The sequence below is a fragment of the Cervus canadensis genome, chromosome 23 (genome assembly GCF_019320065.1).
Source record: "Cervus canadensis isolate Bull #8, Minnesota chromosome 23, ASM1932006v1, whole genome shotgun sequence".
In the NCBI taxonomy this organism is placed as follows: domain Eukaryota; kingdom Metazoa; phylum Chordata; class Mammalia; order Artiodactyla; family Cervidae; genus Cervus; species Cervus canadensis.
In genome coordinates, this window is record NC_057408.1 from 17,506,180 (window position 1) to 17,567,930 (window position 61,751).

The 61,751-nt window shown below is 49.8% G+C and overlaps 2 protein-coding genes across 10 annotated transcripts in view; one reads left to right on the forward strand and one right to left on the reverse strand.

The window, feature by feature from the left end:
• HSBP1L1 (heat shock factor binding protein 1 like 1) overlaps positions 1 to 11,438 on the reverse strand; it is a 13,374-nt gene extending 1,936 nt beyond the window's left edge. The window contains exons 1-5 of one of the 6 annotated variants that reach the window (XM_043444400.1): positions 11,138 to 11,438; positions 9,444 to 9,510; positions 8,361 to 8,454; positions 5,856 to 5,911; positions 266 to 959 (exon numbers count right to left, since the gene is read on the reverse strand). In XM_043444400.1, coding sequence (XP_043300335.1) covers positions 5,887 to 5,911; positions 8,361 to 8,454; positions 9,444 to 9,510; positions 11,138 to 11,188 — 237 coding nt within the window. In that variant the 5' untranslated portion in view covers positions 11,189 to 11,438 and the 3' untranslated portion in view covers positions 266 to 959; positions 5,856 to 5,886. Of the gene's footprint in view, positions 1 to 265; positions 960 to 2,185; positions 2,268 to 2,725; positions 5,758 to 5,855; positions 5,912 to 8,360; positions 8,455 to 9,443; positions 9,511 to 11,137 lie in introns of those variants that run through there. The other 5 variants (XM_043444397.1, XM_043444396.1, XM_043444398.1 and 2 more) reach the window with 5 other exon arrangements.
• A 6,350-nt stretch (positions 11,439 to 17,788) lies between these two features.
• Positions 17,789 to 60,621, forward strand: SLC66A2 (solute carrier family 66 member 2). Of its 4 annotated transcripts, none has more exons than XM_043444390.1 (6): positions 17,789 to 17,898; positions 18,285 to 18,618; positions 23,183 to 23,316; positions 30,607 to 30,660; positions 47,157 to 47,373; positions 59,111 to 60,621. In XM_043444390.1, the coding sequence occupies exons 2-6, from the start codon at positions 18,416 to 18,418 to the stop codon at positions 59,316 to 59,318; spliced, it is 816 nt and encodes a 271-aa protein (XP_043300325.1). In that variant the 5' UTR covers positions 17,789 to 17,898; positions 18,285 to 18,415; the 3' UTR covers positions 59,319 to 60,621. The 4 variants fall into 4 exon arrangements, with proteins under 4 accessions (XP_043300325.1, XP_043300327.1, XP_043300324.1 ...); XM_043444389.1 differs by having other exon boundaries at positions 17,812 to 17,912; XM_043444391.1 differs by lacking the exon at positions 30,607 to 30,660 and having other exon boundaries at positions 17,812 to 17,912.
• The last annotated feature ends 1,130 nt before the right edge of the window (positions 60,622 to 61,751 follow it).

Here is a 61,751-nt window from a genome sequence, read left to right on the forward strand (position 1 = left end):
TGAGATGGTTGGATGGCGTCACCAACTCAATGGACATGAGTTTGAGTAAACTCCAGGAGTTGGTGATGGACAGGGAGGCCTGGCGTGCTGTAGTCCATGAGGTTGCAAAGAGTCGGACACAACTGAGTGACTGAACTGAACTGAACTGAACTGAACTGATAGGGGCTTCCCTGGCGGTCTGGAGGTTAAGACTGCACTCCCAATGCAGGGGGCGCAGGTTTGATCCCTGGTCAGGGAACTAGATCCCACATGCTGCATCTAAGAATTTGCATGCCGTAACTAAAGATTCCAGTACAACCAAATAAATATTTTTTAAAAAATTAAAAATGGATATAAAACTCTATTGCAGATAGGCAGTTTAATGTCTCCAGTTTTAATTTTTCTGAAAATAGTATAATACTGTATCATATGAGGTGCTAAAGCAAATGTGATCCCAAGTACCTGGCATATGAAAGACATTTGATAGTATACTTCTGACATTTATTCAAGTAAGACCATTAGCCAGTAATTACCTGAAAAGATACTCACCGTCATCAGTTACCAAGGGAATGCATATCAAAACCAGGAGATGCCGCTTGACACCCATGAGAATGGGTGTGAACAGATTCAAGAGTCTGTTATTACAAGTGCTGAGAAGGATGTGAGAAACTGGATGACATGCATTGCTGGTGGGAAGGGACAGTGGTGCAGTCACTGTAGAAATCACTGTGGCAGTTCCTCAAAAATAGGGCGTGGAATTGCCCATCAGAGTCACTCCTAGATGTATATCTCAGAGATTCAAACATGTATGTCCACACAGAAAGTTGGACACGAATTTTTATGGCAGCATTTTTCACAAGAGCCAAAGACAGGCGTCTCAAATGTCCATCAGCTCCCCAGGGGATCGAACAGTGCTATATCCATGCAGTGGACTATCGCTTGGTCATACGAGGGAATGAAGTACTGATGTAGGCTCCAAACTTGAAAACATTAACATAAGTAGAAGAAACTAGTTACTATGTCATGTGTGATCCCATTTATAGGAGATGTCTAGAATGGGCAAATCCATAGAGACAGACAGTTAATTAGTGATTGCTTAAGACTGGAGGATGGGGAAATTGGGCAGTGACAGCTGATGGGTACAGGATTTCTTCTTAAGATGATGGAAATCTTGCAGAATTGTGGCGGTTATACATGTCTGTGAATATATGAAAAATCACTGAATTGTATGCTTTAGTTGGATGAATTGCATGGCATATGAAGTCTCTCATTGATAAAGCTTTATTAACAAAAAAAACAAAAAAATCATACTTCACATTTGTAAATTTACTCATAAATTTGTTTTATTTACAAGTTGTAATAGCTTCATTCACATTTGACTTTAAAAATTATCTTTTCACTGGTGCTTTATAAGTATAATATCACTGAATTATGATTTGACCTCTTTATTCTATGTTTATATCTTATTGTAAAAAGCTTATTAACTGTAATACTAAGCCTATATCTTATTACAATCTACCTCACCCTTAACCAAGTAACTTATAAGTCACTTCTCAAATCCTTCCAAGCACCTGCCAGGTAGATAGTTTACAGAGAAGGAAACTAAACCATAGTTGACCAAAGTTACAACTAATTGGGCTTTCCTGGTGGCTTAGTCAGTAAAGAATCTGCCTGCAGTGCAGGAGGCCCAGGTTCGATACCTGGGTTGGAAGATCCCTTGGAGAAGGAAATGGCTACCTACCCACCTCAGTTCAGTTGGTAAAGAATCTGCCTGCAATGCAGGAGACCTCAGTTCAATTCCTCGGTCAGGAAGATCCCCTGGAGAAGGGAAAGGCTACCCACTCCAGTATTCTTGGGCTTCCCTTGTGGCTCAGCTGGTAAAGAATTCACCTGCAATGCGGGAGACCTGGATTCAATCCCTGGGTTGGGAAGATCCCCTGGAGAAGGGAAAGGCTACCCACTCCAGTATTCTGGCCTGGAAAATTCTATGGACAGAGGAGCCTGGTGGGCAACAGTACATGGGGTCCCAAGAGTCAAACATGACTTAGTGACTAAACCACCACAACTAATTGCAGAGGACATGAATTTGAAACCTAGATCTGTAGGGCTATCAAACCTTGCCTCATTGCTGTGCATGTTGCTTTTTTTCAAGTTGAACTAGTAGAGAAAGGTGATGATACCCCCAGTTCTCTGAGCATAAAGAGACTTCTTTTTCCCATTCTTCCCAGGATGAGTTTTATTGCAAAGTCCAGGAATTAGACAAGGCAGCTGACACAGAGGCAACCAACCTAGGAGGTACAGAATATACTCAGTAATAGAGTAAGTAATCAGTAAACTGGAAAGACAAGCACACACAGGAGACATGAGAGTACTGCAGCACTCAGTTCAGTCACTCAGTCGTGTCCGACTCTGCGACCCCATGGACTGCAACATGCCAGGCTTCCCTATCCATCACCAACTCCCGGAGCTTGCTCAAACTCATGTCCATCAAATTGGTGATGCCATCCAACCATCTCATCTTCTTTCATCCTGTCTTCAGTCTTTCCCAGCATCGGTTTTCCCGTGAGTCAATTCTTCACATCAGGTGGCCAAAGTATTGGAGCTTCAGCTTCAACATCAGTCCTTCCAATGAATATTCAGGACTGATTTCCTTTAGGATTGACTGGTTTGATCTCTTTGCAGTCCAAGGGACTCTCAAGAGTCTTCTCCAACACCACAGTTCAAAAGCATCAATTCTTCGGCACTTAGCTTTCTTTATTGCCCAACTCTCACATCCATACATGACTACTGAAAAACCATAGCTTTGACTAGACAGACCTTTGTTGGCAAAGTGATGTCTCTGCAGAGTTATTTATTGCAGCATTATTTGGAAACAAATGATAAATAGTCAAAGGACTATTATATTGCAGTTAGTTACATTGATCTAGACCTACACGTATTAACACAGGCAAATCTCAAACCACTGAATGGAAAACTAGGTACAGAAGGATACTGGGGTATAATGCTATTTACATAGTTTTAAGACATTTACAACAAAGATCTGAAACAGTACAAGAAACAGCAGCCGTCTGTTTGCAACAGGCTGTTACGTAGGCATTCAAGTGTCCATAGGCTAGAATGCCCAGTTTTGTCTGTGCCGAGCCGGTAAGAGATGAGGAGCAGGCACCGACCGAATCAAAGCATCTACTGTATACAACTCTCCTAGAAAACCGCACTGATGATGTTTCTGAAACCACACTCAGAGTGTGGTTTCTTGGGTTGCTTAGTTAAAACGCAGGGTGTATATTCAAGACCTCCTCAGACTTCTTGTGACTATATGAGGTCTTGAAGATCAGACTGGGACCTTTTGGAAGACTTGCTTTAGGTGGGTATCATTTTGAAGAGTTTTCCTACATGGTTTTTAAATGCAACTGATGCTAGCATTCTTTTTGGCATTTTTACACTTTTCGTCAAAGGTTTACAAATAACACTCAGCGCCCTCAGGAGCTCAGAGGTGCCTCCCCACACCACCCCAGTCTACAGTCACTGCTGTTGTTCCCAGTCTTCCCTGTGGCCTCTGGTTTTCTTGTCAAAAAGTGATCAAGCTCTCACACATCTCTGTGGGCAAAAAGCATCATAGAAAAGATTGCAAAGTATTTAGAAACTTCAAAAATTCATTCATTAATTTAAAAAAATGTTTGAGTAGCTCGTGGGTCCCAGGGCTGGTGTCAGCCCTGAGAAGCTGAGGTGAGCAAAATCAAACCGGTTGCTGCCTTGTGGAGGAGACTCAAATGATTACAAAGAAGTGAAATGACAACTGTGACAGTCAGCCAGAGACCACATGAAGTACATCAGACCCAGACAGGCATTCAGGGAAAGAACCTCTCAGGAGATCATGTTCAAGCTGAGATCAGATACAAAAAGTGCTAACTGGTGTGTGTGTGTGTGTGTGTGTGTGTGTGTGTGTGTGTGTCCAGAAGTGTGTGTGTGTGTGTGTGTGTCCAGAAGTGTGTGTGTGTGTGTGTATGTGTGTGTGTGTCCAGAAGGAACCTTGGAACCAGGCCCTGTGGTGGGACAAGGGCCTGGGACTGGGGAATGTGGTGTGGTTGAGGGGAGCTAGCGGCTGCAGAGAGGCTCTGCTAGGGAAGGAGGTGTGAGGTGATGGAATTCACTTCCAAAAAGCTTGGGCGGGAGTGCTGAAAGGAGATTTGGGGAGAGTTAAAAATCTATGATGATAGATCAGGCAATTGGAAAAAAGAAAATGAAATGTGAGAATTTAAAACTTTCAGCACTTCTGCCTTATAGATTCAACTCTATTATTAAGCTTTATATTTTCATAAGTTTCACAACTTTGTGTTAAGTGAGTTTTAAATTACAGATTCAATCCTAGAGTATAGGATTTGATATTGAAGTAACTCCATTTTACTTAGGTATTCAATGAATAAACTGCTTTCTACTAAAGTTGTGTTAATCCCATTTAGATTAGAATAAGAGTATTTAAGTACATGTAAATCTGTCTACTATTTTCCCTCTTGTGAAAACATTCTGATTTCTTCTAAATATATGTATCAGGGTGCTGGAAAATAGCAATTATTTGTAAAAGTGTTAGGAAAGTACTGAAACAGATATGATATTAAAAAATACCAAGTAATCTCTTTAAAGGTAGATATCTGTGGTTTGAGTGAATAATTGAGATGTTAAACGGCCAAATGAGCCAATAAAAGAGGATAAGCTGAGAACTTTCTTTGCAAAGAAGTTAATAAATTTTTGACAATGTCTATGTTTTTATTTAATAACTAAACAGAAGCTTTCTTTCCTACTTACTTAATTTATTAAAAATCCTGGACTTTAAGTTGTGTTCTGTGTTATTCATGGAAATGCAAATCTGTTTGGTTTACTTTAATTCAAGTAATTTTCTCTAGTTTCTGCTAAAATTAAAATTACAGCTAAGATGCTTTGAGATCTTTCATATAACCAAATGGAAATATGATTTTAAGCCACCAAGAACACTGAATTTAAATGATGCAATTTGAAAACTTTGGGTTTGCATTACTGTTGGTAAAATGACCCTTCCTTTCTTACATGCATTCTGCTCAGTGTGCTTGGCCTGTGGTCATACTTCTGGCCCTAGAGAAATGTGCAGAGAATTCGAAGATAGCCAATGCTCATTAAAGCACATTTATACTAGCCAGAAAGTAAGAAATAACCTCAACCCCAAGGAATGGTTAAGGAGGTGGTTAAATTGTTTCAGCCACATGATAGAGTATAGTAACCATACAAAGTGTGTATGAAACTTTCACATGGGGAAAAGTGTTTATGATATGAGAACAGGATATTGGATTACAAGCAATATGATGAACTATATAAAATTGCTTGCATAGAAAAAAGTATCGATAGTGTGTAATTCTGAATTGTAGAAGTGCTTTTGACTTTAGTATAAAGAGTATGATTTCTTTTATATGCAGGGATAATTTTTTTTTTATAAGAGCCTACAATGGACCTTGTTTTAGGTGATCATAGCTTTTTTTTTACTTTGGCTCAGAGATAGGTGAATTGACAATTACTTGAAAACATCTATAAATGACAAGATAAAGGTGGGTGCAATCTTTGTGCACCTCCTTGGTCACGACCTCTACGTGGGGGCGGGGCAGGTGAGGGTGTCCCAGGAAGCAGTCCAGAGCTCCTGCATCAGCTGCTTCTCTGGTTTTCCTTTGGTTTGGAGAACATACCATCAGGGTCTGCTTGGACTGGACGGTGAACATGAATCTTCCCCCAAATCATGTGACTGGAATTATTGAACTGAAGTGCAGATGTTGAAGAAGCAACTTCTATAGAAAACTGCTTATGATATTCTTAAGAAACCTCTATATAGAGCTTAATTCTGGAGGAAAACTGACCTGTTATAGTAGTTTTCACTTTTTCATATTTTCAAATGACTGTTCTGTCTTCAAGTCTGTAAGAAAAAAATTGAAAGAAGTAATGGTTGATTTAAATATCAGTTAATGTGCAGTTAAATAAACTGGACTCCAAAACTATCAACAAAAAAAATGTACCTTACTTTCCTGTAATTACTAGAACAGTTTTGTACAGGAAAAATTCAGTATATAGAAAACCTGAATGTTAAACGATTCTCATTTGAGTCAGACGCTTGTGTGGATGCACAATTTAAGGCAAATAAACAGTGCCTGCTCTTCCAATGGCAGAAGGCTACTTCACATCAAAAGCGTGCAGACATTCTCCTGGAACAACTGCCTGCCTGCTTCCCTGCAGCAGGACAGGTGTTCAGATACACACCCGAGCGGGAGCCAGGAGAATGTGGAACAGTAGTCTGGGGGTTCATGGACTCCCTTACTCACAGCAGGAACACAAGCTTAGGGTGTTTACCAAACCCCCTGAAATCCACAGCAAGAGCCCTGTGTTAGGAACCCCTGGCCCAGCAAAAGCGATGAGCACAGATCTAGCCAAACAGATTTAGACCTATTCAGGTACCTCTTTTAATTTAAAAGGCATTAACTGACCTCTCAGGAGAAGGCAAAGGCAACCCACTCCCATACTCTTGCCTGGAAAATTCCATGGACGGAGGAGCCTGGTGGGCTGCCGTCTATGGGGTCGCACAGAGTCGGACATGACTGAAGTGACTTGGCAGCAGCAGCAGCAACTGACCTCTCATGCTGCTTTAAATAATAGCTGTATGTGCATCAAAAAGGTGAGGTTTTGATATCTACTTGTCCATTTAACTTGATGCCTAACCTATGATGGGTTCTGACCAAACTTAAAACAGCCCACTGGAGTCTGGGTGGTGACAGGAAGGGACCACGTTCCTGGCCACCAGCCCCCTCAGCGCACGGTGCTCGGCACCTGCAGGGAGGACAGCATTCCAGGGCAGGTGGGTCTGTCTGAGGCAGTGCCCCCACCAGGGTAGAGCCAAGTATTCTGCAGACAGCTGGAGTGCCCGCCCCCAGACCTGCAGCTCATGTGTCCAGGGCAGACTCCAGTGATCTTTTCCACCAGAACAGCAGATGTAGAAATTTATAAATAAGTCATTGACAGTGAACTCGCTCTGATTCAGCAAGGTAAGCACAGGTGATCTGCCAGCTGACTCAGGATAACAACTGACAGAGAAATGAAAGCGAGGAAAACAACAGCATCTACCTGTTCAGCTAAAATTAGAGCGTGCTCACAGAAGCAGAATATTATGTCAGTGAAACATGCTTGAGTATCTTAATAAAATAAGGCTTGTGTCTCCAGGTATGTTACACAGACAACACATTCAGTCTGAGAACTGAAGCCTAGCATTTATCTACATCTTCAAGATGAAGTGCAGAAAAAACAAAGACACTAATTCAAAAAGATACATGTACCCCAATGTTCACTGCAACATTATTTATAGTTGCCAAGATAGGGAAGCAACCCAAGTGTCCAACAGATGACTGGATAAAGAAGATGTGGTATATATATACCATGGAGTACTACTCAGTCATAAAAAAGAACGAAAATTTGCCATTGGCAGCAACGTGCGTAGACTTGGAGGGCATTATGCTAAGTGAAATAAGTCACACACAGGAAGACAAATATTATATGTTATAACTTGTATGTGTGAAATCTAAAAAACATAACAAACTAGTGAATATACAGACTCACAGATACAGAGAACAAACGACTGGGGAGAGGGGAGCAGGGGAGAGGCAGTTAGGATTAGATAATTCGGAGGTATAAATTATTATATAACATAAGCTACAAAAATACATTGTAGCTTGGGGAATGTAGCCAATATTTTATAATAACTATAAATGGAGTTTAACCTTTAAAAATTGTGAGTCACTGCATTGTACACATTACATGTACACCTGTACATATAATATTGTACATCAAATACAATAAAAACTTCAATAAAAATAAAATGAACGTGAAAGATAAAATAGTAAAAAAAAAAAAATGAAGTGCAAAATTCCACCAGAAAAGAAATGCTTGCATTCTGGGGGGGCGGGGTGGGACCCTCAGGAAGCGCTCGTGAACCAGGGGGAGAGCCTAATGCATCTGTGTCTTCTTTAAATGAATGTACTGTCTCAAACAGAAGCCACTAGTCATCATTCCCGATCTCTCACTCATCGTGACTTGTGTTTTGATTGAAGGCTAATTTGAGCGATGAGGGTGAAAAGTACTTTAATAAAATCCACTTTTTAAATGGTGGTTTTTCCTTTAAATGCGCACTTTTTAAGGAACAATGAGAGAGTGTTTCTGTTCTACTTAGAAAAGAGCATTTGTGAATTTTTAAAATCCTAAAGGTTTTTCATGCAGTGCAGAAGCAGTAGTTCCCTTAGTGAACAAATACGGGGTAAAGGTTCAAGAGGAAAGCAGAGGACATGTGACAGGTGAACATTAGTGCCCTAATAAGGCCTCACCTGTGTTTCTGAGCAGGACTGTCAATCCCGGCTTGGGCCATCAAGTCATTCACGTTCTTCTGCAAGTCTTCAATGCGACCCCCCATTTCTTCCAGTACAAGGTCAAGGAGAGCAGAACATGGGACACGGGCACCTAGCTCGGTCCCTCAAAGACTGATGAAAACTCCCTGTGGTGCACATGAAAGGAGGGAGTTGAAGGCACAAACACCTTCAGGTCAGTGCTCACTAACCGTGTCCCGCGGGCTTGGAGCTGCCGTTAATCCTCGCACTGTGTACCCAGTTCTGAAAACTTGGCTCCCTTTCTTTGCACATGAATTCTAGGCTGTGAGCTTGTCTGGTATATTTAATTGTGTTTTAACCAAAGTCTAATCAGCATGTACATATGATGAAAATTACCTTTGTTTAAAACAATTTCCTACTGTTTCTTTTTATCATGTTCAAGAATCTTCTTTTCCCTGTTGGGCCCCATCTGCAGGATCAAAAGTTGCAAGTAAAGGGTTCCCTCAGCAAATGATGCGCACACATTTTAAGGCAGGAGTTTAACTGTGTGATGTGAGTTCACCTGGGGATGTCTTAGGGCAAGTGTCCCTTTTTCTGGGTTTTCTTAAACCAGAAACAAACACTCTACCTAACTTTGATTGAATTCATGTCTTACCAGATAGTCAGCTGCTGAAGTTACAAAGCAAACCAAGGCCAGGAGAGTCATTATAAAGATCCCTAGGTTGAAGACCTTCCCAGCGCGTGTGCAGGGTTCAGACTGTTTGAGGGAGTACAAACGCTACTGAACAGGCCATCCAGATTTAGTTAAGCCTGCTGGAAAAGCCCATTGGATAGTATGTACTTTATGTATGTCCTGTGTTTTATCCCTGCCTTACATAAACACCCCGCATTGCTGGTCAAGCTGGAAGTATTACCTTCAGGTGGTAATTAATACATCAGGATGCTTTGTAAAAGCACAGATGAAAACACCAGGAAGCTCGGGGTGAGTAATTATCCACCAACAGCAGGAAACAACAAGATAGTCCACAACAGTTCAACAGTCCAAAAGCATTACAATATTTGTTATGAAATAGAAAAGGATATTTCTGAGGTTTAATGTTGCCGTCAGAGCTTGAAAATGTTCTTGAAGTTCCTGAAATAGATTTTCTGCCTGAAAAATTGAACAAGACAAGTGAATATATATTTACTTGTGATGCAGAGCATTCTAAGAACCATGGAAGGGGAACCATCCCTAAAAACAGTTAGTTGATTTCTTGTTTGATGCTAATTTTTTTACAGTGAAGTACAGTTGGTTTACAATGTCATGCCAATCTCTGCTATACAGCAGAGTGAGTCAGCTATACATGTACATATATTATTTTTTAATATTATTTTCCATTATGGTTTATCCTAGGATATTGAATATAGTTCCTTGTGCTGTATATTAGGACCTTGTTTATCCATTCTAAAGGTAATAGTTTGCATCTACCAACCCCAGACTCGCACCCCATCCCTCCTCCTCCCCTTGGCAACCACAAGCCTGTTCTCTATGTCTATGAGACTATTTGTTTTGTAGATAGGTTCATCTGTGTCATATTTTAGATTCTACATATAAGTGATATCATATGATGTCTTTCTTTCTCTGTCTGACTTACTTCACTTAGTATGATCATCTCTAGACCCATCCATGTTGCTGCAAATGGCATTAGTTCATTCTTTTTTATGGTTGAGTAGTATTCCATTACATACATATACATACCACATCTTATTTATCCATTCATCTGTCAATGGATATTTAGATTGTTTCTATGTGTTTTGGCTTTTGTGAATAATGCTGTGAAGATAGGGGCTCATGTATCTTTTTAAATTATAGTTTTGTCTGAATACATGCCCCAGGTGGGCTTGCTGGATCACACGGTAATTCTGTTTTTACTGATCTAGGAACCTCCAGTACTGCTTTTCACAGAGGGTGCACCTTACAGTTAATTGATTCCGGACAGGGTGAGGCGGCATTCCCACGCAAAGGGTAAAGAAAATCAACCAACAGGTTCAACCAACAGCTGGAACAGTGACAGCCCAACCATAACTAAGCAAACAAGCCTGACCCGTACCACACACCATCCACAACGATTAACTCAAAGCCATCAGACATTTAAATACAAGAAACAAACTGTCAGACGTCCAGAAGATAGCATAGGAGAAAATCCCTAACCTCGGCTTCTCAAAGAATTCTTAAGGAGTTTTGCTAGGGTCCCCAGAGCACACCGCGTGGGCGCACGCCGCCCCTACACTCGTGGGTGCTTGTTCGCCGGGACTGGGTTTGCAGAAACCTGTTAGGGGGCCAAACCGGAACACCATCCCTGTGACTGACGGCGGGCACACTCAAGCTGCCCTGAGTTTCCAGGTGGAAGTCTCACCCCGTCCAGGACACACTCCCTCCGCGCACAGTGTTATCTCCGCTTTAGAGCCGAGGCGGGTCTCCCGCTGGACGCTGCTTTCCTGTGTGGAGCAGGCCCTCTGTCTGGAGCGCTTCCCGGCGGTCAATCAGATTTTTTTTTTTTTTTTGGTCAGAAAAACGTGGATTCAATTGTGTACACCTAACCAAATCTTCTTAATGAGACTGCCAGCCCTGGGCCATCTCATCTCTGGCACTGCAGCTCCTTCTGCAAATGGGAAGCAGCTGGGGGTGAGTGGGGGTGGTGGCGCTTCGCGGGCTGGATGAGGGGCGAGGGGATCCAGCCTCGGGGGCAGGGCGTCCATCCCGGAGGGGCGCTCAGGGCGGAAGGGTCCCCACTCACCGCGTCCCGCAGTGCGCGCCCGCCGGGTGCTTCCGGGCCCGGTGCGTCCATGTCTGCGGCCGGCGGGCCCGGGCTGTAGACGGGCCGGCTGGCCCCGGGTCGGCCGCTCCGCGGCGTCCGCTCCGCCGCCCTGGGCTCCCGGCGGCGATGGCCCGGGATGCGCAGAGCAAGACCCGAGAGGCGCGCGGGTGGCGGCCTGGGCGGGGCGGGACCTCGGCGGACAGGCCTATCCCAGCTCCACTGTTTGTTTTACTTTCATCGTTTCAGAGCCCAGAGTGAGCACGACCTTTTAATGATCATCCTGGCAGAGAATGCACAGCATAGAAATTTCCGTTTTACCTGCTTCTAAGCGCACGGTGTGGTGGTATCAGGTACCACCGCGTTGCTGTTTGACCACGACCGCCATCCACTCCCTGAGCCTTCTCCTCGTCCCAAAGCCAGGCTCTGCGCTTGGGGACAACACCTCCGCAGCTCCCCAGCCCCTGGCACTCGCCCTTCCATCCTGGAGGCTGGGTGGGGGTGCGGGGGCGGGGATGGAGTCCGGCCGCAGCCCACGTTCGCACTAAGGTCCTGGGCCTCCTGATCTTCCACCCAGGAGACTCTCCTCTCCCTAAACCTCTGCCATTTCTGCCCCCAACTTTAAGATTAAGAATAGTTTTGTTCTGGGAATTCCCTGGTGGTTCAGTGATTAGGACTCCACGCTCTCACTGCCAAGGGCCCAGGTTCAATCCCTGATCAGGGAACTAAGATCCCACAAGCCTCCTAGGGTGGCCAAAAAAAAAAAAAGAAAAGAAAGACTAGTTCTGTCCTGTGACCAGCAAAGAATGGCCAACACTTCAGTCTCTGCTCTGATTTTTTGAGGATCTGGAAGGAAGGCGTCACTGCTGCCTTCTCTCCCTCTGTGCCCTGCAGGCCCGTCTGGATCGTGGCTTGGGGGCACTTCATGGGTGATGGTCTGGGACCCTGTGCTTGGCAAGCACCTGCTTTGTTTACACATCTGCACCTCTCTGCGGGCAGAGCTGTGTCTGTAAGGGCGCCCCAGCACCCCAGGGGTCTTGGCTGCTGGATGTGTGCAGAAGCACAGCCTTTCCTGCAAAGAAACCCAGCATCCTCTTTCATCAGGAGAATGCAAATCAAGACCACCAGTGGAGCCACTTCACACCCACTGTGATGGCCCAAGTCAAAGGAATAATGACAGGTGTGGGCAAGGAGTGGCAGAGTCTGAGTATCACGCCCAAGTGGGAAGGTGCCGTGGTGCAGCCAGTCTGGCAAGTCCATAAAAAGTTGAACACAAAGTTACCAGACAACCTCAGTCCTGTCTCTAGACATGTGCTCGAGAGAAAAGACAGCAGATATCCACACAAAAACCTGTACAGAAAAGTTTATAGCAGCATTATTGACTATTAATGATAGTCAATAGGTGGAAATAGCCAGATGTCCACCAACAGATGAATGGATAAACAAAATGTGGTCCTGCCTCAGGATGGAGTACAATTCAGGCATAAGAAGGAATAAAGCCCTGACCCATGACACAGCATGGATGAACCTGGGGAGCATGATGCTCAATGAGAAGCTAGTCATGGGAGGATGAGTGGTTAGACTCCATTCACAGGACAGGTCTAGACTGGCAGATCCATAAAGACAGGAAGTGGAGGGGGAAGGGGAGAGATTGCATCATAGTTAAGGGGTTTCTTTCTTTCTTCAACTGTAATCTCTGTGGTTCAGTGGAAACCTACTCAGAAACTCTCTGATAACCCCGAGAACCCAATCTCTACTGGAGAAATGGGATCTGTCATTCTCTATCTAGCACCTAGACTCCTTAAAGTGAAAGTGAAAGTGAAGTCGCTCAGTCGTATCCAACTCTTTGCCACCCCATGGATTGCAGCCTCCCATTCTCCTCAGTCCATGGGGTTTTCCAGGCAAGAGTACTGGAGTGGGTTGACATTTCCTTCTCCAGAGGATCTTCCTGACCCAGGGATAGAACCCGGGTCTCCCACATTGTAAGCAGACGCTTTACTGTCTGAGCCACCAGGGAAGTCCTAAGAAGGGGTCAAATTCTTAGTTCTGCCTTTGTGGAACACAAATTCATTAATATGGAAATGAGAATCACTCAACAAAAACTCATTTGGTTAAGGATATTAAATCCCAGGAACTTGGTTCAGGGGGGAAATTCTCTAATGAAGCTGATCTTGCAAATCAACAACAGGAGAGTATTCAAGTGTGCTGTGAAGCAGCAGAAACTAGACAATGCTTCACCGGTGCAAAGACAGGCTGGGGAAGAAAACAGAGTCTGGGTAAGAAGTACACAGGGCTTCCCTGGTTGCTCAGTGGTAAAGAATCTACCTGCGATGCAGGAGACCTAGGTTCGATCCCTGGGTTAGGGAGATCCCCTGGAGAAGGGAATGGCTCCCACTCCAGTATTCTTGCCTGGACAATCCCATTGACAGAGGAGCCTGGTGGGCTACAATCCATGGGGTCATAAAGAGTTGGATGACTGAGAGACTAACACTTTCACTCACAAGAAGTACATAATGGAATCAGAGACACAGACCACAAGAGCAGCAGCTAAATATAAAACAAAACTTTAAATCAGAAAGCTAGAATTTTAACTCTGAGAGATGAGAACATTGGTGTGACTGATGTGACCCAACCACTAAGGCTGAAGAAGCTAAAGTTGAATGGTTCTATGAAGACCTACAAAAGACCTTCTAGAATTAACACCAAAAAAAGATGTCCTTTTTATCACAGGGGACTGGAATGCAAAAATAGGAAATCAAGAGATACCTGGAGTAACAGGCAAGTTTGGCCTTGGAGTACAAAATGAAGAAGGGCAAAGGCTAGGAGGGTTTTGCCAAGACAACTCACTGGTCACAGCAAACACCCTCTTCCAACAACACAAGAGATGACTCTACACATGGACGTCACCAGTTGGTCAATACTGAAATCATATTGATTATATTCTTTGCAGCCAAAGATGGAGAAGCTCTATATAGTCAGCAAAAACAAGACCAGGAGCTGACTGTGGGTCAGATCATGACCTCCTTATTCCCAAATTCAGACTTAAATTGAAGAAAGTAGGGAAAACCACTAGGCTATTCAGATATGATCTAAATCAAATCCCTTACAGTTATACAGTGGAAGTGACAAATAGATTCAAGGGATTAGATCTGGTAGATAGAGTGCCTTAACAACTATGGATGGAGGTTCATAACACTGTACAGAAGGCGGTGATCAAAAACATCCCCAAGAAGAAGAAATGCAAAAAGGCAAAATGGTTGTTTGAGGAGGCCTTACAAATAGCTGAGAAAAGAAGACAAGCAAAAGGCAAAGGAGAAAGAGAAAGATATATCTATCTGAATGCAGAGTTCCAAAGAATAGCAAGGAGGGATAAGAAAGCCTTCCTAAGTGATCAATGCAAAGAAATGGAGGAAAACAATAGAATAGAAGGACTAGAGATATCTTCAAGAAAATTAGAGATTCCAAGGGAATATTTCATGCAAAGATGGGCACAATAAAGGACAGAAATGGTACAGACCTAACAGAAGCAAAAGATATTAAGAAGAGGTGGCAAGAATACACAAAAGAACTATACAAAAAAGATCTTAATGACCCAGATAACCATGATGGTGTGATCACTTACCTAGAGCCAGACATCCTAAAGTGTGAAGTCAAGTGGGCATTAGGAAGCATCACTATGAACAAAGCTAGTGGAGGTGACAGAATTCCAGCTGAGCTATTTCAAATCCTAAAAGATGATGCTGTGAAAGTGCTGCACTCAATATGTCAGCAAATTTGGAAAACTCAGCAGTGGCCACAGGACTGGAAAAGGTCAGTTTTCATTCCAATCCCAAAGAAAGGCAATGCCAAAGAATGTTCAAACTACCACACAATTGTAGTCATCTCACACATTAGTAAAGTAATGCTCAAAATTCTCCAAGTCAGGTTTCAACAGTATGTGAACCAAGAACTTCCAGATGTTCAAGCTGGATTTAGAAAAGGGAGGGAACCAGAGATCAAATTGCCAACATCCTCTGAATCATAGAAAAAGCAAGAAAATTTCAGAAAACATCTACTTCTGCTTCATTGATTACGCTAAAGCTTTTGACTGTGTGGATCACAACAAACTGGAAAAGTCTTCAAGAGATGGGAATACCAGACCACCTTACCCTGCCTCCTGAGAAATCTGTATGCAGGTCAAAAAGCAACAGTTAGAACCAGACATGGAACAATGGACTGGTTCCAAATTGGGAAAGGAATGGTTCTACATTAAGCCTACATCAAGGCTGTATATTGTCACCCTGCCTATTTAACTTATATGCAGAGTACATCATGCAAAATGCCGGACTGGATGAAGTACAAGCTGGAATCAAGATAGCCAGGAGAAATATCAATAACCTCAGATATGCAGATGACACCACCCTTATGGCAGAAAGCAAAGAGAAACTAAAGATCCTCTTGATGAAAGTGAAAGAGGAGAGTGAAAAAGCTGGCTTAAAACTCAACATTCAAAAAAAGATCGTGGCATCTGGTCCCATCACTTCATGGCAAATAGATGGGGAAACAAAGGAAACAGTGACAGACTTTATTTTTCTGGGCTCCCAAATGACTGCCCATGGTGACTGCAGCCATGAAATTAAAAGACACTTGCTCCTTGGAAGAAAGTTATGACCAACCTAGACAGCATATTAAAAAGCAGAGACATTACTTTGCCGACAAAGGTCCATAGAATCAAAACTATGGTTTTTCCATTAGTCATGTATGGATGTGAGCATTGGACCACAAAGAAAGCTGAGCGCCAAAGAATTGATGTTTTTGAACGTGGTGTTGGAGAAGACTCTTGCGAGTCCCTTGGACTGCAAGGAAATCAAGCCAGTCAATCCTAAAGAAATCAGTCCTGAATATTCATTGGAAGGACTGATGATGAAGCTGAAGCTCCAGTACTTTGGCCATGAACTGACTTTGGCAAAGAACTGACTCACTGGAAAAGATCCTGATGCTGGGAAAGACTGAAGGCAGAAGAGGGGGACGACAGAGGCTGAGATGGTTGGATGGCATCACCCACTCGATGGACACGAGTTTGAGGAAGCTCAGGGAGATGGTGATGGACAGGGAGGCCTGGCGTGCTGCAGTCCATGGGGTCACAAAGAGTCAGACACGACTGAGCGACTGAACGAACTGAACTGGATGTAAGAGGAAGTTCTATCCCTGAGGCATGAACACCGGCGGACGCGCCCAGATGCCCCTCTGAGTCCATGTGAATGGCTTAATTTCTAAGGCCTTCAATCTAAGATGCTGCTGACTTTCAGATGCATCATTATTGCCAAAAAGGGAGAAATGCTGCCAATTCGCCGTGCTGTTTTTTATTTTATATTCATTAAAAGAGCTCTTTTATAGTTACTGATGCTTGGTGATGGATACATGGAGTTCACTGGGCTACGATCTCTACTCTTGTGTATGTTTGAAATTCTTACTTAAAAATTCTGTAAGAAAAGAAGAGTTCTTTTAGGGTACTTATTTGGATATACAGATTTTTTGAAACTTCCTATTTTATACTGACATATAGCGATTAACAATGTGATAGTTTCAGGTTAACAGTGAAGAGACTCACTTATACATATACCTGTTCTCCCCCAAACTCCCCTCCCATCCAGGCTGCCACATAACATCAAGCAGAGTTCCATGTGCCATATAGAAGGTCCTTGTTGGTTATCCATTTTAAATATATCGGTGGATACACAGATTTTGAGCATAGAAAATTTTTTTGCTTCCTTTTATTGGTTGTTGCAATATCTCATAATTTTAACTTATTTTTTAAAAAATATTTCCTTTATTTATTTATTTGGCTGTGCCAGGTCTTAGTTGCGCCATGTGGGATCTAGTTCTCTGACCAAGGATTGAACCCAGGCCTTATGCGTTGGGAGTGCAGAGTTTTAGCCACTGGACCACCAGGGAAGTCCCTTAACTGCTATTTTTAATGCAACATAAGCACCTATTTTTTAATCCACTAATTATTTATTATGCAATTCTGGCCCCATTTATAGTAAGTGCCTTTCCCAGAAGCAATTAACCTGAATCATGAGGACTTCCTGTGTACGTTGTGAATTTTGAAACAGTGGTTCTCAGAGCTGGCTGTACGAACGAGCCACGCCAGGAGGCTGCCTAGACTCAGCCCTGTAACCTCTGTCAGCTCCCTGGAGGGGAAAAATGCCTTCCAGGGGTTTCTTTGTGTGAACAAGTGGTCAAACTTGCAGAATGAAGACTTAAGAAAACAGAAAAGGGGGAAGTGGCTTAAGCCTCCCACAGGTAGAAAGGGTCTTCATTTTCTCAAACTTGGACCAAGATCAATGTCCTACTGCCAGTTTGTTTAGAACTTGAAACAAGATAGATTTTTGAAAGATTCATTCTTTTGCCTGCTCAAAACGGACTTTGATTTCTCCCCCAGGCCTCGCGCTGACCCTTGGGGCGGCGACAGGACCCGGTCTACGCGGCCACCCGCTATAGAACAGGCGGAGCCGGGCCACGTGAGCCGGTGGCCCAGAAGTGGCTTTGCCAGGCAACTGTTTCCTAACCTGGCCGACCCCTGACTTCGCCCGGGTCCCGCCCCACCGTGCCGGCTCGATGGCGCGCACTAGGACCCCGCGGAAACGGTCCCGCCGCCTGGTGTGGGCGGAGCTACGTATTGTGACGTCACTCAGAGGCGGGGCCCGGTGCGCGGACCGACGGACTGACAGAGGACAGACTGCCGGAATCGGGCCGCAGGGGTGAGCCGGAAGGGGTACGCGGAGCACGTGGACGCGGGGGCCGCGCCAAGTCTGCCTGGCCTGCGGCTGGGGTGCGGGGCGGCCCCGGCGGCGCGTCCACCTGGGCCGGACCTCCCTCTCCTGGCCCTCTGATCCCCAGGCTGTGCGACCCCCACCCCGGGAACCGAGCCCCCACCCCGACGGCAAATCCCCCTGCCGGCCCCGGGCTGGCGGCCCGCGCCTCGGTTCTCCCGCGGAGCCCGGGGTGCGCGCCCCAGGAGGGGTCGTGCCCCGCGCGCGAGCCGGCGGTGCGCCCTGGGCGCGCCTGGGCCTCGGGCAATGCGCGGGGCGCGGCTCCCCCAGGCTAGGCGGCCCGGCTGAGTCCTTACTTCTTTTCCTCTCTCCAGGCCCCCTGCGGAGGATGGTCCCGGGCGGCGGCGGCACGTGGGGGTGACAGCGCGCGCCGGGAGCCCGGGAGCACGGAGGGCGAGCGGGCCGGGTGGACGTCAGTCAGCCGGCGGGCCGCCGGGCGAGCGGGATGGAAGCGGAAGGCTTGGGTTGGCTTCTGGTCCCGCTGCACCAGCTGGTTTCCTGGGGCGCAGCCGGGGCCATGGTCTTCGGAGGCGTGGTGCCATACATCCCGCAGTACCGGGACATCCGGCGGACTCAGAACGCCGAGGGCTTCTCCACCTACGTGTGTCTGGTGCTCCTGGTGGCCAATATCTTACGGATACTCTTCTGGTAGGTGGGGTGCCCCGCGCAGATGGCCTTCTCTTGTCTGCGTGAGGCCAGTGGGTGGAAGTGTCTGTACTTCCTGAGAAGGAGCTGTAAACGATGAGACTATTTCCCAGGGAAAATGGTAGGAATGGAGTGGAGAATCTCACATAGCCTCAGATCTGCGTCTTCATTTCGTATGGCTCCTACCTTCACAAGATACCCAGGGCCTTCTCTGTGGGGCTGCCTCTAGGACTGGGTCCCTGCCCTCAGGCATTTGCGTGCCATTTGGCGGGGAGTGGAGAGAAAAGGAAGGGAGTTCATGAATACCAGTGACCGAAGGCGGTCAGCAGGAAGGACAAAGCACTGGCCAGTGAAAGCTGTCAGGAGGGGCGGCTGAGCCGGAAAGGAAGCAGTGTTCTGGGCGTCTGCCTTGAAGGCCTGCCTTTCCTGCCTTCTCTGTTGTGTGTGGGATTTTATGTTGTTGTTTTTTAATAGTAAGTCAATTTTCTGGCTAGTACTTAATGGACTGTCTTTTCTTGCTCCTCCCAGTCAGCTTCCTCTTACTGGCATTTGCATTCTTGTAAGGAGCAGGATGTTATTTTAACAGCTGTTGAAGCTAGATGTAACTGGGAAGGTGCATTTTCAGTGGAAATGAGAAGAGGTCTCGAAGCCTCCTGATTTCAGTAAAACCTGGGACTGTCCTTCCTTCACGAGGGTCCCAGGCCCTCTGTCAGCGCAGACAGTAAGGGCAGCTAGTACCAAGCTGCTGGCATCTGAGTGCTGCTTCTGGCTCCTGTTGACTTTTGGGTCACTGTTGGAGAAATCGAGCTTTCTTTCTAATTAATTTTAAGTCAGCCTTACTGAGGTAGGATTTACATTAAAGAAAAGCGCAATCACACGTGTGCATTTTGATGAGTTTTGGCCGATGTCCCCTCCGCAGTCATCAGGGTGCGAGTCCCCGGAGTCCAGAAAGTCTCAGCTCCTTCACCTTCTGACCGCCTGGCCCCAGGCAGCCCTTGGGCACTCTCACTGTGTTTTTTTGCTCAGTGTGGTGTTTTAACATGTGAGCTGGTGAGTGACCCCTTATTCCAGGAGAATTTGTCAGACTGTGAGCCCTGCCTTTGGGCCAGTCTACTTCTAAAGGAGGGGTCAGAGGTCACTTATCTTTTAAAAACAGTTGAAAAACTGCATTTTGAAGACTCTTCCTTTCTGCTTGGCTGAGGGCAGCACTCTCTCACTGCAGCAAGACGCCCTCCTTCCGTCTCTCGGCTGCCTGCTGCTGGGTCTGAGGGCCCCAGATTGCTGTCAGGCCGGAGCTCCAGCCCAGGCTCAGCCCAGCCAAGGTCCCCAGCTTGGGAGCCGCACTTCCTTTAGGCGGCGGCAGGTCTTCTTCAAACAGAGGAGGACTGAGCTGCCTCAACTGGCCGGGGTCGCTTCAGGGGTTCAGTGGCTGCCCTGTGAACCCACAGCATTGCCTTCAGCCAGGATCCCAGAAGCCTGTGAGATCTTGGGGAAGAAGGAAGGGCTGGCAGGGGGTGCTGGTCTCTGCTCCAGCGTCACTCTCACCTGGTAGTGTGTTTTCCCTGTACTTCACTCCTGGCAGTACTTTGTAGTTCGTGTGGTTAAGCCCAGCAGGCAGGCCAGGCTCCACCTACAACTTGTAATGAGTGTGTGCGTCTCTGCCCACCTGGTCCCAAGGTCCCTCTGTTCTGAGGGCAATGCCTGTGACCCATTTCCCCCTTTCTCTGCAGCCTCCAAAGCACCTACTCCTGGGTCCTCTCCAGGCTTCATAGGTTAACAGAGTCCCCTCCAGTCTTCACAGGTTAGCAGCCCATTTCATTTAACAGGTTTCTGAGGGTTTCCCATGAACCAGACCCTGGGAGGACGCTGTAGGGTTAAAGCTTTAGCAGCAATGCTGTATGGAACGTACAGACGCACACATGGGTTCTGGGTGGTGGGGAGGGACAGAGCTCAGGCCAGGGGCTCCAGGTGGGATGGAGCCGGGTCTCTGTAAGGACAGTGGTGGACATAGAGGAAGGGACGAGCGTAGTTCCCGAGAGCTTGCCGGGAAGGCAGTCCTAGAAACTCTTGTCTGCCTGGGAAGCCTCTGGGAAATTTCTAGCATGAGGCATGTGAGTGGCTCTGCAGGCCTGTTGGAGGCTGACCAAGCTACATAAACCCCAGGTTTCTGAAAGTCACGAGACTAATGCTTTCATTCTTATGATTCTTCCCATCCTTTTGCAGAACCAGCATTCAGCAGATCATGCACAGTGCTGATGGACAGGACTTGGCATTTGTGTTGTTAGAAGCCAGAAGCACTGAGTGATTTTTGCAGAGAAGGGAGGGAGAGGGCCAGAGTGCAGAGATGGTGCTGCAGGGCCTCTGACCCAGGGCCTGATTCATCTGGGAGCTAGTTCTCCAGCCACACCCCTGTCTGATCAGAGAGATTGTTATACTGTATCAGAACTGTAGTGACATTGTATTGGAGATGTAGTAAAATTGTATCCAAGACTCCAGGACACTGTATCAGTGGGGTAGTGGCAATCTGCTATTTGGGCAGAAGGCAGTCTGGTGGCAGCAGGAAATAGATACTAGCTTCTCTTCCACTTGAGCTTTTCTCTGGGGCTTTGAAGGCGCATCAGAGGTGTTCCTGGTGGAAACTTTTCTCAAGCTCTGTGAAACTTTGCACATTTTCTGCAGTGTGTGTTTCCCTGGGAGTGACAGGTGTGTGCTGCACCCTGGGGGGATGTGCTTGGACCAGCTCCCCTGAGCCGGGCTCTCCCATCATCTGCATGAGAGGCTGTGCCAACCTCACTCTCAAGGCAGGAGAGGAGAAAGGGCTCTCTGACAACATGCCAGCACAGACTGCAAGGGTTAAAAGGAGAAGTTTAACCCACCTGATGAGTACAACATAGGGTCTATTTTAATGAGCTTTTAAAAATTACTAATGATGTTGAACATTGTTTTGTCGCTTGTATATCTTTTGTGGGAAGTTGAGCTTTTTGAAATTTTGTGTCTTGTTTAGCTTGTCTTCACCCTAAAAGCAGTTAAATATTCACCTCTGCCCCCACCCGTACTGTCTCTTTCTTTACTGTAAATATTGAATTCACCTAGATTTGATTTTTTGGTGTGTGGTAGGAGGTGAAGCACAAACCTTCATTTTTTCCCCAGTTTTTCTAGTCACTCATTGTTTCTGTTGAACAATTTAAAAAATGGAAGTGGCATTTATTACACAATGGCCCAAATCCCATGTCTTCAGTCTTGTAACTAACTAGAAGTGAAACACTAGACTGAAGTGTTTATTGTGATGCCCACCTGCTCCAGTGCCCCCAGTCTAATATAGACCTTTCTGTGTCTCCTCTTCTGGATTATCTATGGGTCAGTCAGACCCTGGGGTCAGCTAGGTAACCAGTGGGGGCTAGTTCCTGGAACTGGCTAGAAATATCCTCAAATAGCCATAGTGCTTGTGGGTCTACACTTTATAGAAGAGACGAAGCCTGGAGGCGGTGGGTCGCAGCGTGAGGGCTGGGGTGGCATGGTGGCCAGAGCCAGCCTGTGCGGAAGCACGCGTGTGGCCCCAGCAGCGGCAGCGCTTGGTGACCGCCTCCGTGAAGGGATGGGGGGGGCGGGCGGGGAGGTGGGCCACTGTCTGCCTGTCGCCTGGTTTCCAGGGTCAGTTGGAGGGCCATCCAGGGCCTCTCGACTCTTGACAGTTGGTACCAGCTCAGGTTTGGGAAACTGCTCCCAGTGGACTCTCTGCCCCAGAACAGCCAAGTAAGGACTGGGGCCTGGGCGTGCCCAGGCCTCACCTTGGGGTGATGGGTTTGCAGGCTTGCAGTGGGCTGGATCGAATGTCTCAGCCCCCGTGGTTCTCTTGGCCACATTTGAGACCCCCAGCTGGTATGTGGAGGGCAGTGCTGTGATCACCCCTTGGGGACTGGGATCTTCTAATGGGCCCACTGGTGCTGGTCACTGGACTGTGGCTCTGGCCTTCAGGAACTTTTGGCTGAGTTGGTAAAATGCTCAACACAAAAGTCAGCAGGAAGGCCTGGGGTCTTGTAGCTGGGCGGGCTGGGGCTGGGAGAAGAGGGGGACATGGGGCTTCAGTGGGGGTCTGCCAGGCCCACACCCATACCCTTGCTGCCTTCTCCTCTTCCCTCGTGAGGGGTGGGGGCCTGGTGCCCTGCTCTGCTCACACTTCAGACTGTGCTGGCCTGGAGACCTCCTCTCTGCAGGCAGGGGGCGGGGCTACTCTTGGTCCCCACTCTGGGATGCATCTTCCTGGGGAGGCAGGGCGTCTCACCTGGTGGCAGCAGCATCTCTGCAGGAGGGTGATGGATGTCTGGCTGGGCTTTTGGGGGGTGGGCGGTGTGCAGGAGGCTCAGTCACAGTCAGTTTGAGGCCTTGGGAGGGTCCCAGCGATTCCTGGGGAGGCATGTCTCACTCCTGCACATGATCCCAGGCATTTGTGGAGACCCGGGGTCTGGCTGTCCAGGACTGGTCTGGGCCCTCCCACCCCAGCGCTGACCGACCAGCACACGGGGCTCTGCCCGGTGCCTCTCTGATGCCACGGCGTGTTCCCCCGCAGGTTCGGGAGGCGCTTTGAGTCGCCACTGCTCTGGCAGAGTGTCGTCATGATCCTGACCATGTTGCTTATGCTGAAGCTCTGCACCGAGGTCCGCGTGGCCAACGAGCTGAACCTGAAACGCAGGGTCTTTTCAGGTGGGTGACCGGCAGCTCTGGGGAGAAAGCCCAGTAACTCCAGGAGGGGCACTCAGCCGGAGCTCCTGGGGAGAGACTGGGCTGCCCTCGCCCAGTGGCCTCCGGGCAGTCACTGTCTCGCCAAGTGGCGCTGGCGTCTGTCATGGCAGCCGCATTCTCCAGTGACTGACTCGACAACATATCCATGAAGCTGGGACTCGGGCAAGTGATCAACTCTTCTTAACGTGCCCTTGGCTGTGGCCGTGGTCCCACTGGGCCCTCATCAGGCAGGAGGTGGTACTGCTGGTCTGTTTCTGGCTTGATCGGGCTGGAGACAGACGTTCCCTGCAGAGGCGGCTTTCTCTCTGACCTTCTGTGTGGCTTGTGCTCTAAACACAGCCTCTCCATTTTTGTCTTCCTCCTGAGTCAACTGGGATCAGTTATGTACCTTGTTAAACATTCACCTGGCGTCATGCTTTGTGGGCTTTGAATGGGCACACAGGGTCCGTGAGCTCAGGTTGGCGAATCCCACGCTCAATCCACGTGCATTTTTTGGCAGCTTAGAAAATAGAAGATGCTGCTCCTGGTTTTGCCTTTTCCTTTGACAGTGTTCGTTCCAAGCTGATGTTCTGTGTTTGACCAAGTGGGCTGGTGGGCTTCTCTCTGCAGGGGGTTTGGTGTTGCACTTCTTTTGTCTAATGACTGAATCTAAGATGGTTCTCGCTTTATTTCATCTGAGGCTGTGTGTGTTCAGTCTCAGTTGCTGTTTAGAGAAGGGTATTCTCTGGAGTTTGTTTAGTTCAGGGACTCCTGTGGATTGCACTCCTGCCCTGCTCTTTTTCTTTTTTCCTGATAGTTATTTTCTTTCCCTTTGAGCAAATCATTTCCTCTTATGTAGCTTCTGTTTTTACTGTGAGTCTATGTAGAAGATGTGTCGGCCTCCAGCTCCAGTGAGTAGCCTGGACCGCTGAGTGTCGCGTAGGCTGTAAAGGTGATCAGCACTGCCTGTTTCTGCTGCTTCTCCCCATTACGCCGTCCTCCCTGCTGTGACTTGGGAGCACTCACCCGAGGTGGTGCTGACAGTGCTGCTGCGGGTGCCTGGGAAGCAGGGCTCCTGTATCGCGGATCCCTCACCAGGGAGTAGCTGCAGCTTAGTTTCCTCTGAGACAAGAGTGTCTGTGATCTGTGCCCCTTGAATCTCGCCAGTAAGGGGTGCAGGATCTCACGGCCAACTGCGGAGCGGGCCGTGTGGGTGGCCAGCGCATTCATCCTCACTGGGTGGGGGAAGGCTGGGGAGACATCGGGGCCTTAGTCCCCTGAGCCTTGGGCTCTGCAGCAGTGACCTTGTTGGAAACCGTGTATGGGCCATGACAATACAGGTACAGCAGGCTTGGGGGCCCCTGCATCACGCAGCGAACTCAGAATTTAACACTTAATGGCAGCTCGCGGGTGTTGGCCAGTGTGCTAGTGGGCGCCCTCGGCTCTGGGGGAGTGGAGGGCTGTGGCTCCTGATCCCTGGGCCCAGCGTGGCCTCAGGAAGGGTTGTTTCCTAACCTTTGCCCACATCTGCTAAGTGTTTGAGAATTCAGTACTCGAATCCAGGGTGATATTTTTGTGTCCGCTGTTTAAGAGATACCTAGGTCTCCGCGTCCTCCTAGGGAAGCCTTTAATGAGTGCGTGGGTTTATTTCCTCTCATCTGCCAGAAGCGGGCTGTGAAAAAGCCAAGTGGTTTGGGTCGGGAAGCTCTGGAGCCCATGGGCCTCTGTCCTGTGCTTTCCCCACCCCGTGGCCCCCTCCACCTGGCAGGTGGCCAGCTTCCGCTTCCGTAGTGTGTCAGCCAGGGCTGCGAGGGTGCCTTCAACCCCAGGAAGCAGACTTCCAGGGAAACTGACTGTGCACGTTAAAATAACTCAGGAGGAGAGTCTGAGGAGCCCAACTTCAGCTATAGGATGGTCAGGCAGCCTGCAAAAAAGCTCGAATGTTTTCCAGCCATCTTTTATAAAAGTTTTCAGTTCTGAAGATCACCCATTCAACTTGAAAGTTACGATTAAAGAAACATTACTGGTATTAAGGAAAAAAAGCAGGTTACTTAGAAAAATAAATATCTAATTTGTTATCTGATGAGCGACACCTGCTCACTAGACATTTTGGGGGAGACTGGACACAATACAAAACTCAAACGCTTTCCACCCCACTGCCCAGAGGTGACTGACTGCTTTGAACATTTTGGTGTTTTTCCCAGGTTTTTCTTTTTCAGTCTCCTACCACAAGATTGGGATCATTTTCAAAATTAGGATCAAATGTTTTAAAACCTCTCATTCCACAGAAGCTTTTCAGTGCCCGTGTGTGCAGTGGAGGCAGGGCCCAGGGGTGTGGGTTCCCCTTTCAGGATGTCCAGAATGGGGCGGCATTCACGGAGGCCACGTGTTGCAGGGAGAAATTGGCTGGAGATGCTAATATGCACCTGCTGTTTAACTGTGAACCAGGAGTGGAGTGTGGTGTCTGTCTTGACAGTGCTGTTTTCCTTTTTCACTTTTTATTGTGGAGAATTTCAAACATGAAGAAGTGGGAGCAGAAAAGGCAATGGCACCCCACTCCAGTACTCTTGCCTGGAAAATCCCATGGATGGAGGAGCCTGGTGGGCTGCAGTCCATGGGGTCGCTAAGAGTCAGACATGACTGAGCGACTTCACTTTCACTTTTCACTTTCATGCACTGGAGAAGGAAATGGCAACCCACTCCAGTGTTCTTGCCTGGAGAATCCCAGGGATGGGGAGCCTGGTGGGCTGCCATCTATGGGGTCGCATAGAGTCGGACACGACTGAAGCGACTTAGCAGCAGCAGCAGCAGCAGAAGTGGGAGAGCAGCATATGGCGCTCTCTGTGGGGCCATGACAGCCTCTGACCGTTTTCCAGAGCCTGTGCACGTCCTCTTCCTGCAGTTTCTGAAGCAAATCCTCAGTACAGGCCATTTGTAGGTGGTCTGTAATGTGTCTCTAAAAGATAAGACTTTAAGAAAGCATGACACAATATCATCATCCCGTAAGAAGTCAATTCTTCCTTATTATCAAACTACCATCTGTGTGAGTTTCCAGCTGTCTCTTGTGTTTCCTAAGTGTTTGGCCAGTTTGTTTCCTTAGATCAAGATCTGGTTATGGGCCATACACTGTAATTGGTCTGTGTCCTTTTGTTGTTGCAATTTGTCTTTTTAATCTATTTGGGGGTGCATGCTAAGTCCCTTCAGTCACATTTGACTCTTTGTGACCTCATGGACAGTAACCTGCCAGGCTCCTCTCTCCATGGGATTCTCCAGGCCAGGATACTGGAGTGCATTGCCATGCCCTCTTCCAGGGAATCTTCCTGACCTAGGGATGGAACCCCGGTCTCATATCTCCTGCATTGGCAGGTGGGTTCTTTACCACTAGTGCCACCTGGGAAGCCCTTTTAATCTATGGTTCTGCCTAAGTCCCCTTTGTCCTTGGAACTCACCTGTTGTTTGTTCTGCGTTGTGCACTCCGTGCCCAGCATGGGGTCAGCGGACCAGCAGCAGCACTTGAAGCATCAGGGCTGCAAGATCTGCACAGAATCAGGCTGCTGAAGCAGGGCCATGTGGGCTGCCCTGTGAAGAACATTCTGCAAGGTGACTCGATCCAGGTCCACCCTTTAGATTCTGCAGGACTGTCGTGCTCTTCCTCCAGGAGGCATGCTGGGCAACTGGTCTCTCTGGAGGGTGGCAGCCACGGGGGCCCAGGGCCCAGACCCGACAGTCTGTCCCGGCCGCCCAGCACCCCACTCTGCTGTCCTTCTCCTCTAGAGGTACTTCCCCGTGACTGCTACTCAGCCTTTCCACAGTTTGATTTATAAAGGAGAAGCAGGTGAATGCTTGCTTGTTGTTCAGTTGCTAAGTCAGGTCCGACTCTGCGACCCCATGGGCTGCAGCACACCAGGCTCCCCTGTCCTTCACTTCCTCCCAGAGTTTGCTCAAATTCATGTCCATTGAGTCAGTGATGCCATCCAACCATCTCATCCTCTGTTGTCCCCTTCTCCTCCTGCCCTCAGTCTTTCCCAACATCAGGGTCTTTTCCAACAAGTTGGTTCTTCACATCAGGTGGCAAAGTATTGGAGCTTCAGCATCAGTCCTTCCAATGAGTATTCAGGGGTGATTCCCATATTTCTCTTTATTTACTTTTCAAAATTGGTTTCCAGCACCTTGCAGTGGTGAGCATGTTTTACTTTATTCTGTGATTCATGTGACAGAAGTCCCATTGCCCCCTGTGGCCATCTGCCCGCCTCAGACCCTCTGCTGTTGGCTCTTGACTCTGGCACGGTGGTCCCCTGGACCGTGGACCTTGCTATAACAAGATGCTCTGAGCTCACTGTCCAGTTTTCTGCCCCAGACCTGGTCTGGACATGGCCTTGGAGGCCCCAGTCCGGGTCCCTGGGATGGCTGTTGGATCAGGGTTCTTCAGGACCCCAGTGGGTGGGACAGGGAGGTTTCCAGGAGGCGGAGCGCCATTCTCAGCTCGCTTCCCTCTTCGCTCCTGGCGGGTGCCATCTTGAGGTCGTGCCAATAGCGAGGCTGCTAGTTGTTCTAATGGGGTCCTCAGGGTCACACATCCCTCCTGCCAGGTGCCTGTACCTTGCAGTCACTAAGAACAGCGAGTGCCTCCCGGTGAGTGGGTCACCAGCCGGATCCCCGAGTGAACTCAGTTGAGATTTGCCCCAGGTCTCAGCACTCTGGTGGAATGGTCTGGGAGGTAGAGGGGGATGAGCTGACTGCTGAAAAGGACAGGGTTCCTTGTGAGCTGATGAAAGCCCTAGAGTTCCATAGTAGTAGTGATGGTAGGACTCTGGGAATGTACTAAACACACTTGAAGCATAAATTTTTTATGGTATGTAGTTATAGCTTAGTACGGCTGGAAGAAAATGTTGGGTGGGGAGAGTCGCATACCATCCTGAGAATGAAAGCTGAGCAACCCCCTTCCCGGGAGGATGCTTATCCACAGACTATTCTGCATTTTCAAGGGCTCCTTGGTGTCCTTGGACCTCAGGGTACGATCCTGCCTCAGTCCAGCCCACTGCCCGGTGCTGACCTAGGGTCTTCTGTTCCTGTGCTGCTGGACCACCGTGAACACACCTCCTTGTGGGCCCTGGGCCCCTACATCTCCACTGCAGCGTTGTCCACCTCCGCCCCCTCCCACATGTAGCCCCCACGTCGTCTCTCCAAGGCGCCCCCAGCAGTGAGTCTCAAACCGTGATGAGGACCAGAGTGCCTGGGGCATTTGTGGATCTGCCTCTTGTCTGTCGAGCACCGTCCTGTCCTCTGGCCGCCCCAGGGCTGACTGTCCTGTCTCAGCCCTGCTGAAACTTCGGCTTTGTCGTCTCTGGCTCCTGTCTCTGTGGCTGCTCGACAGGTGGGCCCCAAAACTTGGAGACAGGAAAGGACATTTTCACCCCAGACTCTGCAGTTTGGACTGTTTACTTTCTCACTGTCTCTTGCCTCTGCCTGTCCTCCCCGTGTCTTCCTCTGTTTCTGGATTGATCTCTCTCTTTGCCTCTCCCTCCCTCTCTCCCTCTCTCTGCTTCTGTCTCTACTCTTCACTCTTGTGTCTACGTGGTGCTGGCCATCAGCTGGACCTCAGCTGGGCTCTGCTGGATCACTCCCACATGGGCTCCTCATGAGAACTGGGCTTCCTTGCACCGTGAAGCCGTGTTTCAACGGGAGTGTCTGGGAAGAACCGGGTGGACACTGCATCTTTTTAAAGAGATGGTCTTGGAAATCACATAGCATTGCTTCTGCCAACCTGCACCTCAGGCCCACCCACAGTCGAGGGGGCAGAGGCCCCCCTCCTAGTGGGGGGTGCAGGCTCTGAGGGCGGTGTGGTCTGGAAGCGTTGCAGTCGTTTCTGAAGCTTGGTGCCTGGTGTGTCTTCAGTACAGATCTGTGGGGCCACGTGATCACAAAACATTGCCAGCGTCTCTCGGTCAAAAAACCTCAGGTAGCTCAGCGCCGTGCACAAGGATGTGACCTTCCCACCCAGCTTGCTGCTGGCCGCCCCGACCAGGGTGTGTGTCTGGCTGACCCCAAGCCCTGCACCTGGCCATGCCTGGTGGTTCTGCAGGGCAGGTGTGAAGCCCTGCTTGTCAGCTCAGTGGGGTCAGGCCGGAAGAGAGAAGGGCAGCTTTGCATCTGAGCCCGTAAGTGGCTGAGGGGAACACCCCGTCCTGTAGCCTCCCCACCTTCCCTCTTTTGGTACTTTGATCTTTAGAGGAGGTGCCCATTAATGGTGAACTTGGTCTAAATCAAAGACAGAAGCAAAAAGCTGGGAGAATCTGACCAACTCTGGGGACTCAGAACCCAGAAGGTCCAGAAGCGGGTGTTGGAAGGGAGGCGGGGTGAGGAGAGGAGACTGTGGTTCCTCTTGGTTTATGAACCACCCCCTCCATCCCCCCAGCTCTTCCCCGAGCAGCGTCAGCTGTCCCTGGGTCTGGGCAGAAAGCCTGGTATTTGATTTTAGCTGATTACTTGAAAAATTTCTAGTTTGGGGTAGTTTCCATTGCCTAGTGCAGACCCATGACCTTTGATCCTGCCTGTGCTTCTGACCTCGGTGACTCTCCTCTTTAACTGACCTCCATCCCCAGCTCCAACTGCAGGTGGAAGCCCCCTGGAGGAGCTCTGGTGGTCTTCAGGGCCTCTGGTCAGTCTGTTGTTGTCCTGGGGTGGCTCAGTCTAGGGAGGTCTCAGGTGGGGTGGGGGCGGGTGGGAAGGCAAGGTAGCTGGCAGTGGAATCTCACGCTGGGTCGTTCCTGGGCCATGGCTGGGGGCAGCTGCCAGCCCTGCTCCCTGACTTGATGTGACGTCCAAGGGCGGGCAGGTTCACATGCTGAATTAGCTGTCAGCTCACGGTGGGTGTTGTGTTGAGTGCCCTCAGAAAACAGCTTTGTTCTGAAGAGTCTGGACCCTGGGACAGCTGTCTTGCAGCCAGGCCTTATGTCCAGATGAGTTTCTGGGGGAAAGTGGAAGTAGAGTCTGCTGTATCTCGTCAGCACCTCTGACCTTAGAAATTAAGTGAGGTTTGGTGACGTTTCATTTTTTCCCTCTGTCCCAGGGACTTATTTTGAAAGAGGACAGGTTTGGAGAAAAATGATTCACAAAGTGGATTTCCTAATGCACAGAAACCAAAAGCTTGTCTTTCTGTTCCTTTTTTTTTTTTTTTAAAGAAGTGCAACAAGGACTTACCAGTGTTAAAACCGGTCTGTTTTTGTCTCTTCTTCCTCTCTGTTTTCTCTCTCTTTCTCTTTTTAAATGTAGCTGCAGATAATAAAGATGGAGAAGTCAGAGTCCCCCCCAGGCGGTCCTCTCTGGGTATGTACACGCTGCATGTGCTGCCGCGGAGCACCGCGTCTGTGTCTTGCTCTGCCCTGTCCGTCTCTGCTCCTCCCCCACCGGTGCCACAGCCTCTTCCTGCATGGGCATCACCCAGCCAGCTAACCAGCACAGCCTGCTGCTTTCAAGCATGAAGTAACCACTAGAAACCTACCCATTTTCTGTGTGTGTTGAGGGGGGAGGGATGCGGAGAGGTAAAAAGAAAGACATATGATCTGAACACAAGTTTTGGAATTCTGTTTGTTAAGCTTATTCCGAAGTATTTTATTCTTTTTGATTCTATGGTAAATGGAATTGTTTTCTTAATTTTCACTTTGGATTGTTCATTGTTACTTTGTAGAAATAAAATTGATTTTCACATATCGATCTTGGGTCCTATAGCTTTGCTGTACTCATTCATTCTAATAGCTTTTTAGTGGATAGTTGAGGATTTTCTATATGCAAGATTATGTCATCCACAGATAGAGAGTTTTACTCCATCTTCTCCAATCTGGAAACTTTTTATTTCTTTTCTTGACTAAGTATTGTGACCAGAAGTGGGAGAGTAGATGTGCTTGTCTGGCTCCTGGTCATAGTGAGAGAGCATTTCCTTCTTGATACTGAGTATGGTGTTGGCTACGGATTTTAGAGAGATGCTCTGTATTAGGTTAAGCAAGTGCCCTCTATTCTCAGTTTGTTTTCATTATGAAAAGATATTTGAGTTTGTCAAATGCTTTTTTGTGTCTGTTGAGGTGATCATGTGGTTTTTGTCATTTATTCTACTAATTACAGTACATTACGTTGATGGAGTTTTGTATGTTGAACCAACCTTGCATTCTTGGGATGAATCTCATCTTATCATGATGTATAATCCTTTTTATAAGTTACTAGATTTTGTTTGCTAGTGTTAGGTTGCTTAGGTTCCTTTTTTTTTCCCTTCTTCATATGATAAATGATTTTAGTATCACGACAGAACTGGTCTTATGAAATAAGTTGGAAATGGGAAGTGTTCCTTCCTCTTCTATTTTTTAAAAGAATTTGTGAAGAATTGCTATTAATTCTTTATTAATTAAAAATGTTTTAATTGAAATATATTTGACAAAAAAAAAAGAAATATATTTGACATGTAAATTAAAGGTACGTGTTGACACATTTATATACTGTGATATGATAGCCAAGTAGTGGTAATGAGTACCTCTATCACATTACCTAAATACCATTTTTTTTTCAATGGCTGGATGATCACTTTTAGTCTTCTAGCAAGTTTGATGGTTGTAACAATCACTTTTCATCTCCTGGCTAGTCTGATGGTTGGATGATCACTTTTAATCTTCTGGCAAGTTTGATGGCTGGATGATCACTTTTAGTCACTTGGCAAGTTTGATGGTTGGATGATCACTTTTAGTCTCTTGGCAAGTCTGATGGTTATAACAATCACTTTTCATCTCCTGGCTAGTTTGATGGCTGGATGATCACTTGTAGTCACGTGGCAAGTTTGACGGTTGGATGATCACTTTTAGTCTCTTGGCAAGTTTGACGGTTGGATGATCACTTTTAGTCTTCTGGCAAGTTTGATGGCTGGATGATCACTTTTAGTCTCTTGGCAAGTCTGATGGTTACGACTGCACTCACTGCACTCACTGTACAGTGCGTCAGATCCAGGGGCTTGTTCAGCACTTGCTGCAGGTTTATCAGTTCTTTTGAGTGTTTGGTAGAATCAGACAGTGAAACCAATCTGGGCTTGCACTTTTTGTGGAAAGTTTAAAAGGACTAATTCAGTCTTTTACTTGTAAATCTCTTCTTACTTTCTATTTCTTCCTGAGTTAGTTTCAAGAGAAATTCTTTCTTGGAATTTGTCCAATTAATCTGTTATTTGTTGGCATATATTGTTTTTATAATCTTTTTGATTTCTGTAAAGTCAGTGGTAATGATCTCTCTTTAATTCTTGACATTAGTAATTTGAGTCTCCTCTCTCTCCATCTTGTTTTGTTTCTTGCAGCTAAAGGTTTGTGCATTTAATTGATTTTTTTCAAAGAGCCAACTTTTGGTTTTGTTAATGTTTCTCTATTGTTTTTCTAGTCCCTAAAAATTTCCACTTTATTTATTTATTTATTCCACTTTAGTATTTATTATCTCTTTCCTGCTGCTTGTTTTGGGTTTAGTTTCTTTCTTTTTTTTTTTTAGTTTGTTAAGCTACAAGTTTAATTTATGGATTTGAGATATTCCTTCTTTTTTTTATTGACATATAGTTGATCTTTTTAAATATAACTTTTATAGCCATAATTTCTTTTTTTTTATTTTTTTTTTATTTTTTTTAATTTTTTTATTAGTTGGAGGCTAATTACTTCACAACATTTCAGTGGGTTTTGTCATACATTGATATGAATCAGCCATAGATTTACACTTATTCCCCATCCCGATCCCCCCTCCCACCTCCCTCTTCACCCGACTCCTCTGGGTCTTCCCAGTGCACCAGGCCCGAGCACTTGTCTCATGCATCCCACCTGGGCTGGTGATCTGTTTCACCATAGATAGTATACATGCTGTTCTTTTGAAACATCCCACCCTCACATTCTCCCACAGAGTTCAAAAGTCTGTTCTGTATTTCTGTGTCTCTTTTTCTGTTTTGCATATAGGGTTATCATTACCATCTTTCTAAATTCCATATATATGTGTTAACCATAATTTCTTTGTAAGTAATGCATTCACTGCATCCTGTAAGTTTTGGTATGTTTTCATTGGCCTTAAAATATTTTTAAATTTCCTTCAGGATTTCTCCTTTGACTCATTTATTACTTATGAGTGTGTTGTTTAATTTCCGCATATTCATGAATCTCCCAAATTTCCTTCAGTTATTGATTTCTAGGGGTTTCCCAGGTGGCACTAGTATTAAAGAACACACCTGCCAATGAAAGAGACCTAAGAGATGCCAGTTTGGTCCCTGGGTTGGGAAGATCCCCTGGAGAAGAGCGTGGCAGCCCACTCCAGTATTCTTGCCTGGAGAATCCCATGGACAGAGGAGCCTGGCGGGCTATAGTTCATAGAGTCGCAAACAGCTGGATACCACTGAAATGACTTAGCCTGCATACATAGCGTACATGCATTGATTTCTAATTTAATTCCATTGTAGTTGGAGAAAATATTTTGTATCATTCCAGTCATTTTAAATTGAGGCTTGTTTGATGGCTTGGCCAATGGTCTCTCTTGGAGAACGTTCCATGTGCACTTGTGAATGATGTATATTCTGCTTGTCAGGTGGGGTAGGGGGCGTCTGGTTAGGTTTTGTAGTGTTGTCAGCTCTCCTCTTTCCTTATTCCTCTGTCTAGTTGTTACGTCAGTTACTAAAAGTGTGTATTGAAATCTCCAACTACCCTATTTGTTTCTCTTTTCACTTCTGTCACTTTCTGCTTTTTATATTTTGGGGCACCTTTGTTAGGTGTGTATGTTTATAGTTTTATCTTACTGATAGATTGGCCCTTTTATCATTATAAAATTTTCCTTTATTTCTAGTAATTGTCTTGTTTTAAAGTCTGTTTTTTTCTGATAGTAGTGTAGCCACTGTAGATCTCCTGTGATTGCTGTTTATATGGCATATCTTTTTCCATTGTGCTTTTGGCTTATTTTTTATATCTTTGAATCTAAAGTATGTCTCCTGTAGAAAGCATATAGTGGATCTTTAAAAAAATTCATTCTGGCACTTCTGGCCTTTGATTAGATTGTTTACTTCACTCACATTTCATGTTACTGTGTTTGGATTTACACTCACCATTTCAGCTTTCTGTCCTCCCATCTACCCTAACCTCCACTTGTTCCTGCTTTATTACCTTCTTTGTAATAAGTGAACACTTTTAGTGTAATATTTTAATTCCTTTCAGTTCAGTTCAGTCGCTCAGTCATGTCCGACTCTTTGAAACCCCATGAAGCGCAGCACACCAGGCCTCCCTGTGCATCACCAACTCCTGGAGTTTACTCAAACTCATGTCCATCGAGTTGGCGATGCCATCCAGCCATCTCATCCTCTGTCGTCCCCTTTCTCCTCCTGCCCCCAATCCCTCCCAGTATCAGGGTCTTTTCCAATGAGTCAACTCTTCACATGAGGTGGCTGAAGTATTGTAGTTTCAGCTTCAGCATCAGTCCTTCCAATGAACACCCAGGATTGATCTCCTTTAGGATGGACTGGTTGGATCTCCTTGCAGTCCAAGGGACTCTCAAGAGTCTTCTTAGTGAGCCTTAAATATATATATATATATATACACACACACACATATGTATATATAATAGTATACTACATTGTATCATGTTATATTATGTTATTTGCTTGGCATTTGACTCAAACACCAAAGCTTATGATATGCATCTTACCAAAATCTACTTTAAATTTATACTAACTTGATTTTTTAATCAGTTAAAAGAGAAAAAGAGAAGAAATAAGCACTTTTACTGCCTTTTACCTACATGATCACCAATACCTACACTTTTTGTTATTCTCAAGTGGATTATAATTACTGCCCGAGGTCCCTTTCCTTCAGAAAGAATAATTTATTTTTAGTATTCCCTATAAGATGGGTCTGCTAACAAGAAATTCTCCCAGATCTTTTTTTTTTTCCAGATCTTTTTTTAATCTGGAAATGTCCTTGTTTTGCCCTTGTTTTAAAAAATATTGACTAGAGTCCTGCTCCCTGCAAATAAAACCCTTTTTATGTTAAAAAAAAAAAAAAAAATGTTTTGCGGGAATTCCTTGGTGGTCCAGTGGTTAGGACTCTGCTCTCACTGCCTAGAGCCTGGAGCCTGAGTTCAGTCCTTAATCAAGGAACTAAGATCCTACAAGCTGTATGGCCAGCAAAGAAAAAAAAAAAAAACGAGTTTTGCTGAATGTAAGAATTTTGGTTGACAGGGTTTTTTTGTTTTTGTTTTTTGGCTGCATTTCAAATGTGTTTTTCATTTTCTCTTGCTAATTTCTCTTTCAGCCATGCCACATGACTTACAGGATCTTGGTTCCCTGATCAGGGATTGAACCTGAGCCCTCGGCAGTGAGAGTGTGGAGTCCTACTGGACTACACACCACTGGACTGCCAGGAAAGTCCTTCTCTTGCTGATTTCAAGAGTTTCTCCTTTGGCATTCAGCAGGTTGACTATGATATGTGAGGGTGTGGATCCCTTTGCGTTTCTTTTTTCGAATTTGTTAAGCTGCTTGGGTGTGTAGACTGATATTTTCATCATATCTGGGAGTTTTCAGTTATCATGTCTTTGGCTGTCTTCCTCTCCTTTCTCCCCTCCTCTCCTCCCATGTACACGGCACATACTTGTGCACTGACTGCTGTCCCATGTGTCTCTCAGGCCTTGTCCAGTTTTCGGAATTCTGTTTTCTCATTCTGATTGCATGATCTTTATTGATCTGCCCTCAAGTTTGCTGATTCTTCTGCCAGCTCAGCTCTGCTGTTGTGCACTGAAAGTGTGTCTTTTGACCTCAGTTTCTGGACTTTGCAATTCCAGAATTTTCATTTGGTTCTTTTTAGTCATTTCTGCCTCTTTATTGATAGGCTTTATTTGATGAGACATTGTCAGTATACTTCCTTAAATTCTGCTTTACAAAACATTTATCTATTTGTGGCTGTTCCGGTTCTTCATTGCTGTTTGTGGGCTTCACACTGCGGTGGCTTGTCTAGTTTTGAAGCGCAGACTCAGTACTTGTGGTACACGGGGCTCAGTTGCCCGGCGGCATGTGGGATCTTCCCTGATTAGGGATGGAACCCGCGTCCTTTGCATTGGCAGGCCAGTTTTTATCCACTGAACCATCAGGGAAGCCTTTCTTTCTATTCTTTATGTGTAGTTTCCTTCAATTTTTTAAAAAATCAAACTTGTACTGACTGCTTTGAAGTCTTTTCTGCCAAGTCTAATGCTGCTTCTGTCTCTTAAAAAGTAATTTGTTTCCTTTTTTTTTCTTCTCTGTATGGGCCACTTGCCATACTTTGTTGAAAACTGGCTATTTGAGGTAAAATACTGTAGCAACTCCAGATACCGACCCCACTGTGCTTGGGGACTTGTCTGCTTGTCTCTGTGTTTAGTGACCTGGCCTAAGGGTGCCAGGAGCTGACCTTGACTCTCCTTTGTCCCCCTGTTAAGCTTCTGGTGGGGGGCGGGGTCTGACACTCTGATCAGTAGGTGCTCGCTCTGTTGAATTTGACAACAGCCTCAGGCGCGTAGGGATCCACCTCTTCCTCGCTGCTGGGGTTCCTGCCCCCTGGGCTTGCGCCACTGTGTCCGCGGTCACTCGCGCGCGCGTTCCCGGGAGCGGCAGGGCGGGCCGGCCACACGGGGGCGCACGGGACACGCGGCCTGGATCGAGGGTCCCTTGCGCGGAGCCGGGCATCCTTAGTTAACTGGGTCTCGGCCTGATGGGCGGGGCTGGCGCGAGGATAGGGGGCGGCTGCTGCCTGGGGCGGCCGACCCCCCCACCCCCCAGCCCCCCGCCCCGGAGGCAGGAGGCGTGTGGGTCTGACCCACAGCGGCCGGGCGGCAGCAACCAGGCCTCCGCATCCACCCTGCCACCGGCCCGGCCAGGCGCCTGGGTCAGAAGTCCGGCCCACGCTGACCCCAGACATCTCCCTTCTCTTTGCGATGTGTCCTCACGATCTGAGAGCCTGAAGCTGTCCACTGAGACTGGCCAGGGGGTTGCGATTTTTAAAGGTCGGCTCCGCGGAGCTGCCCTTCCCTGCAGCAGAGCCCACGTAGGGGAGCTCTCCGGACCGTCCCTGGGGGCACAGGGGCCCAGGCCAGCCGCTCCCGTCCTCAGTGGACCCCGGGCTTGGGGCAGGTCACCGTCGCTGACCCAGGGTGCCCGCTCATTCGCTGGTCCTGGTTTTCTCTGGCAAGGAAAGCGGCAGGCCGAGCACAGCATCCCCACGTGGCCGCGTGGCTGGAGCCGCTGCTGGAATCGCTCTGATCCAGGGCAGGAAGGGCGGCCAGCCTCTCTCCAGGCCGCTGCTCGCTCTGGCATCATTGGTGGCCCGTCTATACCCTTTGAGACCAAATCTCTTACATAGTTGTTTGGAGTATAAAAATACAATATGATAGGAAATCAAGTCCTTCTTGCCACTAGGATGCAAGCTCCTGGTGCAGATCCTTCAGATAGCAAATGGCTTCTTAACTGGGAAGTGATGGGACTGAGCAGGGAAGGAATGACTTTGTGGATCCAGGGAGCCTCAGACCTTCTGCCAGCCAGGTGGGGATTTCTCCATGTTTACATAATTGGGAAGCTTCAGGGATGTGCTGGTCACCACCAGGCATCTTTAGCGGCAGCTGAGGGGCAGGCGAGCTGGGTGGATTGGAGGCCACGTGCTGATTGGTGCCAAGGCCTGGGACCTTCTTTCGGCTCTGAGTGCCTTGCCATGCCTTTTGGGGCCACTGACTGGAAACCGTATCCTGGGAGAAAGCACATCCCGCGTGAGCTGGGGGCTTGCCAGGGAAGTGAGGAGGGGAGGTGATTTCTGTTAACACCTCAGCTCTCCTGGTGGCGTTCTGCCTGCGTCCCTGTTCTCTGAGCACCATCCACTCATGCACAGAGTGGGACCCAGTGGCCCAGGAGGAAGGTGTCACCTGAGTGGCTCTGTTTCAGGAGCAGGGTGCCAGCCCGCCCCTGTGCCTGATCTAGATCAGTTTTTCTTGGAGGGAGTCCAGACCACTCTTCTTTCTTAGCTTATTTTAAAAATTATTCATCAAAAAATCTTTGACATAGGAATCCATAACAAAGTATAAGAAATGCTTGATTCATCTGATTACAGATCAGCGATCTGTACATTTTATTAAGCATCTCCTGTGTTCTTCTAATTTTTTCTGACGAAACTCTGCAAGTCTCACTTCATGCTTTCTGTATCTACCCAGTGTTATCCTCAACTGACATTTTTCTACATGTAATTTTCTGCCTTTTTCTCCCTGCCGCTTGTTTTAACTCACCACAACACATCAGTTACAGTTAGTGGGTAGATGGGTCATTAAATGTATTTTAAATTGCCCAGGATTCAAATGACAGCACCTCAAACTTAAAAGTTTGAAAGAACTATTTTTATCTTCAGTATTAGAGAATATATTCTCTAAAGTGAATATGTATGTCTGTATACAATTTGAAAGTGTACAGTGTATTGGTTTTTAGTACATTCACAGTGTTGTGCAGGGACCACCACCATCTCATTACAGAACATTTCCATCAGCCCAAAACAGACCTCACACCGCCCAGTTCCGTTACCCTGAGCCCTGGTAACCACTGATCTGCTCTCTGCCTCTGTTTTGCTTATTCTGGACATGTCATGTGAGGGAATAATACAGCTTTCTGTGTCTGAATTCTTTCACTGAGCGTGTATTTTCAAGATTCATCCTGATTGTAGCCTGTGTCAGTACTTAATTCTTTTTAAGGCTGAGTAATATTCCACTGTGTGGCTGGACCACATTTTGTTTATCCATGTGTCCAGTGATGGACATTTGGGTTGTTTTGGACAGTTGGGTTGTTTCTACCTTTTGGCTTGTTGTGAATAGTCCTGCTGTGAGTAATCATGGGAAGTTTTCACATGAACAAGAAGGTTTTCAGTTCTTTGGGGCATTTACATAAGAATAGAGTTGCTGGGCTGTGTGGTAACTCCATGTTTCATCATTTGAGGGACTGCTGGACCACATTTTAAAATGGCTACACCATTTTACATTCCTATCAGCTGTGTATGAAGTTTCCAGTTTCTCTACATTCTCATCAAGACTTTCTATTGTCTTTTTCACTTTTGCCATCATAGTAACTGTGAAGTGATATCTCATTATGGTTTTGATTTGAGTTCCTTTTACAATTCGTGATGTTGAGCATCTTTTCATGTGCTTGTTGGCCATTTGTGTATCTTTAGAGAAATATTTATTTGGGTCCTTATCATTTTTTAATTGGGTTGTTTGTCTTATTGTTGTAAATCATATATATTCAAAAGGAATGTTTACTTCTTCTCTTTTGGGAGTTGTAAGTGGTGCTTGTTTTGTAGATTATCATGCTTTAGTGTCTTGCAGAGCCTTTCTTGGTCCTGTCCTCTCCAAGGGGAACGGGACATGTGTGTCTTCCCTGCAGCAGCCCTCATGCTTCCTCTCCCGGCCTCTGTGTACCGTCTGTGGTTGGACAACTCAGGTCCTCAGGAGCCCTTGGGTGCAGCCCCCCAGGGTTGCCTGGTCCTTGGCCCATGCACTGAGGATATGTTGAGAGCATGTCCCTTGGGGGCGTCCTTAGCTACCTGCAAGTCCAGGAGGCAGAGAGGTGGACGGGCTCCAGCAGTGTTCCCTCCTGGCTCTGTGACCTGGAGGAAGCCTGTCCGGAGGCAGCTAGGGGCTCTGTCGTGGGGTGTGGCGACCTTCAAGGATGCTGGTGGTGCCCATTGCCCCGGGCTGTGACGGGGCGGAGTTGGGATGCTGGCAGTTCCCTCATGTGAGGACATGGGGCCCATCCTTGCACCTGAGGGAGCCCGAGCGGCAGAGATGGTCAGTGAGACCCGGGAAGGCCTTAACTGGGAAGCCGGCCCCTTCCTTATCCCAGATAACTGGCAGATAAAGCCACACCAGGTCTCATCCAGCCCACGTACAGCTCTTGAGACTCAGCCATGAGAGTAGGCTTCCCGAGACGGAGGGCCTGTCCCCCTGCCCTTGCTCCTCAGGCCCCTCTGAACTCCCTGTCCGCTCAAGCAGCTCTGTTTCCTTTTAGCAGCTTTACTGAGGTCTGATCAGCATGCAATAAGTGCATCAAAGTGTGAAACTCTGGTCAGTTTGGGCCTGTGTACAACCTTTGCCCAGACCAAGACAGTGAACGTGCTGGTCATCCCCCAGTTTTCCTCTTTGTGACCCCCTGCCTACCCTAAACACTAATCTGCTTTCTGTCACAATTCATTTGCATTTACTAGAATTTAACACATTTACTGGAATTTTACCAGAATTTGGAACCATCCAGTACATACTGTTTTGTCTGGTTTCTTTGACTGAGCATAATTGTTTTGAAATTTGTCCACAGTGTAGAGTGTATCAACAGTTTGTTCCTTTTTATTGTTGAGTTATATGGTTATATTACAAGTTTTCTGTTTATTAACAGATTGATGGATATTTGGATCATTTCCAGTTTTTGATTGTTACAAATAAAACTGCTGTGAATGAACTCTTGTGTACAGGTCTTATATGAACATGTGCTTTCTTTTCTCTTGGGTATATACCTAGCAGTGGACTGGCTGGATCATATGGTAAGTGTATGTTTAATTTTTAAAGAAATTGTTGCACTGTCTTCCAAAGTGCTGTACCATTTTGCATTCCAACCAGCAGTGTGTGAATTCCAGTTGCTTTGCATCCTCATCAATACTTTGTATGGACCTTTTTAAAAAAATTTTTTTCCATTCAGATAGGTCTGTGGTGGCATTTCATTGTTGTCTTACTTTGCATTTCACTAATGATGTCACATCTTTTCATGTGCTTGTTTGTCATCCTTATAATCTTCATTGGTGAAGTATCCAGGTTTTCTGTCCCTTTAAAAGTTGTTCTTATTGAGTTGTGAGTTTTTAATATTTTAGATACAGGTCCTTTCATCAGATACATGGTTTGCAGTATCTTCTCCCTGTCTGTGCTTTGTCTTTTCATTCTTTTAGCAATTTCTTCTGACAAGAAAAAGTTTTAAATTTTTTATGAAGCCCAGCTTATTAGTTTGTTCTGTTGTTGATTGTGTTTTTGGTGTCAGATCTGAGGCATCTTTGTCAAACTCAAGGCCACAAAGGTTTCTCCCTGGTTTTTTCCCTGGAAGTTTTAGGTTTCACATTTAGATTTGTGATCTAATTAACTGTGAGTTACTTTTTGTTTCTGGTGTGAGGTATGGATTCAACTTTACTGCCTTTGCGTGTGGATGTCCAAAGACTGTCTTTTTCCTCCACTACATCACCTATGCATCTCTGTCAGAAGTCAGCTCTCTGTGTGTGGGTCCGTTTCTGGACTCTGTTCTGATGATTTATTTCTCGGTTCCTGTGCCAGCACCACACTGTCCTAATTACTGGCTTGGTACTGAGGTTGGGATCAGGTAGTGTTAGTCCTCCAGCTTTGTTCTCTGTTCTGTGTGCTTTGCATTTCCACGTGGATTTTAGGGTTAATTTGTCACTTTCTACATAAAGCATGCTAGGACTTTGGTTGGGGTTATCTTGAATCTATAATCTGGGAAGACTAGTCATCATTATGATTGTGCAGAGAGTGTTACCACAGCCACCCTGGGGCTGCTGTCCTTAGAAAGGCCTGCCTCCCCAGTGGGCCCCCGAGTGATGTCTGGGAACTTGGATTTTGGGAGACTTCCCGTTGTTCCCAGAATTGGCGAGAGGTGCTCTCTGTGCTTCAGTTGTCTGGACACCTGTTGTCTTTATGGAAATTTGGAATTTCAGTGTGTGTTAAGCGGAAGGTGTCATGCGACCAGCCCCCAGTAAAAACTCTGGGTACTGAGGCCTTGGTGAGCTCCCCTGGTCACTGTCTGTTTCTGGAGGATAAAGCTCATGCGAGGGAGAGGCTCCTGGAAGCCATAGCTGGAGTCCTCTGGGCACTGCCCAGTTGCCTTTCCCTTCGTTGACTCAGCTGTGTGTCCTGTGGCCATGTGTCACAGCTGGGACTACGCCAGCATGCTGGGTGAGTCCCCCTGAAGATCACCAGACCCGTGGCTGGTCTTGGAGGCTTCGACACGACAGCATTGAGACTTCCAGCATAGGAGGTCCGTAGGCTCTCCTCTTACTTATGTCTTCTTTGGTTTCCCTCAGCAGTGTTTTGCAGTTTTCAGTGTACCCATCTTGCACGTTGTCAGATTTGTCCCTAAGTATTTCATATTTATATGGTATCATGTAAGGTATTGCTTTTAAACTTCAGTTTCTGATTGTTCACTGCTACTGTGTAGAAATGCAATTTACTTTTATAAGTCGCTCTGATAGCCTGCAATCTTGCTGAGCTCATTTGTTTGTTTTCATGGGCTTTAATGGGTTCCCTATATATTTGATAAGAAGATCATGTCATCTGCGAATATGGATCATTTTACTTCTTCCTCTCCCCCCTTTTCTTGCCTGATTGCTCTGGATAGTGCCTCCAATACAGTGTTGATTAGATGTGATGAGAGTGAACTTGCTTGCTTTGGTCCTGATCTTAGTGGAAACACATATATCTGTTTATACCCTGCCCACCTTGGTGTAATTGTTGTTAAATGGTTAACTTTACATGTGCTAAAACCCACTGCTACCTTGTCCTTCTTTGTTTAAATAGCCCCTGTGTGTGTGTGTGTGTGCTAGCCGCTCAGTCATGTTTGACTCTTTGCAACCCCTTCGACTGTAGCCCACCAGTCTCCTCTGTCCATGGGATTTCCCAGGCCAGAATACTGGAGTGGGTTGCCATTACCTTCTCCAGGGGATCTTCTCGACGCAGGGATAAAACCCAGGTCTCCTGCATTGCAGGAGGATTCTTTACCATCTGAGCCACCAGGGGAGACTTATCTGTTAATAAGATTTAAATGATAAAAAAAAATCATATATATTCACCCACTTGGTTACCATTTCCTATGGTCATTGTTGATCAGATGTCAGACATTGTGAATTTTAGTTTGCTGAATGGTGGATGTTTTTGTGGGCTTTAGACATTCTTGAGGTTAATTCTGGGAAATGCAGCTGGTCATCTGTGGGGCTCTTGGTCTCCTTGATCTCATCACACTTTGCCTTCCTCTTTTGTCTTGGATATGTGATAAATATTGTTAAAATGCATGTGAAGGTTCTTTCTCCTTCCTCTCATGTTTCGATGATGTATCCTCTTGGAAGGGGCCAGCCACTCCCAGGTGCTAGTATGTTTTCCTGGAACGTCAGAAACAGTGGTCCGTGGAGCTCCTGAAAGAGACGTTTCTCTGCCTGAGATACAGCAGGGACAGGCTTCGGGAAGTGGGAGTTGGTTGTGACTTGTCCTCTTTCCCCCTGACCAGCTCTGATCCCGCCTCCTCATGCCCTTTCCTGTCCTCAGGGACGACACCCCTGCACCCCTAGAGAGGGCACGCAGCGGTCTCCAAGTGGTGCTGGCCTTGGAGGCACAAACCAGCCTCCTGGATCTTGTTCTCTGAGTGCTGTTCGTCAAACAAGCATTGAATTGGGCAGATTTACTCCTTTATTGGAATTCATGCTTATTGATGATGATGTCTCATTACAATCATTAGGACCCTTTGAGAAAACACCCTTGAGTTCTTCATTCAAACCATGTCTATTTGGTCCTGTGGCTCCTAACCGTAGAACTGTAGGCAAGTTGCATAACTGTTTCTAGGCCCCCCACCCCTACTCAGAGGCAGAGCCTGGTGATGCTGTGGGGCCACACCCAATGTCCCCTCCTGGTCCTGCCTGCCTCCCCCTGCCCCACTTGCCCTCTTGCCTGGGCTGCCAGCTAGTTCCTGGGTGTGGTCCTCTGGTGGACCTGGGCTTCAGCTGCAGAAGGCGAATTCTGGTTCTGCTTTGGAGTTGGGTTTACTGCTGGGGGTTGTCCCAGCAATCCTGGTGGTTGCGATGATCACACTGTCATCACAGCTGCAGCAGTGGGTGCTCAGGTGGTGGGACTGTTGGGCAATAATCTGAGAGCTGTGATGCGTGAGTTCCGTCTGGAGTGTGGAGTCTGACCCACAAGGTGAAGGTCTATAAACCCGAACAGCAGGAATCAGGCTCATTACTGCAGCTCATCACACAATTAGTCACCATAAAAAGATCCATGTTCTTGTCGCGTAGGTTCTTGCATTGTGTATGCCTGTTTACTCATGTCTGACTCTTTGCCACCCCATGGACTGTAGCCCACGAGGCTCCTCTGTCCGTGGGATTCTCCAGGCAAGAATACTGGAGTGGGTTGCCATGCCCTTCTCCAGGGGATCTTCCTAACCCAGGAGTTGAACCTGAGTCTCCTGCATTGTAGGCAGCTCCTTTACCACTGAGCCACCAGGGTTGCCCCTCGTGAAGTGAATTATTTGGCTCTAACCCTTCGGAAGAGGCAGGTCCCTGAGCATTGAGTCCTGGGGGCTGGCATGTGCAGTGCATCCTGCCAGCATGAGGTTCCTCCTGCGTGACCTGGCTCGCCTGCTCAGGGCCCTCGAGGGTGCCAGGCTGATGGGAGGCGGCTGCTCCGTCTGTCGTGCTGGGGGCAGAAAGTGGGTGAGGGCTCATCTGACTATATGTTTCAAAAGGAATTCTTTAAATTTATCTGAGTCTTTGTTTTTTGTCACAAATGAGTTTAGTTACATAAAATGCAATTTCGTATTTTCTTTGTGTAAACATAGATCTTTTTGCAGACTTGGCAAATGGCAGCCATGTAACCGAGCTCTTTGGCAGGTGGTGGCCAGGCTCTGGGAACCTCACGCTCCCAGGGACGCCCTCTCCCCCGTTTTAACCCCACTGTTTGGTTTTCATGTTCCCCTGCATGTCTGTCACATGGATTCAGGGAGGGGTCCTGTCCTCAGTGTTCACTGAGGGAGGGGCTCGACAGGGTGCCGGTGCCACTGAGCACCTACAGGGTGACCTCTGCCCTTCACTGTGCTCCGTTTCTGGCATTTGTATGGATGAATTTTTTTGGCTAAAACAGCTTTGCTGAACCTGCCTGTGACACAGTGGGACGGGGACCAGCAGACTGGAGACAGTGACAGCCTGAAGGGAATAAGATGGGGGAGGTGGTCACATGGACCCTGCAGCCTGCCGGAGCCAGGGTGAACCCCGGGGCCCTCCCTGGGGATGGGCGGACATGTGTGATGCCAGGCTTTTCTCTGGGCACCATTCTCCCGTCCAGGCTTGTGCCAGCGTCCTGCAGCCCTAGGACTGGGGGACAGATATTTTTTCAAGTACCTGAGTATGCTAAGTCACGTCCTCCTCACATTGACCTCGACCTTCTCACCTGTGTCCTCCTCATGTTGACCTCGCCCTCCTCACCCATGTCCTACTCACGCTGACCTTGCCCTCCTCACTCGCATCCTCCTCATGTTGACCTCACCCTCCTCACTCGCATCCTCAACACGCTGACCTTGCCCTCCTCACTCGCGTCCTCCTCACACTGACCTTGACCTCCTCACCCGTGTCCTCTAACCACTGAACTCGCCCTCCTCACTCGCGTCCTCCTCATGCTGACCTCGCCCTCCTCACTTGTGTCCTCCTCCCTCGCGTCCTCTTCACACTGACCTCGCCCTCCTCACTCGCGTCCTCTGCATGCTGACCTTGCCCTCCCACTCGCGGCCTCCTCACGCTGACCTCACCCTCCTCACCCGCATCCTCCTCACGCTGACCTCGCCCTCACCCGCATCCTCCTCACGCTGACCTCACCCTCACCCGCATCCTCCTCATGTTGACCTCACCCTCCTCACTCATGGCCTCCTCATGCTGAGCTTGCCCTCCTCACTCACATCCTCCTCACACTGACCTCGCCGCCTCGCCAGTGTCCTCCTCATGCTGACCTCACCCTCCTCTTTCACGTCCTCCTCACTCGTGTCCTCCTCACGCTGACCTTGCCCTCCTTACTCGCATCCTCCTCACTCGCGTCCTCCTCACGCTCACCTTGCCCTCCTTACTCGTGTCCTCCTCACTCGCGTCCTCCTCATGCTGACCTCGCCCTCCTCACTTGTGTCCTCCTCCCTCGCGTCCTCTTCACACTGACCTCGCCCTCCTCACTCGCGTCCTCTGCACGCTGACCTTGCCCTCCCACTCGCGGCCTCCTCACGCTGACCTCACCCTCCTCACCCGCATCCTCCTCACGCTGACCTCGCCCTCACCCGCATCCTCCTCACGCTGACCTCACCCTCACCCGCATCCTCCTCATGCTGACCTCACCCTCCTCACTCATGGCCTCCTCATGCTGAGCTTGCCCTCCTCGCTCACATCCTCCTCACACTGACCTCACCGCCTCGCCAGTGTCCTCCTCATGCTGACCTCACCCTCCTCTTTCACGTCCTCCTCACTCGTGTCCTCCTCACGCTGACCTTGCCCTCCTTACTCGCATCCTCCTCACTCGCGTCCTCCTCACGCTCACCTTGCCCTCCTCACTCGCATCCTCCTCACTTGTGTTCTCCTCACGCTGACCTCGCCGTCCTCGCTCGCATCCTCCTCACGCTGACCTTGCCTTCCTTACTCGCATTCTCCTCACTCGTGTCCTCTTCACGCTGACCTCGCCCTCCTCACTCGCGTCCTTCTCATGCTGACCTCGCCCTCCTCTTTCACATCCTTCTCACTCACGTCCTCCTCACGCTGACCTCACCCTCCTCACTCGCGTCCTCCTCATGCTGACCTTGCCCTCCTCTTTCACGTCCTCCTCACTCACGTCCTCCTCACGCTGACCTCACCCTCCTCCCATGTGTCCTTCTCATGCTGACCTCGCCCTCCTCGCTTGCATCCTCCTTACGCTGACCTCTCCCTCCTCGACCGCATCCTCCCCACGCTGGCCTCGCCCTCAACCCCACTCCCGGTTCATGTCTCTCTCTTTTGCCCTAGACTTCGACCCACACCACTTCTGGCACTGGAGCAGCTTTGCGGACTATGTGCAGTGTGTCCTGGCCTTCACTGGCGTGGCGGGCTACATCACCTACCTGTCCATTGACTCGGCCCTTTTTGTGGAGACCCTGGGCTTCCTGGCCGTGCTGACCGAGGCCATGCTGGGTGTGCCGCAGCTCTATCGCAACCACCGCCACCAGTCCACGGAGGGCATGAGGTAGGGGCAGAAATCAGATGTACAGGTATGGCTGCTTGGTGGTCAGTTCTGCTAGGAAAACTGCCAGTTCACGAGTAGTTTCGGTTTTCTCATTGGTCTCCTGACCTCTTGGTGTGCAAGCAGGTGAGTTTGTGTGCAGCAGGTGAGGGGAGGCCAAGAGCCTCCTGTGAAGCAGCTCACCGCGAGCCATGGATGGGGTGGGGGTCTACAGATGTCTCCAGAAGGCAGAAGGTTCAAGCCCTTTAATGCAGAGATGACACAGCAGATCCTTCCGCTGGACACCACCAGGAACAGGTCCAGGCACTTCCCGATGGAGCAAAAACAGTTTATTTGCAATAACATCAGGAAGTGTAAAGTGCTTAGGAATTAACTTAACCAAGGAGGAGAAAGACCCATACAGTGAAAACTGCAGAGACACTGCCTCTCACGCATTCAAACGGGGACTGTCAGAAGAACAGCAAGAGTTGGTGAGGATGTGCAAAAATTGGAATTCTTGTGTTCTGTTAGTGGGAAGCAAAATGGTGCAGCTTCTGTGGAAAACAGTGTGGCATTTCCTCAAAATATTAAAAATGGAGCTACTGTGTGCTAAGTTGTTTCAGTCATGTCTGACTCTTTGTGACCCCATGGACAGTAGCCCACCAGGCTCCTCTGTCCATGGGATTCTCAAGGCAAGAATACTGGAGTGGGTTGCCATGCCCTCCTCCAGGGGATCTTCCCAACCCAGGAATTGAACTGGAGTTTCTTATGTCTCCTGAATGTGACCCAGCAATTCTGCTTCTGGGTGTATAACCAAGAGAATTGAAAGCATGGTCTTGAACAGATATTGTAAGCCCATGTTCGTAACATAGCAACCACCCAAGTGTCCATCAGTGGTTGAATGGATAAGCAAAACATGTCCATCCATACAGTGGAAAATTAATCAGTCTTAACAGGAAGGAAATTCTGACATGGGTTCCAGTAGGGAAATTTGAGGACACGATGCTCAGTGGAATAAGCCAATCACAAAGACAAATACTATGTGATTGCACTTATATGAGCTTAGAGTTGTCAAATTCATAGAAGGTACCATGGTGGTTGCCAGGGGCTGGAGGAGGTGAGAAGGGGGAGTTATTATTTAGTGGTTATTTATCTATAGGGCTTTTGAGTGAGTGTCTCTCTGTACAGATTTTTTAGTGACTTGTCTAAGTAATATATTATGCGTATAGAACTTATCACATAATTGTGTCATCATTTTACCACTTTAGATGCAGGGTAGAAACTTTACCTCCCTTGATGATGTATTTAATACATTATATATTATATACATAAAATGTTCCCCTCCACTTATAATTTTCTTAAATATTTTCTCTATTTGTATTTAGAACATCAGATAATGTTATAATTTTTGCTTCAATCAGCATAATGCATAAAATTGAAGAGGAATATTGTATTTACCTTTATTTTTGCTTATGATATTCTGTCTTCCTTCCTACTCCAATATTCCTTTTCTTGTTTTTTTCTCCCTTGTTCTGAGAAATTTCTGAAACCAGCCTTTAAGGGTATCAGGTGATGGCAGGTTTTTTCACTTTCCCCTCACCTGAGAATGTCTTGATACCCTTTCATCTGAAGGATGTTTCTGCTAATGTAGTATCTGGTTTGATCTTTTCTTTTAGACCTTGAAAAATGTGCCGTTTCCTTCTGGTCTCCACGGCTTCTGATGAGAAAGCCATTGTCATTTTATTGTTTTCCCCTATTGTTGTTTAGTCACTAAGTCAGGTCCAACTCTGCGACCCCATGAACTGCAGCATGCCAGGCTTCCCTGCCCTTCATTGTCTCCTGGACTTTGCTCAAAGTCATGTCCATCGAGTCAGTGATGCCATCCAACCATTTCATCCTCTGTTGTCCCCTTCTCCTCCTGCCTTCAATCTTTCCCAGCATCAGGGTCTTTTCCAGTGAGTCAGCTCTTTACATCAGGTGTCCAAAGTATTGGAACTTCAGCTTCAGTCCTTTAAGTGAATATTCAGGGTTGATTTCCTTTAGGATTGACTGGTTGGATCTCCTTGCAGTCCAAGGGACTCTCAAGAGTCTTCTCCAACACCACAGTTCTAAAGCATCGATTCTTTGACACTCAGTCTTCTGTATGGTCCACCTCTCACATCTGTACATGACTACTGGAAAACCACAGCTTAACCATGTTTCAACTTGCCAGCTCATCCACTTGACTGATGACTTGAGGACATGGACTGCATCCCATTCATTTCTTTCCCTAACATCTGACACAGTGTTTGGAAAATTACAGCAGCTCAGTAAATATTTATTGAATGAACTAATGAAGGACTGAAATAGTTGATTCTCTATGTCACTTTTGGGAAATAGGAGAACCCTTGGGGATGCATTTATGAACATGGAAAATTTACCACTGTGGGTACCTAGCCAATTGGGCTAATTCTTGGAGAATTTGTGCACAGTGGCGAAAGTTGCAAAAGGCCCCGGTGGGTACCACGTCCCTGGTGGGGCTGCAGTGACTCATCCAGCTAAGGTGATGTTGGAAAGACGCCTGGCCGGACCACAGAGGTTGGGGCTACTCTGCAGAAGTGCAGCCACGGGTGTAGCCATCCCACTTCTGGCCTCGGTGGGGTGGGGGGGGTGACCACGGGAGTGACAGGATGAGCAGAAGTTCCTGGCACTTGGAGGGGAGCCTGGGGAGCTGTGTGGGGGCGAGCAGTGCTGTCTGAGGAGGTCTTGACTTTAGGACGTGAGGGATGCATGTGGTCTTGTGCTCTGCGACCACAAGCCCCTCTCCCCTGGTGCCTCCTCACCTGACTCCACCTACCCACCTCCACAGGGTGCTGGTGTGATGGGTTGGGGTGTGGGGTATGAGGGTCAGGGTGCTGGTATGAGGGGGTTGGGGTGCTGATGTGAGGGTCAGTGTGCTGGTGTGAGGGGGTTGGGGTGCGGGGTGTGAGGGGTCGGGGTGGGGGTGTGAGGGGTCAGGGTGCTGATGTGAGGGGGCGGGGTGTGGGGTGTGAGGGGTTGGGGTGTGGGATATGAGGGGTCAGGGTGCTGGTGTGAGGGGTCAGGGTGTGGGGTGTGAGGGGTCAGAGTGCTGGTGTGATGGGTCAGGGTGCTGGGGTATGAGGGGCGGGGTGCTGGGGTCTGAGGGGTTGGGATGTGGGGTGTGAGGGGGTCGGGGTGTGGGATGTGAGGGGTTGGGGTGCTGGTGTGAGGGGTCAGGGTGCTGGTGTGAGGTGGTTGGGTTGCTGGGGTGTGAGGGGTTGGGGTGTGGGCTGTGAGAGGTCAGGGTGCTGGGGCAAGGGGTCAGTGTGAGGGGTCTGAGGGGTCGGGGTGCTGCAGTGAGGGGTCTGAGGGGTCGGGGTGCTGCAGTGAGGGGTCGTGTGGGGGTGTGAGGGGTCGGGCTGTGGGTGTGAGGGGTCGGGGTGCTGGTGTGAGGGGTCAGGGTGCTGGTGTGAGGGGTCAAGGTGCTGGGGTGAGGGGTCGGGGTGCAGGTGTGAGGGGTCAGGGTGCAAGTGTGAGGGGTCGGGGTGCTGGGGTGAGGGGTCGGGGTGCTGGGGTGAGGGGTCAGGGTGCTGGTGTGAGGGGTCAGGGTGCTTGGGTGAGGGGTCGGGGTGTGGGTGTGAGGGGTTGGGGTGCTGGGGTGAGGGGTCGGTATGAGGGGTGTGAGGGGTCGGGGTATGGGATATGAGGGGTCGGGGTGCTGGTGTGAGGGGTCAGGGTGCTGGCGTGAAGGCGACATTGGGGTGCGGGTGTGAGGACGCAGAGGCAGAGCGTTTCCCTGGGGCGGCAGGCAGCGGGGTGTGAGAAGGCCCGGAGGTGCCGCAGCCCCAGCCTCGCGTGGGGTAGAGACCCAGCCATCAGCTGGCGGGTTCTGAGCGGGCCCGAGCCTGTGGAGGAGGCCGGTGTCTGCCCCAGACATACGTCGCTGCTCCAGTTGGCTCCGCCTGCAGGGTCCTCTCCAGACCGCACTCGTCCTCGTTAAGGAGACTGACTTGATGACAAGCAGCTGCCGGCCCGAAAGCCGGCTCTGGGGGCGGCGTGATGAGGATGGATGGTTCTGCGAGCCCAGGACGGTCAGGCTCCAGGGGGTCTGCAGGGCCGGTCCTGGGGCCATCCTGCACTGCTGCCCACGCCCCCTGCCAGCTGATGGTGCAGGTGATGCGGGGCCATGCCAGTGACAGGCGGCAATGGGGCCCCAGGCTCAGGGCAGGGGTGTGCTTCTTGTTCCTGGGCATCGGGCTGGGGTCCATGCAGGGTGACCTTGCTCTGTGTGCTTTTAAAGGCCCAGCACCCGGGGACAGAGGAGCCTGGTGGGCTACAGTCCACGGGGTCACAAGAGAGTCAGAAATGACAACTGAACCAACTCTCTTTCTTAGTGAGTGAGCAGGCTGAGTGCTTGAAGAGAAAGTGCAGGCCTGGAGCCTCGTGCAGTTTTGTTTTCTGTAAAATTAGTTCTTCTTCACAGAAGTCTGTGTAAGAGAACCTCTAAGATGAAGGGATGTTCATGTGACAGTGGATCAAATCTGAATCCGCTGTGTTAAACAGGCCGCCCCAGCGTCTGCTTCTCTCAGCCCAGCTCATGGGCGCCTGGGCTCTGTGTGTCCTCTCGGGGGTCTTCCCTTGGCCCCAGCCTGGTCTCTGCTCTGTCCCTGACAAAGTTGTCACACTGTCCCCAGGGCAGGGGCCTTCTTTCCTTGCTCAGTGCAGTGTCCCCAGCACCCAGAACGGCTTGGCTGTCGAAGGTCAGTGAGTCTGACTCCATGATCCTGAGAAGGAGACTCCAGGTGTCCCTGTGCAGCTGAGGCTGGTCTGACCTGTGCCCCCAGGGCCAGCGCCCTGTGCCTGTGGGTTCAGGGAGCCTGAGCTGTGGTGGCTGGGGTTCCCTGAGTGTCCAGCCCGACACTTTGCAGCCAGACTCCTGGCGGGCAGATGGCTGGCTCCCAGGCGGAAGCGAGGAGGGTGGGGTCGTGAGGGAAGCGCCCCTCACCTGTCCACACCCCAGCCTGGAGGAGAGAAGGCGGCATGCTGGGTGTGTGTGTGGTGGCCCGATTCAGCCTGAAACCAGAACCTACCCCAGCCCGCAACACCCTGGCCGGTGGACAGCCCCACTGGCGAGGACACAGAAGCCCCCTGAGGTTGGCTCCTCCTGTCCAGAGCTCAGGACCAGAGCCCTCCCGCCCTCTCCAGTGTCCACGCCTGGACTCAGGACTTGGGCTCAGGGCTGCCCTGCCCCCGTCCCCACTGCCCAGCAGCTGCACCACATGGACTGACTTGAGCATCCTCAGGTGTCCCCCCAAGAGGTTTCTGTTTCACCCCCAAGATGGAGCAGCCCTGGACCTTCTGGGACTCGAGACTCTTGAAGCCCTGCAGCCAAGGCCAGCTCTGATCTGCTGTGGGACACTCAGCCTCAGACCATCAGGAGGTGCAAGAGGGGAGGGGCTGTGAGGTCCCGCTCAAAGTCCAGCTTCGCCTGTCTCCCAGGGGACCTGCCCAGAGGGTGTGCGCCGACGCACACAGGTGTGCACCCTCACTCATGCACACAGACACATGCACACATTCACACATGTGCACACACATATTCATACACACACACTCACATGCATGCTTTTGCTGCTTCTACCTTGGAGGAAATGCAGGAGGTACTTTCGAATGATTTTCCTTTACAGAATGTTAAGCGATAGTTGGAATGGTGCTTCTGAACCAGTAATAGAAAGTGACGCAGCTTTGAAATAAGGTCTCTAATGAGCGCTGCAGCCCTGAAAGGCAGCTTGTGAGCCAAGTTCCTTTCTCTTTCCTCCGCGTTTTGCTGCATTAGAAGATGTTCCCCAACAAGTAATTACTGGAGAGCCTGGGGGCGGGTGAAGGGGGCCAATGTGGGGAAAACCAGCGGTGGATCCAGTTATCACCGAGGAGAGGGAGGGGCAGGCGGGAAGCCTGCGGTTGGGGGCGGTGTTCAGAGAAAATGCTGGCCCGGGCCGAGGGGGCCCCAGGAGGAGGTCACGTGTGTGGTATTGTGAGGCGGGGATGCTTCTGGGAGCAGCAGTTCGGGCCAGCTGCTGGCTTGTCCCAGCCAGGACACTCCTGGCTTTGACAGCAGCGTCCAGTGTCCAGTGTCTGGGAAGTGCTCACCTGGTCCGGCTCCAGACCTGCCCTCAAGCCTGGGGCCTTAGCTGCTTGGGAATCAGGGCAGCGTCTCCCCAGGGCCACGTGTGTGTCACTCCCAGCCCCCCACCCATCGTCCTCTGTGTCGTCCTTGACACGTGGTGAGCCTGCCATCATGAGTGGAGGTGCCGTGCATGATGCCCATTAGAGTGCACCTGTGGGTGTGTACACGCAGGCACACCTCCACCACAGTGCACACCACACTTGCACACCCAGGGGCCAGTCAGGAGACGAGGAGGGCTGGAACTTACAAAGTCCAACCAAAGCCCTGGAACTTACAAAGATAACTTCATGGAGTGGTAACTTGTCACACCATCACCCATTTAAAGTACCCCATCCAGTGGATTGTAGTGCATTCACAGAGCTGTGCAGCCATCACCAGTCTAATTTTAGGACGTTTCGTCACCTGAAAAGCAGTCTCGTGCCCGCTGGTGATCGCTCCCCACTGCCCCCGCCTCGGCCAGGCCTTGGAACCACTGATCTGCTTTCTGTCTCCACGGCTCTGTCTGTTCTGGACACATCAGAGAAATGGAATGACATAGCATGTGGTCCTCTCTGCTGCTTTCACTCTCCGTGACGCTCCCAAGGCCGTCCACAGTGAGCGGCCAGTGTCCATCCTTCCTGAGTGACAGCCACTGTGCTCACAGGTCAAGCTCTGCTGATCTCCTCTTCAGTCGCTGGACGTCTGGGTGGGTTGGCGTCTTCTTGGCTACTGTGAGCAGGGTTGCTGTGAAGAGCAGTGTTGTCTGTGTGCCAGTTTCTGTGCAGACGTGTGTTCCTCTGTCTTGGACACACTTAGGAGTGGAGCTGGGGAGTCGCGGCCGTGCCATTTTACGTTCTCGCTGGAGGTGCGGGATTCTGGCCTTTGCACAGCCTCACCAGCACTTGTTACCTTTTGATCACGTGGGTGTGAAGTCGGGTCTCCTGTGGCTTTGATTTGCATTTTCCTGATGACTGATGACATCAAATACCTTTTCCTGTGATTATTGGTCGTTTGTGTGTCTCTTTAGAGAAAGGTCTGTTCAGATTTTTGCCCATGTAAAAATTTGATTGCTTGTCTTTTCTTATTGACTGGTAGAGATCTTTAAATATTCTTATTGGTTTGCATACATCTTCTCCATTGCAGGCCATCTTTTCACACTGCAGCACAAAAGATTTGAATTTTGATGAAGTATATCTTTTTTTTTAACAAATTTCTATGCTTTTGGTGTCACACCCAAGAAACCTTGTGACCCATGGTCACAAAGACCTACTCCTGTGTTCTGGGTAGGTTTTGAATTTTGGGAGAGCTTTGGATGGGCAGGAAGGAGGGGAGGTGTGGGCGCGGGCTCGGAGGTAAGAGTGAGGAGTGGCAGGCAGGTGTGTGGGCTCCGGTGGGGCCGGCGCAGGTGCAGGAGTGAGGCTTCTGCCACGTGGGTGCTGGCTGGGAGAGGCATTCTGGTTGTCTGGATGGGGCAGGGGCGAGGTGAGAAGTATTTTAGGAATAGTCATCAGGCTGCTCGGTTTGGGAGGAAAAATGCTGGCGCCAAGAATGAAGTAACAGGAGCCTGGGTTAAACTCATGGGGAGGGTCAGGCACAGGATGCAGCAGCTGGAGTTGGGGCCGGGGTGAGGAGGAAACTAGAGAAAGGAATCAGCTCCCGGGCCGCCCACCCGGCCCATCCCCAGCTGAAGAACGCAGCCTGGGGACAGTCCCCGCCTGCCTAGACCGGCTCCCACAGCTTCTCCCTGCCCTGAGCTCCCTGTGCCATCCAAACCCCAGGCTGGCGGCCCTCAGTCGAGGAGGGGTCTTCTTGGAGACCCTGCCATGTGCAGCAGACACGCTCCAGCCTTGGTACACATGAGGACGTCCCTGGCCTGCTGGACGGTGGTAACTGGGCCTCAGGGCTCGCCCACCTGATAGCTGTTGAGGGTAACAGGTGGCCTGACACCGTAGGGGAGAATGGGTCTGGGCCTGTGCACACGCCCACAGGGTGCAGGGTCCAGGGTGACCAGGGGGTTCGGAACATCAGCTTGAATGTCCAGAGTGTCCACACCTGGCTTAGGGTGGCACTTGGGCTGGCAGGAACAGTTTGATTAAACATTTGCCCTGAGCCCTCAACACGTGGGGCTGGTTGTGGGGCCTCGGAAGGCTGTCGGATTCCTGCTTCTGGGGCGAGAGCCAACTGAGGGCCAAGGCCAGGAGAGGCATCTGGGCAGCTAAAAATGTCCGTGAGTGTCAGGCAGAGCCCAGCTCTCGGTGTTGACCTCACGTCTCCACTTGCTAAGGTGAAGGTACACCTGTGCCTTCAGGCCCAGAGGGACACCAGCTGGGACGGGCTCAGCTGTGCCTTCTGCCACCCCTCCACAGCCCTTCCCACGCTGCGAGGCATTGGCTGTGTGTCCTTGGGTGAGTCACCCAACCTCTTTGTGCCTCAGCGTCTCCTCTCTAAAAGGGGCACTGCACAGGCCACCATGTGGTGTCTGTTTTTGAAGGGAGGGTCCTTGGGTCTTCTGTTAAGTTCTGGTGTCTCTGGGGGAGACTGTGTCTTAGCTCTTAATTCTGTAGAATGGAACTAGAGTCATTTATGACATTGGTTCTCTTCCCATCTTCACGGCCATTTGCAGAAATTGTGGTTGCTTGTTGGAGCTTCTCCTGGAAATGCTTGTTCTGTGGGTGTGGGTTTCCTTTGAAATGGAAGTGCTCTGAGCTGAAGAGCTGTGAGCAGCCTCGCTGCAGGCCGGCATCTCTGCCGCTCTGGTCTGCCACGATGCCCACAACCTCCTGGGGCCGCCCAGCCACACTGGTGCCCAGTCCCCGGTACACGGTGCTCCCGCCGCAGCTGTGGACATGGTCTCATCCCAGCGGTCACTCTGGTGCATTCGCCCACCACGTGTGTTCATCCCCCTGCCTCTGCACTTTCCCCAGGGTTCGACGTGTGCAGGTTGACCCCAGCCACTGCCAGGCGGTCCCCGTGCCCCCACCTGCTGTTCCTTCCAAACACCGCTGTGGGGGTCCCACCCAGTCCCCTCCGTGTCCATGATGTAGAGTCACCTGCAGGCCACTTGTTACTTCACTCTCAAGTTCTGAGTTGGTGCACCAGAGCAGGACAGAATTTGGATGGAGACAGGGGCACAAGTTTGTGGGGAAAGATGCCACATAGAAGAGAGGACAGCAACAAGACACCCTCCCTCCTGGTCCTCAGCCTCCGGCCAGGGCCCACTAGGTCTCATCCACAGGGACCAGTCAGCAGAGGCCAGCACTCTCAGGATGGATGCTCCCCAGGCTACCAATCTCAGGTCTTTTCACACCAGGCCCATGTCTCCCTTGAGTGCACCTACAGACAGGACCAGATGGATGGAGCAGCCCTGGGTGCAGGAGCGGGCGGACTGTGGGAGGACATATTCCATGAATGACAGGACACATCTTGTTTTCCCACATCTGTCAGTCTGGACTCCTGCACAGCCCCAAGCCCAGAAAGGTGCACGGGGCAGAAAGCTTCCTGTCTCAGGCGTGGAAAGGGGTTCCCCCAGGACCTTTGGGGCAGACCACCACTCAAGTCCCACGCTGGCCACTGACTGCTGGCCATGCTGTGCAGATCTGAGTGGTTTTGAAAACTGAACTGAATTCAGCCATAGTCCCCAAATACCAGCCACAGCTTGCAGCTTGAACTTAACCATGTCAGTTTCCTGCTGGAACAAAAAAAACAACATTCTCCACAGGATTGCAGCAAGACAGAGTCTCCTTATGTAGTGTTAAAAACCTCCAGGATGTAAACCAAAATTACTCACCATGAAGACTAGGAAAATCTCAACAACTCTCAAAAGAAAAGACAACAGACAACAAAGAATCGACACAGGGACTGGAGTTACCAGCTTTTAAAGGCACTGGTGTAACTATTCTCTAAAGAGCAATAGCAGATACTCTTGAAATCAATGCAAAGATAGACCATCACAGGAGAGAAATAAATGCTATGAGAGAAATAACTAAAAATTTTAAAATTGAAAAATACGGTAGCTGAACAGAAAACATACTTCATTAGTGCATTAGTAGAATGGAGATGACAAAGGACAAATCAATGAACTTGAAGATTGATACAAATCGTCCATTCTGAACAACAGGAAAAAAAAATTGGGGAGAAAAGGAGAATAGACTCAGGGACAGCAGCAGATGTCTAACATTTGTGTCACCCGAGATGCAGGCGAGGCGAGAGTGGTGCAGAAGAGTTGAAGAAATGATGTCTGAAAACTTCCCAAATTTGGCGCAAGATCCATGTACGGATTTAAGATACTCAGCAAGTCCCAAATGTGCATTCTATCACAGACCGTGAAACCAAAGTCAAATGTCAAAAGCTGCCAGGGAAAAAGGACTGATGATGTGTAGTAATCCTGCTGTTTAAATGCAGAGTTATATCAGCTAACTGAAAACCAAAGTCTTTAAACACTGTGTGAGCCCAGATGACAAGCCAGCAAGAGTTGCAGGGCCGTTTGGACGCAGACGCCTGGCGGCAGGGTAGATGGGGGCTGGGCTCAGAGCCCCAGCCTGAACCATTCTCCTGAGTAAGGATCCTGGAAGCTCTAGCTATCAAGAGTGCAGGTCAGGGGAACTGTCCACTTTCTGCCCTGCTTCTGTGTGATCCGTCTGATGCTCCAGTGGGCAGAGCTGGGGATGTGGGGATCACTGCCCTGGACACGGGTCATGGCCCCTCGCCTGGCTTTACTGATAAGAACCAGCCTGGGGTCAGAGGCCTCCCAACCCCAGGTGGATGGGGACACTTCAGGAGCGCAGAGCGCCTGCCCTGCCCTTGGCACAGACGGCTCAGACCTGCATCCTGTCCCTGGAGTCCTCCCAGCCGACAGGCAGCTGCCCCCACAACTGTGGCCTGGCTTAATCAGCCACATAAGGTTCGCCTGCTGTGGAAATGGGTCTGATTTAAACATTTTATGCAGGAAAACAATGTGCTGGTGCTTGTGCCTGGCCAGCCAGCTGTTAGACGTTGAGAGGTGTGTGCAGACGCGAGCGGTCAGAGATGCATGTCTGCTCCGAGGACTGGTCTGAGACTCCTGGAGCAACACTGATGACTGGAAGGGGGTCCCCCTCAGGCTGTCTTGGGAGTGAGGAGCCTGGCTGAGCAGGAGTTACCAAGAGAGGCCCCTGGTTTCCTGCTCAGTGCCCTGGGTGCAGGCCAGTTCTGGTGCTGTGAGCTTGGCTGGTGGGACACGGTATGACAGGCCTCTCCCACCTGAGGCCATAGCAGGTCAGCTGAGGGCCACACGCCTGCTGTGCCTGCAGCCAGGACGGGACATTTGTGAGCCCACATGGGCTTGGCCCTGCGGCACCCTTCTCTGCCCCGCAGACCTGAGGCTTCTCCTGCCCAAGGGCCTTCCTGTCCCTGCGGCCATGCACGTGGCGACTTCATGGCCAGGACAGGAGCGTGGGCCAGGGTCTGGCATGTCCCCTGACTGACCCCTGGGTTAAGTCCCCTGACCGCCGGTCTGTGACCCCTGGGTTAAGACCCTTGACCCTGCTGTGTGACCCCTAACTGTGGTCTGTGACCCCTGACCCCGGTCTGTGACCCCTGACCGCTTCTGTGTCTCCGCAGCATCAAGATGGTCTTCATGTGGACGAGTGGAGACACCTTCAAGACGGCCTACTTCCTGCTGAACGGGGCGCCCCTGCAGTTCTCGGTGTGTGGGCTGCTGCAGGTGCTGGTGGACCTGGCCATCCTGGGGCAGGCCTACGTGTTCACCCGCCACCCACTGAAGCCAGCCCCCCACGCGGCCCACCCCACCAGCGCAAAGGCTCTTTGAGGCGGCCGGGAGGATGAGCACGCGGGACCGAAGCTTCTGGCCCGACCACCTATGCTCCACGTGGGCAGCGGAGGCCACAGCCCCGAGACGGGTCCGGCAGTGGGGGACTCGCCTGGCCTCTGGCTCTTGGGCATGGCAGGGCCCAGGGGCCAACGCTGCACTCTGCCGCCCAGGACTCCATGAGCAGGTCTCCCCAGGCGGGGCTGCTGTGCTCTTAAGCTGACAGAAAATAGGCCTCTCTTCCACTTCAGCTCAGGACACCACTGGCCAGAGCCTGGGGCAAGCTCACAGCCCCGGGCGGCAGTCCTGCACCCTGTGGGACCCAGGACCTCCGGGAACCTCCGTGTCTCCGGCCCCGGGCCCCTGACGTGGCAGGTGGGGGGCCCTGCAGCCAGGCCGGGTGTCTCAGGATGGGTGAGACGTGGTAGGAGTGAGAAACAGCACCTGGGAGCCTGGGTCCCCACCGGAGAGGCCCGCGGTCTCAGGCCAGCCGGGGTGACGCACCGCAGGGTCAGGCTGGGCCACGTGGGACGCCGGGCTCCGGATTCCTAACCCTAGGGTGGCACCTTTCCAGGCCCTAGTGGCCTCGCTGCTCCACCGGCCCCTCCTGGTGAGGCTGCTGTGGACCCAGTCACGTCCGGCAGAGCTGTGGCCGGCATGGGCCCGGGGTGTTGGGAGCGGGCCTGGGTGCTGGTGGGCCTGGGGTGCGCCCGGGAAGGCTGGGGGCTCAGGTCCAGGACTGGGCTGCCCCAGGCATCCATTCCCTCTGGGAACCGTGCCCTTTTCAGACGCAGCCCAAGGCATCCGTATTCCAGGCCTGGAGGCACCTGCGGGTCAGGGCAGGGGGTGGCGGAGCAGGCTTCCCCACGCTGCCCCCACCTTCTGCGTGGCCCTCCGCATCCCCTGTGTCTGACGTTGGCCCTCTTCAGTCTACATGGGCACCTCAGTCTCCCGGGTGAGTGTTCTAGATACTTCTGCAGGCTTTCTGCAGGCACTTCCCCTCCTGCTGGGCGGAGGGCCTGTGGCGTCCGTGCTCCCCGGGCCACTGCCAGAGTGCCTGTGTTCGTGCGGTCGGTGGAATGCGTGCAAAGCCGACTCCTCCTCCTGACTTTTCCTCAAAAGCTCCTGAGTGTTTGAGGATCCCGTGCAGATCTCTGGCCTGCAAGATGCTCTGAAAATCTTTATTTTTTAAAATGAAGGGAGATGTCTGTTGCCGGGTGCAGTGGTGCCCTGCATGCCCCGTGTGGGAGCCCCACAGTCCTGTCAGGGTGACTTTAACTCAATAAACTGCTCGCGGATCCAGTGTGGCCTTGTGAGTGGAGTCGGAGCGCGGCCCAGGGCAGAGTCAAGGGCCCGTCTGTCCTTCACCTCGGGGGATCCAGGGAAGTGCTGGGCCGGCACCCCGCCCTGGGGACAGCGCTACCTGTGACACCGGGGTCGCCCCTCAGGCTCCCGGGGGACAGTGCTGCCTGTGACATGTGGGTCACCCCTCAGATCCCTGGGGGACAGCGCTGTGACACGTGGGTCACCCCTCAGGCTCCCAGGGGACAGTGCTGCCTGTGACACGTGGGTCACCCCTCAGATCCCTGGGGGACAGTGCTGCCTGTGACACGTGGGTCACCCCTCAGATCCCTGGGGGACAGCACTGCCTGTGACACCGGGGTCGCCCCTCAGATCCCTGGGGGACAGCACTGCCTGTGACACCGGGGTCGCCCCTCAGGTCACCCACGTCAGGCTCCCGGGGGACAGTGCTGCCTGTGACACCAGGGTCGCCCCTCAGATCCCTAGGGGACAGCGCTGCCTGTGACACCGGGGTTGCCCCTCAGATCCCTGGGGACAGTGCTGCCTGTGACACTGGGGTCGCCCCTCAGATCCCTGGGGGACAGTGCTGCCTGTGACACCAGGGTCGCCCCTCAGATCCCTGGGGGACAGCGCTGCCTGTGACACCAGGGTCGCCCCTCAGATCCCTGGGGGACAGTGCTGCCTGTGACACATGGGTCACCCCTCAGATCCCAGGGGACAGTGCTGCCTGTGACACCGGGGTCGCCCCTCAGATCCCTGGGGGACAGCGCTGCCTGTGACACCAGGGTCGCCCCTCAGTCTCCCGGGGGTCAGCGCTGCCTGTGACACCAGGGTCGCCCCTCAGATCCCTGGGGGACAGTGCTGCCTGTGACACCAGGGTCACCCCTCAGATCCCTGGGGGACAGCGCTGCCTGTGACACCAGGGTCGCCCCTCAGATCCCTGGGGGACAGTGCTGCCTGTGACACCAGGGTCGCCCCTCAGTCTCCCGGGGGTCAGCGCTGCCTGTGACACCAGGGTCGCCCCTCAGATCCCTGGGGGACAGTGCTGCCTGTGACACCAGGGTCACCCCTCAGGCTCCCTGGGGGACAGTGCTGCCTGTGACACGTGGGTCACCCCTCAGGTCCCTGGGG

What these genes read in the sequence shown, in the direction of transcription:
- SLC66A2 (XM_043444390.1), top strand. Translation starts at nt 18,416, where the DNA reads ATGGAAGCGGAAGGCTTGGGTTGGCTTCTGGTCCCGCTGCACCAGCTG. An exon ending in GAAACGCAGGGTCTTTTCAG is followed by an intron (nt 23,317 to 30,606) that starts GTGGGTGACCGG and finishes TTTTAAATGTAG; the next exon opens with CTGCAGATAATAAAGATGGA. An exon ending in CAGTCCACGGAGGGCATGAG is followed by an intron (nt 47,374 to 59,110) that starts GTAGGGGCAGAA and finishes GTGTCTCCGCAG; the next exon opens with CATCAAGATGGTCTTCATGT.